This window comes from Ictalurus punctatus, chromosome 15 (genome assembly GCF_001660625.3).
Source record: "Ictalurus punctatus breed USDA103 chromosome 15, Coco_2.0, whole genome shotgun sequence".
In the NCBI taxonomy this organism is placed as follows: domain Eukaryota; kingdom Metazoa; phylum Chordata; class Actinopteri; order Siluriformes; family Ictaluridae; genus Ictalurus; species Ictalurus punctatus.
Genome location: NC_030430.2, coordinates 13,519,403 through 13,591,491, shown reverse-complemented (window position 1 = coordinate 13,591,491; position 72,089 = coordinate 13,519,403). Strand labels below are relative to the sequence as shown.

At 38.0% G+C, this 72,089-nt stretch overlaps 1 protein-coding gene across 1 annotated transcript; it reads right to left on the bottom strand.

Annotated features, from left to right (window-relative positions):
• Window positions 1–35,966: 35,966 nt before the first annotated feature.
• On the bottom strand, window positions 35,967–64,398 carry ntsr1 (neurotensin receptor 1 (high affinity)). The gene is made up of 4 exons (XM_017486554.3): window positions 63,276–64,398; window positions 47,911–48,112; window positions 38,099–38,183; window positions 35,967–36,290 (listed from the first exon to the last, which is right to left on the bottom strand). Exons 1-4 carry the CDS (start codon window positions 63,942–63,944, stop codon window positions 36,041–36,043), a joined length of 1,206 nt encoding a protein of 401 aa, XP_017342043.1. The 5' UTR covers window positions 63,945–64,398; the 3' UTR covers window positions 35,967–36,040.
• Between the last annotated feature and the right edge of the window lie 7,691 nt (window positions 64,399–72,089).

Genomic DNA, 72,089 nt, shown 5'->3' with positions numbered 1-72,089 from the left:
TTAGTCTCCGGATAGCACCGAGGAGCACAGAGCACCACAAATTCCGCATAAAATAAGCAACATAAGTTTGCGGGGAACTTTGGTGCGGTATCACTAGCCACAGAGTATTATAGTGTGTCACGAAATTCAGTGCAAAAATAGTAACGTAAACTACTGTAGCTGGGAACTGCCCCATGTGTCTCACAAGCCATAGGTGTCTCGTAAAGGAGGCACAGATAGAAGCAAGCGCAGGTTATGAAGTTTAATCCAAAAACAACAAGTCCAAAGGGTAAATCCAAATTTCACAATGTTAAACAGGCATTGGTCATACAATCAGGCAAACCAGCTAGGCAGAGAATCAGGGTCAACAGAGTAAACAATGTCCATAACCAGAATACCAACATTTAGAAAGTTTTGGTTATGACAGAGACTGAGCATATACTTCGCAATGACATTGTGTTCAAACAGTCTCTTTTATGTGTGGTGTGATTACGAGTGTAAATGGGAACAGGTGTCTCTGATTAGAACTCCAGAGAAGGTGAACGCATGTGTGCGTGTATGTGAAAAGTGTAGTCCTCTTCGGCCATGTTTGTAGTTGGTGGTACATTCTGGGAAATGGACTCGCTGGTTTGCTGTGATATGACAAAAGTTCACGACCACTGCTTTAGTGAACTGCTAGCTCTTTGAAATTTCTGATTTATTCTGTCACAGCATTCCAGCCAAACTGAGGAATTCGTAATCCTTAGCAAAAAGGTATTAATGCTTTAGTATTTTTGTATACCGTAATTTTCGGATTGAGCGCACCTGAATATAAGCCGCACCGACTAACTTTAAAAAGAAATTTTTTTGTACATATATAGGCCGCACTTGTCTATAAGCCGCAGGTGTCCACGTTGTAACATGAGATATTTACACAGAAAGATGTTACACAAAGATTTATTTTTAACTTTTAATTAAATACGTACCGTAAATGTTTTTTTTCCGAACAGTGCCTGTAACACGGCTGGTTAAAAAAATTAAATAAAAATAAAAATACAGTTGCCTACCAGGAAAAGTCATTGATCGCTATCTTCATCTTCCTTCTGCGCACTAAAACCACTACAGTCGTCTTCTTCAGTGTCGGAATTGAACAGCCTCAGAATCACCGGCACTTCGTCACACACTTCCTCAGTCTCTCTTTCGTTGTCGCTCTCAATGTCACTTACATCTCGAGGCAAATTCAGCCTTGAGCTTGTGCTGTCCTCTTCATCACGCAGCAGTCCAGCCTTTCGAAACCCGTTGGTGATAGTAGATTTTTTGACACTGCTCCACGCTGTTAGGATCCACTGGCAAACCTGAGCAAAAGTTGCTCTTCGCATGCTATTTCCTTCTTCGACAGCCAGATCGATTGCCTTTAACTTGAAAGCTGCATCATATGCATTTCTTCGTGTGTTTTCCATGAAGAGGGTGTGTGCATGAAGCGCAAAATGACTGAGTGCGTTTGATTTAATTCGAACAGTTTCATTGGTCCACTGTGACCTGTTCGGTAATTTTATTGGTCCGATGTGACGAGGCTAAATGTTTTGGCGGCATGAAGCTCGTTAGCCCGTAAAAATCCAGAAATTAGCCGCGTCATTGTTTAAGCCGCAGTGTTCAAAGCGTGTGACAAAAGTAGCGGCTTATAGTCCGGAAATCACGATATATATATATATATATATATATATATATATATATATATATATATATATATATATATATATATATATATATATATATATATATATATATATATATGAGTTTTTGCTGTTTACATAAGACACAAAGAGAAAGTTTGCTTTAGCTTTGGGTGCATCTTTGATTTTCATTTGCTGTTCAGAGTGGTATCTGTCTAATTATAGTCCCATAGTTTTTTTTCCACCTTTATTCCTATCTGACAGTTCAGAGAAAGCCGGATGCCTGTCTTTTCTCTTGTGCCTTTGCCATTTCATGTAGCAACTGTGTATCTAGATCTTGTTATGGAGAATATGTAATAATATTGGAAAATGGACAGAAAAAGATAAGATATGGCCATTGTACAAGCTCACTTATTACATTCCCCACTCAAACCCATACCACTGGAATTGTGAAATGTTGGAGTGGCTGACATACTAAAAATATTGGAATACTAAGGACAGATCTTATGTTTTTGCTATGCACTGATGCCATTTGTGTTTAAAATCAAAAGATGAATTTAAGATGATAGATCATAATTTCAGCTTTCACTTCCTGATATTTACATCAAGGAGTGTTAAACGACTTGGCACCTTTTGTTTGAACCTGCCTATTTATTAAAATATAAAAAATATTGGAACATATGGCTGACAGGTGTTTCTTGTTGCAAATGTGTGCCCTGTTTGATTGTTTTAAAGAATTAATAACTCTGAATGTCTACTAGAAGTTCGAGCCCTGGCTTTCACCTGTGAAGACTCAATTTTTTTTTGTTAAAAAGGTTAAACTAACATAAAGACCAGAGAGCTGTCTGGGAGAAAAGCAAGCGATTTTGAAGCTGAGAATAGAGGGCAAATCAATCAGATCCTTTGCACAATCATTGGGCATAGCCAATACAACAATCTGGAATGTCATGTAAAAGAAAGAAACCACTGGTCTACTAACAACCAGACACTGAACAGGTTGGCCAAGGAACAACAGCGGTTGACAGAAACATTGAGAGCTGTGAAGAAAACCGCCAAAAAACAACAGTCAGTGATATCACAAGCAACCTCCAAATGTATCACAATCCAATATTCAAAGAAGACTTGAGAGCAGAAATATAGAGGCCATACCACAGGACAACACAACACAACAATATGCAGCAAGACAATGACCTAAAACACAATTCCAACTCCACAAAGGTATCTGGGGAAAAAAGTGGAAGGTTTTAGACTGGCCACATCAATCACCAGCCCTTAACCCAACTGAGTATGTATTTCACCTCCTGGAGTGGAAAATGAAGGGAGAAAAACATAGATGAACTTCACAAAAAAGAATTCATGAGTTTGGTGATGTCAGTGGGTCGGCAGTTTGATGTAGTTATTGAAGCAAGGGATATGCAGCCAGATATTAAGTGCTATTTACTTTAGTGCTAGTTTACTTTAAGACAATCTGTTCCTATACTTTTGCTCACCTAAAATTGGGTGGCCTGTCACCAAAGGTGCCATGTTTGAAGTTGTTTAACACATCTAGATGTAAATATCAGGAAATGTAAGCTGAAGATCTGATCTATTGTTTCAATCATCTTTTTAAAAACAAAGCCAAATGTCTTCAGTGTATAGCAAAAACAAAATAATTGGCCTTATTTTTCCAGTACATTTGGATGGGACTGTATGTGAGAGATCACATCCTATCCACCAGGTTCCTGTTGAATGACATCTTGTGCACTCAAGGTTTCATACTTTGTCCATGCCAAATTTAAAATGCCTCCATAATCTAATCTGATGAAAAAAGAATTATTTGCAATAATCAAATATATGTAGTTTTCTCTAACACAGGTTGGTAACTGTACATGCCTCTCATTGTTAAAAATCAAAAGTTTCATCAAACAAACTTAATTTTTGTATTTGCTCCACTCAGGTTCATTAGCTCCTTCAGTCAAGTGAACCAAAATTGAAAGAGTATATTATTATGCTTAATGAAATATAAGTATTATTTTTCATATCCAAATAATAAAATATGAATATGATTTGTTATATTACAAGTAATTAAATATAAATATTATTTGTCAGAAGACTAAAACTTGAATAATGAAATAGAGTAGTAACCTAGGTCTTATTGAAATACACATTTTGTTTGATTTCCATGTTCCAATACATTTATTGTCCTAAAATTAGATAGAAAATTGCTATTTAAAGTAATAGGAGGCTGTAGGGATGAAAATGTTCAGAAAAGAGATGCAGGCAGACACAAAAACATTGGAAAATTTATTGAAGCTTCATGTGTACAGCCATTTAGCACTTCAATTCCAACTACACTCTTCTATTCCTGCCTTTCTTTCCATGTCTCAAGGTCATGTACAGTCTATGTATTTCTTAATACTTCTCAAATAAAGAACCCTCCATAGCAACACATAGCAACAACAGTGAATAGGTTTATTTCAAGGTACAAGCTTAAAACCTGAACATTCAATCATTTACAAATATTTTAATATTTAAGAAATAAAAATAACAATATTCTACAGTAGGTATTGTCACTATCAAAAAGAAGTCCAATGTTACTCTGTTTCTTTGTCACTGAAGATTATACTGCTGAGGCATAAAGGAGGATATGTGAGTGAAAACAAAGGAAAGCATCAGAGACTCTGCATATCAACATAGAGTTTAGTATGTCTCAGATGAAAGAGAATACTGAAATGCTGGAAAAAGAAACATTACACTTTTGTAACCCTAGTCTTGCCAGTTTACTGAGATGAGAGGCACAGTGAAGACTGGGCAAGACCTAGTTACGATTACAACTCTAATTGAGCAAGATTATCTAAAACATGTATCTATTTGGCAAAGGCAATAAGAATACACAGCCGAGAAGAAGAAAAACAACAATTGGTGGGCAAGCTCATTTTAAGTTAATTCATTGTAAAACTGAAAGGCAATGTAATCCTCATGTAATCCTCCTTGTGGCTGCAGGGATGGGTTTTTTTCTGTCCCTTTACCTATTTTGTAGTATGTGTAGCAACATCAATAGTGCTATGTGGGCACTATGTCTATAAACACTGAGAGGCCCCAGACAAAGGAGAAGAAACCGACACATCACTGAAGTTAATATCCACTATATGAGCAGTTACAACTTTAAGTGAGAATACAACTACATTAGTTAAAGTTACTCATATTGATATTCTAATCTATGCTTGGTGTCATTGTCTGGCTTGGGGATTTGTGCAGAAGGGGAATTCACTGTCATTCATGTTGCACCACAATATAGCCTTTCCTACTGTATGATTGTTGGATTAGAATTTCTTACAGACATTGATTTGGTGGTTGATTTTAGTAAGAACCTCATGTTTCAATGACTAATGAAGGGCATTGTTGATTTAGTCATCCTATAGTGTTCTCCACACCTGAGCTTGTTGATTTAGATGATGTTGTGGTATATTCTTGTGATGAAGTACAACACCTAAAAGACTACCAAGATTTGTTCTGATGTTCGTGTCTTCAACAAACAAAAGCCATTTAGAATACAGAGAAATGATAGTGAAAAGGGCATTGGTGCCGTGTTTACAGCAGGGGATGAAGAGAAGGAGCATGTTATAGCATGGGCTTCAAGGTTATTTAGAGTAGAGAAATCATATGGAGTCAGAAATCATATGGAGGCCAGAAAAGAGTGTCTGGTTGTGTAATTGCCTGTGGAATAGTGTAGATTACACATAGAAGAAAGTCAATTTGAGGTAATGGCTGATCATGCTGTATTCATATGGTGATATCTTTAATCTCACTCTGAACCCCTTATTGAGATGGGTCATTCAACTTCAAGGGTATACCAAAAAAGATGACATGATTTCAGATGAGTTGTCACACAGCCAAACATCCTTATCACTGCAAAGCATGGTTGTAACTATGCCAATGGGAGGTATATATATATATATATATATATATATATATATATATATATATATATATACACACACACATATATATTCACACACACATACACACACACATATGTATGTGTGTGTGTGTGTGTATATATATATATATATATATATATACACGTGTATATATACGTGTATATATATATATATATATATATATATATATATATATATATATATATATATATATATATATATACAGTGAGGGGAAAAAAGTATTTGATCCCCTGCTGATTTTGTACGTTTGCCCTCTGACAAAGAAATGATCATTCTAGAATTTTAATGGTAGATTTTTTTGAACAGTGAGAGACAGAATAACAACAAAAAAATCCAGAAAAACGCATGTCAAAAATGTTATAAATTGATTTGGATTTTAATGAGGGAAATATGTATTTGACCCCTCTGCAAAACATGACTTAGTACTTGGTGGCAAAACCCTTGTTGGCAATCACAGAGGTCAGACATTTATTGTAGTTGGCCACCAGGTTTGCACACATCTCAGAAGGGTTTTGTCCCACTCCTCTTTGCAGATCTTCTCCAAGTCATTAAGGTTTCGAGGCTGATGTTTGGCGACTCGAACCTTCAGCTTAATGTGCTTCTTCTTGAGCCACTCCTTTGTTACCTTGGCCACGTGTTTTGGGTCACTGTCATGCTGGAATACCCATCCACGACCCATTTTCAATGCCCTGGCTGAGGGAAGGAGGTTCTTACCCAAGATTTGACGGTACATGGCCCCGTCCATCGTCCCTTTGATGCGGTGAAGTTGTCCTGTCCGCTTAGCAGAAAACCATCCCAAAGCATAATGTTTCCACCTCCATGTTTGACGGTGGGGATGGTGTTCTTGGGGTCATAGGCAGAATTCCTCCTCCTCCAAACACGGCGAGTTGGGTTGATGCCAAAGAGCTCCATTTTGGTCTCATCTGACCACAACACTTTCACCCACTTGTCCTCTGAATCATTCAGATGTTCATTGGCAAACTTCAGACGGGCATGTATATGTGCTTTCTTGAGCAGCGGACCTTGCGGGCGCTGCAGGATTTCAGTCCTTCACGGCGTAGTGTGTTACCAATTATTTTCTTGGTGACTATGGTCCCAGCTGCCTTGAGATCACTGACAAGATCCTCCCATGTAGTTCTGGGCTGACTCCTCACTGTTCTCATGATCATTGCAACTCCACGAGGTGAGATCTTGCATGGAGCCCCAGGCCGAGGGAGATTGACAGTTCTTTTGTGTTTCTTCCATTTGCGAATAATCGCACCAACTTTTGTCACCTTCTCACCAAGCTGCTTGGCAATGGCCTTGTAGCCCATTCCAGACTTGTGTAGGTCTACAATCTTGTCCCTGACATCCTTGGAGAGCTCTTTGGTCTTGGCCATGGTGTAGAGTTTGGAATCTGAATGATTGATTGCTTCTGTGGATAGGTGTCTTTTATACAGGTAACAAACTGAGATTAGGAGCACTCCCTTTAAGAGTGTGCTCCTAATCTCAGCTCGGTACCTGTATAAAAGACACCTGGTAGCCAGAAATCTTTCTGATTGAGAGGGGGTCAAATACTTATTTCCCTCATTAAAATGCAAATCAATTTATAACATTTTTGACATGCGTTTTTCTGGATTTTCTTGTTGGTATTCTGTCTCTCACTGTTCAAATAAATCTACCATTAAAATTATAGACTGATCATTTCTTTGTCAGTGGGCAAACGTACAAAATCAGCAGGGGATCAAATACTTTTTTCCCCTCATTGTGTGTGTGTATGTATATGTATATATATATATATATATATATATATATATATATATATATATATATATATTAGACAACAAGTGAACAGTCAGTTCTTGACCAAGTACACCCCTTCTTGTAAGCGGTATTCCCTAATGACATTGGCCGCTTTCAGCAAGATAATGCACCCTGCAACACTGCAAAAATTGTTCAGGAATGGTTTGAGGAACATGACAAAGAGTTCACAGTGTTGACTTGGCCTCCAAATTCCCTCGATCTCAAGCAATCGAGCATCTGTGGGATATGCTGGACAAACAAGTCTGATCCATGGAGGCCCTGCCTTGCAACTTACAGGACTTAAGGGATCTGCTACTAACAACTTGGTGTCAGATACCACTGCACAACTTCAGACGTGTACATGGGTAGAACATCCAAAACTTCAACTTCAGCTCAGGATCAAACCAGGAACCCTGGAGTTGTGCAGCAGCAATGCTACCCACTATGCCATGGTATTTGCCCCCTCCAGCATTGCTTTATAGATAATTTATATAATCTTCATGAATGACATGAAAATCTAAACATCCCTTACATGCAAAACAATGAGCATTTCCTTTAGGATGTCTATTGTTTTCCCCTCCTTTCCTCCATTCCACATAGACACATAGTCTGACAGTCTCATATTGCTCATTGTTAGCTATCCCCAGGAAAATATTACTTTAAAAATCAGATTCAAACAGTATAGTGTAACTTTGTCCAAACAGTATTAATTTATAAAACCTATATTAGTGTAAATTAAATCTAGCAGCTTTGTTTTAGTACTGTTGCAGATTTTGCATAGCTATGTGGTTTCCCCACAAGAGAGGTGGGATTCCATATTTGATATATGATGGCCTTTCAGCTTCAGCACACAACCTGAATCTGTCTTTAGTTTAGTCAGTCTCTGAATGCCAGTGTTGTCCCTTTTTGGCATATTAGCAAATGAGTGATTTTCCAAGTGAAGGTCAACATATGCAGCAGAGTGGTAGGAGTTAAAGGTCAGACACATGGAATCACTGCTACATGCTGTCTTAGTCATATAAATCACCTCTACTGTTTGTGTTATCTTTTTTCCATGAACGTCACAAACTTCAAGCCATATTCAAGACAGTCTGAGTGTTCATTCTGGTTTAGGGTTTGGACAATGTCAACATTTAAATGTTTTTTTTTTTACATTAATTGATAATTTAGCTGTTAAAATACTTTTGTTGGCTCTTTGATTTGACAAAACACATTTTGAGGCTTCCAAGACATATTTCAAACAATAGCCACTTATAACAATGCTATGGTTCCACAGTACTTAGGTAAACCACTGTGTTTGATTTATTATAATATGCCAAAATCGCCCTCTGTTTATTGTTTTAACATGCATCAAAACAGAATTTTCCTTTTATTAGTTATTCAGACATTAACACTATATAACCCAGCCATGGCTTAATCTTCACTGTTCCTAACTTTCAGATGTGTGAACTTACTGGATTTGAAACTATGAATTTGTAATAACGATTTAATACCATGAAACTATTTGAAACCATGAGACTGTGTTCCTACAGAATTGACATGAATGGGGAGCTTAAACACTTTCATGATATAAGGCTAAAGTTAATATGCCATAGAAATTAACAATGCAGTTATTTTAGAAAAAAAAAACAAACTATTATATCTGGTGTGTCCCCAGGCCATCGTTGATTGACAAAATTGGAAAAATTAAGTCATGTGAGCAAGTTCCTATAAAAAAGTTAGGAACAGTTAAGGTTAGGGCAATGTATGAGGCTAGTGGTTTTAGTTTTTTTTTTTTATACTTCATATGTACACTGTCTATTCCAACAAAATCATTCTTACTCATTATTACAATTTCTGGATATTATCTTGCTGCCTACTTAAGTTAAAGTTGTACCTTTGTCCACCTCAATCCAGAAGTATTTAATTTCTCCTTATGGCTGTCCATTACTCAGTGTCTGAGCTGATACCGAAAATAATAGATTAACTACAGAGACAAAGAGCTGCTATTTAATTATTTTTCAGCTAAAGGACAGGGAACCTGTTCTCCAACAAGAGAGACATGGCATGCATCATCCCCCAATATTTTATTCCCTCATGAAATGGTTTCATCAATTACAGTTTGGGCTTATCTTATTGCTTCTCCCTCATGAGGTACTTTTCTATGGTATGTTATTTGTGACTGGGGGGGGGCAAAGGTGTATTCAAAGACACACCCTCATTACTCACACTACACAAATCATCCACTTTGCCACTCTACTCCTTGCATTTGTCACCAATACAATAGATGGCAGAGGCAAGGAGCATCCAGGCAAGGAGTATCCATGGATCCATCATCTATACTTGATATGTCATGTACTGTGCTAATCACATACACTCAAGAATGATGAATAATTAACATGCCAACAGGTCTGGCTTGCACAGCAAATCAAACGCTGAACCTGTTTACAGAAGAAAGTTATTTCCCAGTACTTTCAACCATTTTAAAGTTTCACACTGTAAAACCGATAAGTTCATTTAACTCAAAATTTATAAGTTGATAAGCTGATTTCTTTAAGCCAAATACACTTAAATAGAGTTAACTGAGTTGAATTTTTGTTATATTTAAGTGTATTTGGCTTAAAGAAAATTAAGTGTTAAATAATGAATGATAATAATAATAATAATAATAATAATAATAATAATAATAATAATAATAATTCCCTTAATTGCTTGAGCTAGCTCCTAATCTTCACTCATTTTCTCTCCACTGACTATTTATCATATATAATCAGACCATATGATTTTTATTTGTTAAAATGCTAAACAGTATATTTTACATTACACAATACATTTTACATTACACAATCTTTGCCTATTTTCTTAGTGTTTGAGGAAGTAAAACACCTCCTATGTGTCCCAGATCTCTTATTGTCTTGTATATCTCTGAAGTATGAATATATACTATAGGAAAAACATATATGCATTTAATTTCAATTCATTTCAGGTAGAATTCTGGTCACTATAATTGGTGTTATGAGGTTTTTCTTTGTCAACAAATCTCAACCCAATTAAACACCTATGAAAGATTTTAGATTTTAGACAGTGCTCTCCACACCATCAACAAAACAATAACTAAGGAAACGTCTGTTAGAAAAATTGTGTTAGAGCATCCAGTACAGTTCCAGAGACTTGTGAAAGCTATGCTAAGACACATTAAAGCTGTTCTAGATTTATCTAGGTTTTTCCTTTGTCACCCTGTATATAAAGAAATAATTCATAGTACTTAATTAACATTCATTCATTCATCTTCATCTAACTGCTTTATCTTGGCCAAGATGGTCTGGACTTGAAGAGATTTTTTGTGCTTTGTGCTATTTGGCATGTAGTCATAGTTTATTTGGCAACTGTGCAGCAAATATCAACACAGCTGGCTATCTTTATACACAGCTCTAAACTCTAAAGCTGTTATGTTATGCTAAATTTATTATCATGCAGCTGTAAAAGGTAAATTCATGCACTGGGGCAGCAGTGTAAGAAATGTCAAAACCAATATTTCCTAAAATGGGTCACTTCAAATTATGGTAGCACTTTATAATAACTTTCATTAATACATAATTAATAGATATTAACAGATCATTACTTATCCAGAATAAGTAAATAAACAAAATTGTATAAATTACATGTCATTGTTAATATGTGTATCCACTAATAACTAATAATTTAGTAGTGATGAAAAAATAATTAGCAATTCATAGTTTAAGTATTAGCAAATGTTTATGAATGATTTCATGTTGCTATTTGTGTCTGTATAATATTTTATTGTATACTATATTACTGGATCATTATTAACAATTGTGACGAGGAGGGAGGGACCAGGCAATAAAGATGCACGCCTGGCACTGAGTTGTCTAATCAGTGGGAGAGAACAATAAAGAAGTGGCTGGAAACACCAAATGGGGGAGAGACAGGCACATGTGTGTCCATTTTCTTGTATCTTTACAATATATTTGCTCCTCAATAAATGAGCTGAAAAATATTAGTACATGTTTGAAAACCAGATAAAGTAAAAATCTGTACCTGTTTTTTAAATTAAACCTGAGATGGACATGGCTTTAACTTTAAAATCTGAATTTAAAAACAACATTTTTTAAAATTATATATAGAAAGACTGCAAATTATGTGGGGAAAAAAAGACGTAGAAATGCCAGCACTGTCAACATAGTGTGTGAATTCTGGCTCTGACAGTTCCTCAGAATCAACTAATTACATAGATGTGCATGGGACTGTTGATAATCCTGCTCATGGGGTTATTTTTTTTTGTACCCACCCACGATATTTTCTAATAAATTTAGTTGGTTCTATTTCTCAAAACCAGTAGCATAAAATAAACTACTGCAGTTACAAAGCCCCGCAGTTACTAATGACCACCACTCATTCTAATTAATAAACATTATCTTTATATGGCCTGGAGGTTTCATAACTGTACGATATGCTCATGTAACTTCTTTGTTGCATCCCAGTCCTAATATACATATTTAGTCTCAAAAAGATTCCTTGTGAACCTTCAATCTGAATAAAGTATTTGTATTTGGTTACATGCCTGATGGTCACACTGGTTACACTGAATTCAATAAGCACAGACATATTTTCAACACCTAAACTAAAGTGGATGCTGTTCATATAGAAGAACATATAAGACAGAAACAGCTTTACTGGAAAACTATGCTCGCACACACAAGGAATTTGTTTCTGGTTTACAGGTGCTTGCGGTACTTACAATGAGTGCAACACACAATTGGGTACACATATTGCAATAAAGAAATATGTAATTAATATATAGATATAATTTTTAAGTTATGCTTATATATCAATAAATATGTGTAAGTTATGAATTCAATAGTTACAGGAGGTTTTGCAGAACTTGTATTTAATAGTTCTAATGTAATAGTTTGTAATATATCTAGATATGCAGATTAATTCCATGTGCATGTTAACACTATATTAATTGCATAAAGATGCTAAGTGTTTTACATATAGTCAGGGGTGTTTAGGCATCTTCACACAGTAAATCATGTTTATAACCTATGAATTCATTCAAAGCTGCTTTTGATATTATAGAAAATATTTGGACATGAATAAATTACTCAGACTAAAGGATCATCTTTTGTCTTGATCAGGAAAAAAACATCAGGTGCTTGCTGTTTACATAACTGTTGCTTCAAAATACCACAGTCCTATCAAGACAATCTATAGGACAGACTAATTAATGACAAGAACAGCGCAGTGGTTATCAGGAAAAGTCAGGAATAGTGTTTTACTTACACAGTGTTAACAGCGACAATGCTAGCGACAATCCTCCCTGAAAACAGCCAAGGCAGTGAGAAGATGTCTGGACATGCTATACAAAACTGGTGTCTTTTGAGAGTACTACTTCTTTTAGTTGGGGATAGAAAAGAAAATCCAGCAAGTTGACTGTGCAGGATTGACATTGATATTACTTCTGTGACACACTTTAGGACACATATGTGCACCTGTAATTAGTAATTGTAATTCAGATAATGTAGCCTATTTGAATGCTCTCAATACATTGATTTCAGAGCTCACACCTTTCCAGGACACCCACTAAAGCCAAATCACCACCATTTTTTGGAAGCCAAATTACCACCAGAGGAAAAATGATTTTTAATATTTTACAGCAAAAGTCAACACATGATGAGGTTAAGCACATCCTTTCAAGGTTTGATGCCATTTACTCCTAGACCAGGATTTTGTCTTCTTGCTAATGGCCCATCTGAGGCACTGATTTTACAAGTTGATGCAAGTGTTAATTTTATTTGATGACATAAAAAATATATAATACATAAACAACTGCTTTCTGTTAGTTTTGTATTTTGATTCAGATCATTGAGAACTTTGTCAGTAATGTTCACCTTTTTTTGGGTTTGAGCCCACAGCCAGGAGAGATTGATTTCTTTACCAGTCTACCCAAGACTGATAATTCAAGGTAGTATACAAGTTTAGATCACAAACTAGTCGAGGCTGTGCATTTTTATTATCACACATTATTATCACTGTGACTACTATCATTGTATTATGATGTGAGATTTTCTTTGTGAAATTTCCATATGGACTCTTTGGCACTGAGCATTTTTGGTGATTACACTTGTATCAACCTTTTTAACAGGCTGAGGATGGTAATGAGGAAAGTGCAGGAGGCCCTTATTTACTACATTCTATGATTTCAACCTAAAGTACCAAGAAAAGGCCTGCTGCACTCTGGAATTTTTTCCAAAGGTAAACTGTTTTAGAGAATTATATTACATTAATAACATGTTGCATATGCTTGTGATAGTTATAGATGATAAATTCATGTGTGTCCATTTGAAAAAAAAAAACCCTTCTCATATATTATACAGTATATACAGTTGCAATCAAAATTACTCAACCCCCATTGCAAATCAGGTTTATTGACAAAATTTACAGACTTTCAGTTGTTTGCAATAAACAAATCAAGCAAATCAATTGAAATAGTTCAACACAGCAATTGCTTCAAGTGGTTTCCCCAAATTCAACTGAAAATGCAACTTATAATGACTTCTCCAGCTTCAGAATTGTTCAACCCCTCCATGGCAAGCATCTTTAGTACTTAGTAGAGCATCCATTTGCTGTTATGACCTGCTGCAAATGAGATGCATAGCGAGACACCAACTTCCTGAGGAATCTTAGCCCTTTCCTCATGAGCCATGACCTACAGTCCAGTAATATTCTTGGGTTTGTGTGCTGCAACCGCCTTCTTAAAATCCCACCAGAGATTTTCTATAGAGCCCATGTCAGGTGGCTGTAATGGCCCTGTAGAATCTTCCAGGACTTTTTCTGCAACCAAGCCTTGGTGGAATTTGAGGTATGTTTGGAATCATTGTCCTGTTGGAAGGTCCAATGATGCCCAAGCTTCAGTTTCCTCACAGATGGCATGAAGTTTTTTCCTAGGATTTCCTGATACTTCAATGACTCCCTCTTGCCTTCCACACACTGCAGGTTTCCAGTGCCAGAGGATGCAAAGCAGGCCCAGAGCATCACCGAGCCACCACCATGCTTGACTGTGGTCAGAGTGTTCTTTCTTCATTCTTCTTTCTCTAGACATACTGCCGATCCATCGTATTGAAAAGTTGCAGCTTTGTTTCATCGCTCTACAGAACAGAATCCCAAAACTTCTGAGGGTTATTTATATGATCTTGAGCCGACTTGTGCTTTTGGGTCAGTAGTGGTGTACACCTGTGTTTAGTATGCGCCTTACTGTGCTCACTAAAAGCTGAGTGCCTGTTCCCACCAAGTCTTGCTGCAGGTTTTTTGCAGTCACTCAAGGGTTTTTCACAACTGGCCTTCTCACAAATCTGTTTGCAGTCATTGATAGCTTCCTTTTTCTGCCCTGTCAATGTATTTAATATATTTTCTACCTCTAGCCAATTCAGGTATTTCATGTGTTTCTGCTCAAGCACACCTGGTGCAACTAATGAAGCCCTTGATTATTTGCATCAGGCTTGAGACAACAGCTGTTTTACATATTCGTGCTGTTGTGAGGGATTCTATTCAGGGGGTTGAATTATTTTGAAACTGGAGAAATCATTATAAGTTTCAGTTGAATTTGGGGAAACCACTTGAAGCATATGTTGTGCTGAACTATTTCAATTGGTTTTGTTTGATTTGTTTATTGCAAGAAGCTCAATGCTTGTAAATTTTTGACAATAAACCTGATTTGCAATGGGGGTTGAATATTTTTTTGGCAACTGAAGGGAACTAATATATACAGTATCTCACAAAAGTGAGTACACCCCTCACATTTTTGTAAATATTTGATTATATCTTTTCATGTGACAACACTGAAGAAATGACACTTTGCTACAATGTAAAGAAGTGAGTGTACAGCATGGATGTCAGTGTAAATTTGTTGTCCCCTCAAAATAACTCAAGACACAGCCATTAATGTCTAAACCACTGGCAACAAAAGTGAGTACAACCCTAAGTGAAAATGTCCAAATTGGGCCCAAAGTGTCAGTATTTTGTGTGGCCACCATTATTTTCCAGCACTGGAGTCCTCTTCCACTCCTCCATGATGACATCACAGAGCGGGTGGATGTTAGAGACCTTGTGCTCCTCCACCTTACGTTTGAGGATGCCCCACAGATGCTCAGTAGGGTTTAGTCCATCACCTTCACCCTCAGCTTCTTTAGCAAAGCAGTGGTCATCTTGGAGGTGTGTTTGGGGTCGTTATCATGCTGGAGACTGGCCAAGCATGTCTCCAGACCTAAACCCTATTGAGCATCTGTGGGGCATCTTCAAATGGAAGGTGGAGGAGCACAAGGTCTCTAACATCCACCAGCTCATTGATGTCGTCATGGAGGAGTGGAAGAGGACTCCAGTGGCAACCTGTGAAGCTCTGGTGAACTCCATGCCCAAGAGGGTTAAGGCAGTGCTGGAAAATAATGGTGGCTACACAAAATATTGACACTTTTTGAAAATGTCCCAATTTGGACATTTTCACTTAGGGGTGTACTCACTTTTGTTGCCAGTGGTTTAGACATTAATGGCTGTGTGTTGAGTTATTTTGAGGGGACAGCAAATTTACACTGTTACACAAGCTGTACACTCACTACTTTACATTGTAGCAAAGTGTCATTTCTTCAGTGTTGTCACATGAAAAGTTATAATCAAATATTTACAAAAATGTGAGGGGTGTACTCACTTTTGTGAGATACTGTGTGTGTATATATATATATATATATATATATATATATATATATATATATATATATATATATATATATTACATTACAATTCATGTCTTTTTCTTCTATGACTTTGTTTTGTGGGCATCAATCCAATCACTGGTTTAAAGACATCCACTGAGAAAGTTGTCAGCAAAAAATTGGAAAAGTAGTGGAAAAGAAGAAGTACTTCATGAATGCCAGGATTTGCACTCTTCTGAGTAAGTTAATGGGCTTTCATTGGTTGTCCGTTTAAGTGTTCTGGGAAAGCTACTTGCAACTGAGTAAGTTAATGGGCTTTCATTGGTTGTCCGTTTAAGTGTTCTGGGAAAGCTGTGTCTACAATATATTAAGTTCAAGAAACAAGTTTCTCATGTGTTTTTGATTGAAGGTTCACTTGTGTAATGAAGATTACAGTGAGTTGTTCCATTAGTTGTGTTGTGTGTTTTGACACTAATGTTTAGTATGAGCCACTTTATAGGCAATGTTTTGTTATAGACAATGTTTATTTTTGTTGAGAAAATGTCAGTCTGTTACGATAGTCTTTTAAGCCATTGATGGTCAAATGTAGTCCTGGAGATGTGAAACAGGGTTTAATTCCAATCTTATTACAATTGATCCAGTTTATTAGGACCTTCAGGAGCATCTTTAGCTATAGGTGTCTTTAAACTAAAAGGCAATAGACTACACACAACTATTAGTATTTGTCTGCTCTTGAGTTTACTAATTTTTGTTAACTGAGAGAGATAAAAAGGCATAAGCTAAACATAAGTATTTGTGTGTTGGTGTAAAACTGGATACATCTTAAAACATGTATGCAACTTTAAATGTCAAAACAACTTTTCACTGTTTATCTTTTATCAAAATTGATGACAATGATTATCTGTAATTTTACAATAAGAAATCTAACAGTTTTACAGCACTTTATTGGCAATTGGAGTTCCCAGGTAAATACATCTATATATAGTGGTACATTGTCTTTTTACCAACAGTAAATTGCAAGAAATGCAAGAAATGTTTGTACTGTAAAATTACTGTGCTTATTATACAGTGATAGTGTATTTTTATCTACATAAAATTACTGTAATTTCCCAATCATTTACTGGCAACTAGCATTAATTTACTGTAAAATTGCAAGAAATGTTTTTACAGTGTAGCTATCATCGGTATGCAACTGATTTTGCCATGGCCAAGAAATGTGCAAGGTGAAAATGTGTGACCACTGCTTTGATGTAGTGATGTAGTAAGCGTTCTTCCAAATTACACATGGGAGAATTCATTTTTGGTGGATTTTTATCTTGTTCCTTCATGTGTGTCTAATCCCCAAATAGCATCCCTCCCCCCCTCATGCGTGCACACACACACACACACACACACACACACACACACACCTGAGTGTTATCAGATCCATTTCAGCTAATATCTTTTGAGAGCAAAAAATAAATGAAAACACAATTGTCTTTCACAGTCAAGACCACTGGAGACCTTTGCTGTTTCAATTTCATCTTTACTCTGTGAAAGCTATGTTCAAACTAAAAAAATACAATATTGACTCATTCATTAAATTCATTATTTACTGCTTTATTTACAGTAAAAGCTTGTAATTGTGCACCTTGTCTCCTCAGTGACACAAATAATAATATTTTATTGCATATAGTTCTTAAAGAAAAGGCAGGTGGTATGGTGAAGCAGTGGGTAGTGTACCTAATTTGATCCTGAGCTTGGGTTACAATATGTGCAGAGTTTTGCATGTTCTCATCATGCCCACATGGATTTCCTCTGTGTTTTCTGGTTTTCGTCCCACCTCTGCAAAATCTTGGTATTAGATGGATTGGAAACTCTAAATTGCCCCTTGATGTGAATGACTGTACATGGTGCCCGGCAATGGACTGACATTTTCAAGGATCCACCTTGACACTGTCTAGGATAGAGGTTACTGAAGATGAATGAATGATTATAGAAAAATAAATATACATCACGGTTATTTATATTTTAATGTAACCTCATTTATTTCTGTGCCCATTGTATAATTACATATAATCATATAAGAAGGGGCAAATTTGAAAAATTATGGTTGGCTCCTTGGTCAAGCATTATAATTACATCTATTTATTTGACAAGGTCAACAGAATGGTTGAAAGAAAGTGCTAGTACTCAGGAGGGCTACAAAAATTCACAAAGCAGTCAACCATACAGTCAATAATGCAGTCTTGTTGAGTTAAAAAAAAAGATTGCAATTTACAATAAGTCATTCAATGATTCATTCATTCACCTTCAGAAGCTGCTTTGTCCTGGTCAGAGTTGCAGTAGATTCTGAGCATATCCCAGAAATGGGGATACACTCTGGATGGATGTCCATTGTAGGGCATCACTCAAACACTCACAGATTAACACTTAACCTCAATTAAGAGTAGCGAATGCACCTACTGGCATGTTTCTTGGAGGTGGGAGGAAATAATAGTACCCAGAAGAAACCCACAGAAAACATGCAATATGCCATATGCTACGTAGATCATAGATGTCAAACTCAAGGTGAAAAATACTTGCAAAAAAATTACTTTATACTACTGTATACCATATTTTCACACAAGACCAGTAATTTGCAAAAGGCCCTTAACATGCTCATTCTCACAGTGTCCATCAGACCAGAAATGATTAAAAAATGTGCTATGTGTTAGTCTTTAGTGTGGTTCACTAGTGGTTAACACATTTGCCTTGTACCTCCAGGGTTGAGGGTTCGAGTCCTGCTGCGGCCCTGTGTCTGCGGAGTTTGCATGTTCACTCAAGTTCTCTTTGGGGGTTTGCTCCCCCAGTCGAAAGATATGAATTGTAAGTGGATTGGTGTGTAGTGTATGAATGTGTGTGTGTGATTGTGTCCTACAGTGGAATGGCACCCTGTCCCCCACCTTGTGCCCTATGCCTCCTGGGAACTCCAGGTTCCCGGCAACCCAGTAAGGATAAGCAGTACAGAAAATGTATGGATGGAAGAAAAGTTGATGGACTGCAAAAACAAGAGAGATGGGAGAGTAATGTATTTGCCCCCATAGTTACTAATTCCCCACATCTATGAAACTGCATTCATAATTGGGTTCAGCTGGAGTAGACATGACCAGGACTGACTGCAGCAAACCCTGTTTAATCAAATCAACACTTAAATATAACTTTTTCAACAGCATGAAGTTGGTTAAAGGTCTTACCCAGTAACATACTTATGCCATTTCAGAAGAAATTCCAGGAAGAAGGAAGAAGGTGATTGAAATACATCAGTCTGAGAGGGATTGCAAAGCTATTTCAAAGGCTCTGGGACTCCAAAGGACCACAGTGAGAGCCATTATCTCCAAATTAAAAAACTCAGCACATGAAAATATTTAATTTCAGTTATGTTCACATAGTGAGAAATAATATTAAACTATTCATGTGGCCACTGTTGCTTATATTAAATGTTATATTAGACAGAGCAGCAGATGTGACACATTAAAGAAATTTAGATTTCAGTCACGCTTATACAATATAACAAGGTAATATTTAACTTATATTATCCAGTTTTGCCTACATTAATTGTTTGCCTTTTTAGTGGGTGATAGGAAACAGACACAACTGTGCAAAGACAAAATCTGGTAAGTCTTTTATTAATTATGAAGGATTTGTCAATCACTCAGTGAATTAGATGTTAGAAGTCCAGAATTAACCTGACCAAAACTGAAAATTCACTCGTTATTTTCTAACACTAATCTCATGTCAGCTCATGATTTTCTGTCTTCTGTGTTCTGTCATGCTCAAAAAAGGACAAAATATAATAAAATAACAGTAAAAGTAATCAATATGACTTATTCTATACTGTGTATTGATAATTTATGGGGGGTTTTGTAGCCTCCTTTTTGAGCCTGACAGTCAGAATCACTATTTCCTTTTATATTATATTTCCTTTCATTATATCTATAGAAAGTCAAATGGGTTTGAAATTGTAAATAATTATTGGATTTTTGAGTGAGCTTCTCTTTTCATGTAGACTTTCATTTTCATTTACATTTTCATCCTTTTCCCCTTTGTGGTTAAAATGAAGAGGAAAAACCCAAAGGACATAATGTCCTTCTTCAGTAAGAAATATAAAGATCATGGTTAGTCAAGACTGGAGAGAGAAGATGGTACAGAATAGCACTTTTAAGGAATACATGATAATGTTACAGATTATCATAAACACATTCTCAGATGAAGTTGATTTGTGTTTGGTTTATGATATATACCGACATGTGTCACATAGTTTACCGATTCAGAAAAGTGCCTACATGTGATTAGATGCTAAAAATGTGTTATCACTATTGATCATTAACACAGTACAATACAAGATTACTTGTCAAATACATGAAACATGAAACATCCTTTTGAGTTGAAATTGTTTTATTAGCTAACTTCTAGAGATTGCAGTGATACATGACATGGTGAAAAATTACTTGAAATAGTCCTAAAAGTTAAGGTTAAGATAAATGTTAAAAATGTGCCCCCTAAAAGCACAAGTGGCCCCTGTCTAACCCCCCCAGGTTACTGTGGTCTAGAACGCTGTTTCCCAGCCAACGTGCCACGGCACCCTGGTGAACCATCCGATGAGAGCAGGAGTGCCGTGTAAACGGCTTAAAACATTCAAACATTTCTAAAACACTAAAATGTGTATAAAACCTTTAAAGTATATGATAAATATCTGACGTCTGAAATAATAACACAAGCACAGAAATAATAAGACAGACACACACAAACACACACAACAATAATGAAAAATTATATATCAAAAAATATAATAATTCCCTCCCCCTCGACCCCCCTCGCTGAACTGTCAGCAGCACATCAAGTTCAGTATACATAACATATGCGTGTGTTTTATCCTAATAATTAGCATGTGACAATGTGCGTAGTGCAAGAGAATATGGACAGATTTCTTAAAAGAAAAGCTCCAGATGCTTCTGGACCATCAACTCCATCCTCGTGTAGCTAACGCTGTCTAAAATTAGTGTTTTTGCAGGGTGCCACAAATTGAAAATTTTTTTCAAAGGGTGCCGTGACTGATAAAAGCTTGGGAAACTATCAGAAAGACACTGAGCAAAAATGGCATACTAGAAGTGTGGCAAGGCAAAAACTACTGCTAACCCAGAAGAACATTAAGGCTCATCTGAGTTTTTCCAAAACACACCTTGATTATCCTCAAACCTTTTGGGAGAATGTTCTGTAGATTGATGAGTCAAAAGTGGAACTGTTTGGAAGACAGGGGTCCTGTTATATCTGGCATAAAAATCACAGAATTCCACAGAACATCATATCTATGGTCAAGCTGGTGGTGGAAGTGTGATGATGTGGGGATGCTATGCTGCTTCAGGGCCTGGGCAACTTGCAGTAATTGAGGAAAACATGAATTCTGCTCTCTACCAGAAAATCCTAAAAGAGCATGCCCGGTCTTCAGTCCATAAGTTAAAACTGAAGCGCATTTGGGTTATGCAGCACAACAATGATCCAAAGCATACGAGCAAATCCTAGTCCTAGGAGTAAGTGAAAGACTGATCTCCAGTTATTGGAAGTTTTGGTTGCAGTTTTTGCTGCTATAGGTAGCACAACCAGATTTTAAGTTTAAGGGGACAATTAGTTTTTCACCTTGGTGATGGGTATTGGATAACTTTTATTTCCATCCATCCATCTTCTACCGCTTACTCCTTCTTCAGGGTCGCCGGGGAACCTGGAGCCTATCCCAGGGAGCATCGGGCACAAGGCGGGGTACATCCTGGACAGGGTGCCAGTCCATCACAGGTCACAATCACATGCACACTCACACACCCATTCATACACTACGGACACTTTAGACACGCCAATCATCCTACCATGCATGTCTTTGGACTGGGGGGAGGAAACCGGAATGCCCGGAGGAAACCCCCGCAGCATGGGGAGAACATGCAAACTCCACACACACGGCACCGGCGGGAATCGAATCCCAGACCCTGGAGGTGTGAGGAGAACATGCTAACCACTAAGCCACCATGCGCCCATAACTTTTATTTGTTTCAATAAAAAATAATTATAGTGTGTTAACTCAGCCTCAGTGTGTTGCCTTTGTTTTATGTTGTATTTAGTTTTAAGAGCTAAAACTATTTAGTATGAGATATATTCAAAAACAGAAGAAATCAGGATGGGGCAGAGATACTGTAAGCCTGTGTGAGTTCTCCTTCAATCTGCTTCTTCATGATATACAGTATATTTAAAAAAAAAAAAAAAAAAAAAAAAAAAATTATATATATATATATATATATATATATATATATATATATATATATATATATATATATATATATATATATATATATAGCCTTTATAGCCTTTAATCCATATATGTATGATAAATGTTATCTACTAATAGCACATACAGTTCAACAGCTATTGTTTGTCATTCTTTTTCTTAGAAACAGAGTCAGGTGCTAATTGATAGAGTAGATAGTAATGCATCAAAAAATTAATAGGCTTAGTTTAGGCTCACAAAAATGCTGATATTGCGTAGGCAGAATTTGAGTTTGATACCCCAGTGAGGCATGAACACTACCTGCTGTACCAATGTAGTGCCCTAATTATAATAGTATAACACCATTTTAATAATAATAGTGAAACACACCTTTATTATTATTATTACTCTGCATTAATGTTCAAATTAATTTAGTATATTTGACTCGTAATGATAATGGTTACTGCTGGTGATCTCTTTTTTGCAGAAGAGTAGGAAACTTTTTCACTTGCATTCTGCATTTGTGTGTAAATGGTCTGTAGTTATATAGTGCTTTTTAACTTTAATGGTTCTACAAGGCACTTTACAGGGTTTCTCATTCACACACACAACAAAGGTAGCAGAGCGTACAACCAGGAGCAACTTGGGGCTTCGGCATGTGGAGCATGTGGGGATGTGTGGGCCGGGAATCGAACTGCCAACTCTACAATTAGTGGACAACCCGTTCTACCACCTGAACCAAAGCTGCTTTTAATTGCTTTTACATGCAGGGTTGCAGCATGTACAAACAAAAGGAGATTGTCTTGCTTGCTGCTGAGAAAAGAGAAAGGTATCATAGTGTGAGTAATTTGCTGCCCACTCTCTGGGTTATCTTGGCACAGATAACTTATGGGGTGGCTGGTGTTATTTTGCAAACAAAATTCAAGAAAGTCCCATTGCTTTTACACAATTTAATTTTCTCTTATGCAAAAAATATACTCAGTATGCAAGATCAGTAGCTATTACACTGCTTTGATTTGTCCACATATAAAAACTGTATACATGCTTTCAAATTTACCTACAGTCATCCCCAGAATTATTGACATCCTTCATGGATAGGAACAAAAGAGACCTTTACCTTTTCTTCTAACAAAAATTTTCCCATAAGAAATTTCAGTAGTTAATAGTATTTTCCCCTCAAAAACATATATGCCAAATACAGACAGGTGACAAATTCAAGAAACAACAACAACGTGATGTGTTTTAATAAGGTGTTGGGCCACCATGATCCACCAGAACAACTTAAATTGATGATTGAGTGTGCTCTGGGCATTGGAGTATTGTCATCCTGGAAGAAACCACTTCAATCAGGATAGAAATGTTTCATCATAATCATTCAGAATAACTTTGTATTGATTTGACCCTTCCCTCGAAGAAGACATATGAAACCAAACCATGCCAGTAAAATTAAATGCCTCCCATGGCATAACAGGGACAATGTTAATTTGACACCTGTCTGTATATTCATAGCCTTCTGAAATATGTATCAAAAGGTAATCTTTCAAAAAATCATATTTTTTAAAATTGCTATCAAAAACAACTCTATTTCTTGCCTTTAACTGCATTCAGTTTCTTTGTAGTATAAACGGAATGTTTAAAATGTGCTAAAAATCTAAAATCCTTTGAGCTATCACCATGGGAAAAACCAAAGTGCGTTCAATGCAAAAGAAACATAGTTGAAAACAAAAGTTTAAATACACCTAGACAATCAAGCTAAATTTTTCACAACTTTCACAATTTGGAAACTGCTCCTAAGGAGGAATTGGAATTGTGGACAGTAATGTATGTATGCATGTATGTACGTATGTACTGTATGTATGTATGTATGTACAGTATCTAACAAAGCCAACCTAAACACACTTCAGTTTTTATTTATTTTATAGAAGCAAAAAAGTTATCCAACTCCTATCACTCATGTGAAATCTGGTTGTGCCACCTTAACTGCAACCAAATGCTTCCAATAACTGGAGATCAGCCTTTCACTTACTTCTAGAACTAGGACTTATTCCTATGCTTTGGATCATTGTATTTCTGCATAATCCAGATGCACTTGAGTTTCAACTTACGGTCTGAAGACCAGACATTCTCCTTTAGGATTTTCTGTTAGAGAGCAGAACGCCTGGGTGAACCCTGTTCCCTGAGAAAGGAACGAGACGTTGCGTGAGCTCCATGCTGTGGGAAGGGCCCTTGCTTGTGATTAGTATCTGAAGCTTGTGTAACATCTTGCCTATTTACAGGCCTGCCATAATTAGGTGATGTGACAAATAAGCACATTGCATGACAAAAAAATGGTACCTGTGAACCGCTCCGCCAGCCTCTATTAACTGAAGACGCAATTCACAGACATGCCCCAGTATGATAAAGCTACACAATGTCTCGTTTCTTTCTCAGGCAACAGGTTTACATGCGTAACTCCGACGTTTCCTTTCAAAGTGAACTCAATGTTGCCTAAGCTCCACGCTGTGGGAGCGAGAATACCCACTCTGTCATACTAAGGGCACGGCCTGTTCAAAAGGTCCGAGCCCGAGGGTCACTGCAAGACTCTCGAGCCTGGTACAGATCGTACATCCAGGTTGTTATATCAGATGAATGTGTACCACAGCACACACATCCTGTAAGGGTACCTCTTTGGACAAAGCCTTCGAGGAGGCAACCCCCATATTGGAATGATTCCTTATGCTCAGAGGCATAGCGAGACAGCCTGCCTCATAAGCAATAAAGAGTGCTTCCACTATCCAATTACCGATGCACTGCTTTGACACAGCATCACCCCTACTGTCGCCGCCAAAGCAGACCAGTAGCTGCTCTGACTTACGCCACTGACTGGAGCGGTGGAAATAAATACAGAGAGCCCTTACTAGACACTTTAGATGCAATTTCTCTTGTTCTGGTGTGAGGAACGGAGGAGGGCAGAAAGCTTGCAACACTACTGGCTGGGCAGCAGACGTAGACACTTTAGGAATGTAATCCGGCCTAGGATATAGGAAGGCCTTGGCTAATCCAGGACCAAAATCATGGCAGGAAGGGGCAACAGAGAGAGCTTATAGATCTCCTACTCTCTTGAGAGATATCAGGGCCAGCAGAAGAGCTACCTTTAGAGTCAGAAGCTTCTCTGAGGCTGATTCTAAGGGCTCAAATGGGGCACCTGACAGACCTTCCAGGACCACAGAAAGGTCCCACGAAGGTATGCGTGATCTGCAGATGGGCCTCAGCCGCCTGACACCATGCAACTTCAAAGTTAGAGGATGTTGCCCCACAGACGCTCCATCAATAGGGATGTGGCTGGCCAAAATGGCGGCCACGTAGACCCTGATGTAGAAAGAGCCAACCCTGCTGAGAAAAGTCCTGGTAAAAACTTCAGGACTGTAGCTGTTGCGCAGTTCACTGGGTTTAGCTGACTTCCTCACACCATGAGACAAAAAAATTACCACTTGAGCACATACAATTTCCTTATGGATGGTGCTCTAGCGTTCAAAATGGTATCTATAACCTCAGTTGTGAGACCAGAATCTATGAGCTGGTTCCCCTCAGGGGTCAGAGCCACAGTTTCCATAGTTCCGGCCAAAGGTGATAAATCAACCCTCCGGCCTGAGACAATCGTTCCCTGCGGACAAGAATCTCCCAAGGAGTGCTGTCTAGCAGGGATATTATCTCTGAGAACCATATTCGAGCTGGCCAATAAGGTACTACTAGCAGCAGACATAGACGTTATTGGCGAACTCTCGCTAGAACTTGTGGGAGCAGAGCGATCAGGGGAAAAGCATACAGATGTGACCTCAGCCACGTGTGCACCATGGTGTCCAGCCCTAATAGTGCGGGAGGAGTGAGGGTGAACCACAGCGGGCCGTGTATTGTCTCCTTGGAGGCGAACACATCAACTTCCTCTTGGTCGAACCTCCGCCATATGGACTCCACTACTTGAAGATGGAGCCTCCAAACCCCAGGCCTCAGCCCCTGCAGCAAAAGGATGTCTGCTGGAAGGTACATTGCAGTCACTGACAAGAACTTTCCCTCTTCCCAGAGAGGAATTGGTTGCGTCTGCCTGAACAGGGGGCGTGAACGTAACCCTCTCTGGTGGTTGATATGAGACCACTGCTATGTCACAACGAACACATGGTGACCTCTTAATTGAGGAATAAAGAATTTCAGTGCTCGAAATATGGCACGCATTCCTAGGAAATATATATGCCATTCCAGATGAGGGTCGCTCCAAAGACAGCGAGCTGGACAGCCATCTAAGACTGTGCCACTAGGCATCTGTCATTACAGTTGTGCAATAAGGAGATGCCCCTAGAGTGTGACCTAAGGTTAGAAATCGGGGACACCTCCAAACTATCAGAGCACGTAGGAATCGCCACGTGTCACTGATTACTCTCAGAGGTTCCCCGACTTTTCAGCCACCAGTGAAACAGTCTCATGTGCAGTAGGTCCAACGATATGATGTTGGCTGCTGCCATAAGCCCCAACAGTCTCTCATAGAGACTAGAGGAGGTACCCAGATCCAGCTTTATCGTGCTCAATGTTGATAGGCTTGACCCTGTGCATGTTAGGGATAGAAATACCCTAATCATAGTAGAATCCGATATAACCCATAGAAGTGTTGTCCTCTGCAATGGAGAACGCATACTTTTCTTGAGGTTCAACCTGAGCCCCAAACTCTTCGTGTGGGCAAGAACAACATCTCAATGTTGAAGCAGCAGTTCAGATCGTGCTAGAATTAAATGGTCATCCAGGTAGTTAAGTACATGAATGCCCCGGAGTTGCAAGGGAGCCAGAACAGCATCCATGCACTTTGTGAAGGTGTGACAGGATAAAGCTAGACTGATGGGAAGAACCCAAAATTGGTATGCGTTGACTCCAAATGTGAAACTCAGGAACTTCCTGTGACAGGGCAATATTTCTATGTGGAAATATGCATCTTTTAGATCTATTGTCACGAACCAGTTCTTGAACTGAATCTGTGGAATGATAAGTTTGAGCGTCGGCATCTTGAACCTGTATGTCCGAAGAGTATGGTTCAGATGACGCAGATCTAAAATTGGTCGCATACACTCATCTTTTTTGCGTCCTGGTCTGGCTGTAGAAACGGCTGTAACGGCTGTATAAACCTCCCTCTCGGGGAACGGGATACATGTTCTATGGCCCCTTTGTCCTAGAGGTATCCTATTTCCTGCACTAACATTGTGCTCTGCTCTGTGCTGACTACTGTGATGAGCACCGGGGGCACATGTTCAAGTTCTGAACTGGACCTGGTAACCCTTTTCTATGGTAGACAGAACCTATGGAGACACATTTTGCAGTAGTTTCCATGCTGCCAGATGGTCTTTTAGTGACATTAAGTTTACCCACATTCTATTGGAAGGAAAGCATCAGATTTTCATTGCCCTGTGACAACTCACTGACCAGAGAACACTGAAAACTTTGCACTGAAAACTTTGTGTCATGGCATTCAAGGAGTCTTGGCTTTTAATGGATTTGGTACTCCATTTCCCCTGGATCGGAAAGCAGAGGCAACAGGTAAAGTTCGCAGAGGGGGCGTGTGCCTCTATGTTAATGAGCGTTATTGTATCTCTGAGTCTGTGACCGTCAGAGAAAGGCTCTGTTTGCCTGACATTGAACTTCTATTGGTGTTGATCCATCCATTCTATTTACCCTGTGAATGTGTGTACTCACGTTAAAGCAAACCCTGCCACTGCCATGAGCACTTTATTTAATTTTTGCAAAAACTCTAGTCCATTTCACTTGAAGCACCAAATTTTATTCTTGGACATTTGAATCATTTATCCCTAAAAATGTCTTTGCCAAACTTTTATCAATATGTAACTTGTACTACCAGGCAGAATTAGACATTAGACCTCTGCTATGGGACAGTTAAAGAAGCATATAAATCAGTACCCGTGCCTCCCTTAGGTTCTGCTTACCATAACTGTGTGCTTCTTCTCCCTACATATAAAACTGTCCTTAAGAAAGATAAAAATCCAGACCAAAGAGGTTACAATCTGGTCTGAAGAATCCATGCTTGTCTCCAGGGCTGCTTTGACTGGGAGATGTTCAAAGAGTCTTGCAAGGACATTGATGAACTCACTGATGTAGTATGTTCTAATGTTAATTTTTGTGAGAGTATGATTATTACTACCAAAAAGATTAAGGCTTACCCTAATAACAAGCCTTGGATGTCAAAAGCAGTCTGTTACAGACAGAAGAAAGAAGCTGCTCTTAAGTCAAGGAGGGGCTTCTGAAGAAGATGCAGCCAAAAGGGAGGTTAAAGAGGAAATTCTAAGCGCTAAACAAAAGTATAAAACTAAAGTACAGAGCAAACTGGCTCAGAGGAACCTTGCCTCCACCTGGTCTGGCATGAAAACAATCATAGGTATACAGCAAAGCAAGAACAAATCTGACATTGGATGGATGGTTTCAGGTCAAATATTGAATTTGCCAATGCTCTTCATAAATTTTACCTCGTACACTATGGGGCGGCCGTGGCTCAGGTGGTTGAGCGGGTTGTCCACTTATCCACTAATCGTAGGGTTGGCGGGTCGATTCCCGGCCCACATGACTCCACATGCCAAAGTGACCTTGGGCAAGACACTGAACTCCTGATGGCAAGTTAGTGCCTTGCATGGCAGCTCTGCAACCACTGGTGTGTGAATGGGTGAATGAGACACAGTGTAAAGCACTTTGGATAAAAGTGCTATATAGGTGTACCATTTACCGTTTGATTTTAAGAATGAATTTGAGGGATTTAGATGTAAACTTAAAGATACCCACCACTCTGCCCTGAAACAGAGAGAAGTTGAAAAATCCTTCCTTTCTCTAAAGATAAATAAGAACCCTAGTCCCGACAATATCTGGTCCCGACAATATAAATCACTGAAATCTTGTGCAAGGCAATTAAGTTCTATCTTCTATGATATTTTTAATATGTCTCTATATCTACAATGCGTACCTAACCTATGGAAGCAGGCTGTCATTACCCCGGTACAAACGTGTGCCAAAGTAAGCATAAGAATAGGACATATTGAAATTTGTAGACAATAAAGTCATTGTGAGTCTGCTACACGATAATGAGTCCAGCCACAGCTTTTTTTTGCCGCGCTGCTCGAGCTGCTCGCGCTGAATTAAAGTGCCAGTACACTGGTGAAAGATTTAAATGTAGATGAGTTGACAAAAAGTATATACTGCACAGAAAAATATATTTGTAGAGTAGTATATTTCATATCCAGTTAATGTTAATATATAAAAAAGTTTATATTATATATTACCAGTTTGATGTTCAGTGATGAAGTAGAAATGCTTTTGTTTGCTGTGAGTGAATATGAGCCTAAGAAGAGGTTTTTAGAATTCAGTCAGTTAATTTTGTTAATATGAATTAATAACATTCAATAAGTTAAGAAATCTTACTTTAATCTTCATAATTTTGTTAATGTGTTAATGTAAATTTAAGTAATGTGTTTTCTGTTTATGAGACCAGTTACTGTGATGAACCTTGATGAAATGGGGGGAATAAAGTTTTTATTTGCATTTCTTTCAGAATTGTGGAATTAATTATTATTAATTTAAAAGAAGGTATAAAAGGTAGAACCACCAAACTATCGGTATCGGCCAATATCACTGAATAATCGGTTATCGGTATCGGCTGAGAAATTTAGTATTGGTAGTATCTCTAGTATACACCAACTTCACTTTTTTCTTACATAATTTTAAAATAATTTTAAATATATCAATTTAACAGCCTAATTCATTTATATTATAATAAAAAAATAGATTTCTCTTAAAATGAATATTTAGCTGTAATTTTGATTAGTTAGTTTCCAACAGGATGCATTTCTGAAGCATAATCTTATTCTCTAAACTAGCTGTGACAGCCACCCTCAGTCATGGCCCAAGTGGTATTGGATAGTGATATGCAACCGGTGGCACTTGTGCTGTTTCACACAGCGCTGGTGTCAACGGAATTCACCATGGCACAGAGCAAAGACTTTATTTGAAGTTTATTTATCATTAAAAGATGACTAAAACAACTGTGGTAAGAATTCCTTTGGGTGTGGGTGGGAGTGGGTTTGAAAAACAGGCTTGTGCACACCTCTACACATCATACAAAGTCATAATGTTCCCATAAAGCAAAAGAAAAAAGTCTTTTTTCCAGTGTAGTCTTTAACAATGTGCAGTTGACTATAAAAGTGGCTTCCTCTAGTCTGAAATATTTTCAGACTAAAATTTAGCCTGCTTTGTTTACCATCTGCCTCACTGATTTTTCCATGGCCCTGTCTAGTTGATAGTGAATGTATTGTATATGCATCCACTACCTAGAACATAAAGGTACAACATGGACAATTATGAACTAATAATATGTGAATTTAGGTTATTAATTCATGTTCAATATTTTGCATAACAAGGCCTTAAAACATGTTAATTGTGCTTTATCACAACTAATAATGCAATTATTAGTCTTTCGCCTACAAGCAATACCGGTCTTTATGAATAAAGACTAATGAACAGTGAACAAACCTTTTACAAGTGCTTTTATTACAGATTTATTAAAGGAAATACACAACCTTAATTAACACCTAATGTGTTATTCCCTAAAATAAACTTTTACAGTTTGGAACAACATTTGAAGAAAAGCTGAGGTTCTCCACTTTTACAACTTAGGTAGGTTCTTGGAAGTGATTTTACAGTTTCCTATATTCCCCTGTAAGTGTGTGGTACTCACTTTAAAGTATTTAGTAAAAATTTTGGGTGATGCAAATACCAAAACAGTTTAATTACATTTCACTGACATTCCAGACAGGTTCTAGCTATAAACCAAGCAAGCATGCGGCATAAACACCACAGAACTAATTAATGATTTTAGTGTGAAAAGATAGTATTTACCAAGACCAAGTTAAGAACAACAACAACAAAAAAAAAAAGGAAAAAAAAAAGAACCAGGTAACCAGGTATTTACAATATAGGAAATACTTCTTTTAATGTCCCCACTGGGTACACTAAATTTAGTCTTCAATAAATTTAGTTGAAATGCATTGTTCTACACAAATGTATAGTTTTCTGAAGGACATGTTAAGGACCCAGTAAAAACACAGAATGAATGATCACTTTCTTTAACAGTTCTGGTTCAGTTGCATTTCCTGGCAATAGAGAGGTGTATTCAGGTGACAAAATAGATGAAAACAACAACAACATGGACAGCTTCAGTGTCCCTCAGAGGGCACGGATTCTACAAGTCTCTGCAACTGTACAGGGGATGTAACACCATTCTTATGTGATCTTTACATTCCTGCTTGGATATTTTATATTACAATTACCTTGCTACTCCAAATAATTCTCTAAATATGAAATATGTTATAAAATGTTTTCTCTATTGCACTGATTTGCTATCACCATCCATGTACAAAGTTGCTGGTTGCATAAACAGAAATGCATTACATTTGCCTTCCAGAACTTAACTATTAGTATACAGTTTAGATAATGTTAAATCATTGCCTGCCTTTGGATGGAAATTTCAATCAATTAATAAGATTAGCTTTATCTGCCTGATCTAATGGATCTGATCTCTAGAATGACATTTAATTAGCACAAGTAAAAGCACTAATGATTTCACTCTGCAATGCCAATCACTGTGTGCAGTATAGCAGAACAACAATTATATAAAAGACCTTAAACATATCTAAATTCAAGAGGATTATTACAGTGGATATAAAAAAGTCTACACACCCCTGTTAAAATTGAAGATATTTATGACTCATATGATATACCAGAAGTACACTGAGCCACAGAGTCAGTTGTCATGATGTCAGTCCAGAAAATGAAAACTGAAAATCTACATTACTCGATTTGTTCAGAAACTAAAGCAATCTTTATGACACCAATTGCCTATGGGAATAATCGCTTTTTAACATATATGTAGGTTTGCTCTGTTGCCATTAGGGTGTTATGCAAGTGTCACATAGCACTATAAACATTATCCTTAAATAAAGTTTAAGCAAATACACTGATGGATCTATTGGTTTGTTATGCTAATGAATTTCACATAAGAAACTGTACAACATGCACGTCAAAACAGTGCCTAGTAGTTTACTACAAGTTGTTAAGCAACAGGTGATTGCACTGTGATTATCTTAGTGTGAAGGAAAAAAGAACATGCAAGTCAGTGCATACTTGTAAAGGAAATGCAGTTCTCACAGCACAAATGTGACTAGCCAGGGAGGTCATTTAAAAGTTTTTTTTTAAACCACTGCATCTTGCTCATATCTCAATGAAGTAACAAATTTTAATAAACATTATTATGCTTCGTTCACATTCAGTGCAAAACAAATCACAAATATGAAAACAGAATAACAAATCTGAAAACAAATTAACAAACCGCAAAACAAAACAATAAATTATAAACACAATGGCAAACCTAAAAACAAAATAACAAGGCAGAAAACACAAGGACAAATCCGAAAACAAATTAACAAGTCGGAAAAAACAATGACACATCGGACAAAATGGAAAAGGTAGGTATAGTATCTCACAAATGTGAATACACCCCTCACATTTTTGTAAATATTTGATTATGTCTTTTCATGTGACAACAATGAAGGAATGACACTTTGCTACAATGTAAAGTAGTGAGTGTACAGCTTGTGTAACAGTGTAAATTTGCTGTCCCCTCAAAATAACTCAACACACAGCCATTAATGTCTAAACTGCTGGCGACAAAAGTGGGTACACCCCTAAGTGAAAATGTTCAAATTGGGCCCAAAGTGTCAATATTTTGTGTAGCCACCATTATTTTCTAGCACTGCCTTAACCCTCTTGGGCATGGAGTTCACCAGAGCTTCACAGGTTGCCAATGGAGTCCTCTTCCACTCCTCCATGTTGACATCATGGAGCTGGTGGATATTAGAGACCTTGTGCTCCTCCACCTTCCGTTTGAGGATGCCCCACAGATGCTCAATAGGGTTACCTTCACCCTCAGCTTCTTTAGCAAGGCAGTGGTCGTCTTGGAGGTGTGTTAGGGGTCGGTATCACGCTGGAAAACTGCCCTGCGGCTCAGTCTCCGAAGGGAGGGGATCATGCTCTGCTTCAGTATGTCACAGTACATGCTGGCTTTCATGGTTCCCTCAATGAACTGTAGCTCCCCAGTGCCGGCAGCACTCATACAGCCCCAGACCATGACACTCCCACCACCATGCTTGACTGTAGGCAAGACACACTTGTCTTTGTACTCCTCACCTGGTTGCCGCCACACACACCTGACACCATCTGAACCAAATAAGTGTATATTGGTCTCATCAGACCACAGGACATGGTTCCAGTAATCCATGTCCTTAGTCTGCTTGTCTTCAGCAAACTGTTTGCGAGCTTTCTTGTGCATCATCTTTAAAAGAGGCTTCCTTCTGGGACGATAGCCATGCAGACCAATTTGATGCAGTGTGTGGCATATGGTCTGAGCACTGACAGGCTGACCCCCCACCCCTTCAACCTCTGCAGCAAAGCTGGCGGCACTCAAACATCTATTTCCCAAACACAACCTCTGGATATGACACTGAAATCGTGCACTCAACGTCTTTGGTCGACCATGGCGAAGCCTGTTCTGAATGGAACCTGTCCTGTTAAACCACTGTATGGTCTTGGCCACCGTGCTGCAGCTCAGTGCCAGGGTCTTGGTAATCTTCTTATAGCTTAGGTCATCTTTATGTAGAGCAACAATTCTTTTTTTCAGATCCTCAGAGAGTTCTTGGCCATGAGGTGCCATGTTGAACTTCCAGTGACCAGTATGAGGGAGTGTGAGAGCGATGATGCCAAATTTAACACACCTGCTCCCCATTCACACCTGAGACCTTGTAACACTAACAAGTCACACGACACCGGGGAGGGAAAATTGCTAATTGGGCCCAATTTTGACATTTTCACTTAGGGGTGTACTCACTTTTGTTGCCAGCGGTTTATACATTAATGGCTGTGTGTTGAGTTATTTTGAGGGAACAGCAAATTTACACTGTTACACAAGCTGTACACTCACTACTTTACATTGTAGCAAAGTGTCATTTCTTCAGTGTTGTCATATGAAAAAAGATAATCAAATATTTACAAAAATGTGAGGGGTGTACTCACTTTTGTGAGATACTGTATATTTTGCGAATGGATTACTTACCGCTGATTGGACGACACATCTGTTTATCAAGATATACAGGAAGTAAGAAGTTGTAAACAACTTTGTTTCTTGTACATTAGTGAACTCCTGTGTTTACTTTAAGCCATTTTTTGTCCATAAAGTTTTATTTAAAGTTTCGCTATGGATTTGTCCTTATGTTTTCTGACTTTGACTTTCCGCATTTGTCGTTGTGTTTTTTGACTTGTTAATTTGTTTTTAGATTTGCCCTTGTGTTTATAATTTGTTGTTTTGTTTTTGGATTTGTTATTTTGTTCTTGTATTTGTGATTTGTTTTGCACTTCTTGGCCACCATAAGAGACAAACAGACACAGTGATACTTTCAGTACAAAGCCAAACACACAAACACACACACACGAAGCATGCTCTCATATCCTACTGATACTTTTCCTTCTTTTTTCTAATCTATCAGTACTTAAACAAGGAACAATATTTGACTTATCACAGTGTCAATCTCTGTCTCTTGCCTTGTACTTTGTCCACATCAAGGCCTCTCACCTTGCCTCATTCATTGTACACTCTAATTCTAACATAAAACATGCCCTAGACAGACCATGTTTCCATTTTAATGATAGCTCCCTTCTTTGCCACACATGTCACTTTTGTCCATTACTGGAATAATTCCATATTATTTTAGGTTAATATTTAATAAACATGTTGCAACAGAGACTTGTTACACTGCTCTCTGCAGCATTCCCTGTGCATAGCACAGATTCAATAAAGGAGGACATTAAGTTAAAATATGATGTCCACAATAATCTACCTGTCACACCATGGATTTTAAGTGACCAACAGCTGAACTGCTGAGGAATATCTTTATTGTCCTTAATTCTCTTTTTTTCCCTGTCACAAAGCAACAGAGCATTGAGCCACACAGAATTGCCTAGAATTGAGTCAGCTGAAATGTGGCTGCAGTAAAGTCACTGGAACTGTAGGATTTTCCTTTGTTAGATGTTCTCAGTTTAAAGTCTCAGTGCCGCATTATTAACCATGTTGTTTTAAAAACATATTTAGTCTGCTTTAAATGTGCTTTGGGATGTGATTTCTAATGGGCCATTTTAAATGTTTTTAGAGTGAGACAATAACTCCACACAGTGGCCAGAGCAAATTTCAAGGATCTTTTTCAACTTCTATATAATGCTTCCACAAATCTTCTAGAAGAAATAGGGACAAAAAATTAAGAATAAACAGTATAAATATACAGTACTAAATGCCCCCTCCCCTTTTTTTGTTGCACAGCAAGCTTTTGTGTCTTGGAATTAAAACATATATAGAACTGGATGTTATTTTACATCGTACAAATATTTTACAGTTATGCAGTATAGTGTACAGTACACACAGTATTTGCACAATGTTTTTAAAACTGAACTATCAATACATGTCAAGTTATCTTATCATGTGTATGTTTAGTTCTGCAACAATGCTGCTAGCCAACATTCTTGGCTCTTTCTTCTAGCCACTAAGGCTCTCCCATTGAGAACACTCACTTTTAGATGGGCTTTTGCCATTGATCAGTAGACAGTCTCTTTAATGACATTGGTAGAGAAAGTATGGTTACTGCAGATGCTGACTGAGTGCCTGGTGAGCATGCGTTTTTGCTTCTTACGTCGACATGGCAGACAGAAATTGTGCATAGTGGAGAAAAAGATCTGGCGGTAGTTTGTTGAGACGAGGTTGTACAGGACAGGGTTGATTGCTGAGCTCACATAGAACAGCACGTTGGTGACCATGTAGAAATAGTGGTAGAAGTCAAAGAGAGTGCTATGACACAGCGAATGAGAGAAACAGACAGACAATTACTCTGATTAATCTACACATAAATGTGTTTGTGCCATTACTGTTCATGTACTATTAAAGTTTTTCATTGGTAAACCTAAAACATTTGTCAAGAATATCCAAGAACAACATTTATAACAATTTGGAACATCACTGGTTTAAATTTTTGTAAGCTTTATTTTTCCATCTCCAGTGAAAATCACACTCAAACACACTCAGTCAGTATAATAAAACCATGGATATTAAGAAAAGACTGCATATAGGATTTTTTTTCTGTCATTTTCCAGCTTTCACAAATTTTGATAAAAAAACTTCAGTTATAAACTGTACTTGCTCAGATTCAAAAAATCAAATTCAGTTTACAAAAAAATGCAAGTTCAGCATCTGCGCTATTTGGGAATAGGATTAGGCAACTGAGCCTTGGATTCATGAAGATGCATTTTTTCAAACCGAATTTTCCTGGCTGTGTCCTATATATTTTTTTCAATGTCCTACACCTTAACTTGCCTCAGCAGTTGTGGTGCTGAGGCAACATGCACTTGTGCACAAGTGCACATGCACTTTTGGTGCATGCTACCACAAATATAGACAAACATAGATCTCTAGCCTTATTTTCAAACTGGCTGAGTTTGCATTCAGACAAAAATCTGTCTCTTCTCTCTAGTGTCTTGTACATCACAGCATAGTTGTGCCAAATGAGCTTCTAATAGATGTATCTGCTGTTTTGAGTTGGATGAATGAAACAGCCAGACTCCAATTCATTTTATTCTAAAGAGAGACTGGTTTTAAAAAATCCAAATGAGATTAAAGTACAATGGCACTCTAACATCTTGTACTTTAAAGAACTTCTGACCCATACTAAATATACTTTAGGCATTAGAAATTTATGGCCCGTCTTAAATCAAACTCATTGTGCTTTCTCTGAAAACATCTCTACATCAGAACTAGTTCACTCAGTCTAATAACACAGAGGAAAATAAAAACTGCTCACTGAAAATGTCAAAATAAATCCAAGTATGTGCTGACATTGATTAAAACCAGTAATTTTGCTTGGATCCACCAAATGATCCACATTAGTGTGCAGCGGGAGGAGGTGATGTGATGTATAGCTTGCTCTCATGCCCAAGCTGTCTTCAGTGGAACACTCCAGTAATGGATGAGCGGAAACCCTAAACAGCATTCAGGAATTATATTCCAGCTCCTAAAATACTGTAAAACTAAAACTAACATACACCTGTTAGCTACCCTTCAATTCATTCAGAGCTCACAGTGCCTGTCACAGAAATGCCAGAAAGCAGATGATTCACAGCCCTGAGGCTGTCATCTTCTGGAGAAATAGATGAGCGTCCTAAACCCATGTATGTGGAGGCCTGTAATGAACTCATGAGGCATTATACAATAGATGAATATAGCTTAGTGCATGTTTGGTGTTCAGAGAAAAACACTGTATCTATGTGTGACTATGAAAGTAAATAACCCCCTGCTGTATAAGAGATTTTCTGGTTGGGCCCTGCTGATTCTATTTGTTTTGAAGATGCCTCAGGGCACTTTTTGGTTTAACCCTAAGTCATAAAGAATCCATTCCTTGCGACATAGACTGTTACAAACAACCCCTGACCTTAAGAAGGGCTTTAAAAGTAAACATGCTCATATCTGCTCCATATATCTGATCATGTAGTTATGGTTTTCATTGCTGATACAATCAGCAGTCCTGATAACTCGGCAGTCCTTCAAGATGTTTATGATGTAAATTTTCAAACAAAATGTTCAGTGCGGAGCCATAAAATACTCACTCAGTCCAGTCATTCACATAACAGTACATCAGTCGACGGGCATGATAGGGCAGCCAGCAGACCACAAAAGCAATAACTACAGCTCCTAGAAAGAAAAATGTACGTTTAAACAAAGTTAGTTATTATTTATTATAGAACTTTGCTGGCACATGTGAAACACTCATTATGTATATTCTTATTGCTGAAAAAATTATCATCATCAGGAATGGTAAATTAATTTAATGGCACTGCATCTATTTGCCTATCCTAGCTACCTGAATGGCATGCTCATCTCATGCATTTCTTTATGGCCAATGTTTTATGCAAAGCAAATACTTTTGCTTCATAGGGCTAATGGAGATCATAATAATGATGTCCAGACTGTTATTTTAAATCAACTCCAAAAACAGAGACATCATGCTGTTTTTCCTGTTTCTGTGAATCATCTGCTAAATAATGAAAATATAAATATCATGGCCTTTCTGCAATGTTTATATTCATGATTTGGACTGATAAATTTTTATTTGTTCTTTTGGTTGTGTATGTGGCACAGGATGTGTATGTGGTTCATAATGGAATATTTAGTCAGGATATTCCTCACCTACAGTATGAATACAATTCTGGGTTAAAAAGATTATGAGAATCCTGGGATTAGCAACATAATACTGCAAATTACATCCACTGCGAATGTGAAGTAAATACAGCAGAAGGCTCATATTAAGCCTCATGTGCTATTTGACCTTGAGAGACAAAGCAAGTCTACACATGTCATGATACTTTCACCTGTCTTGACTGCCTCCTTTAGATATATAACATGTCATATATCCAGATCAATAGCTATGGCTAATGTGACAAGTAATGTTACATTGTCCAATGACACATTATTTACACTGATACTATATGTACAATTTACATATTAGTATACATAAACAGTATAGTATACTGTACATATTTATTAATTATATAATACATACCCCCCCCCCCCCCCCCCCATTTTTTTCACATATTATTTTTTCAGTACACAGTACTCACTGCATACACACATCTTTTCACTGTTCATCTTTGGGTATTTTTCAGAACATAATCTTTTGTACATATACTGTTGCACATATGACTTTTTTCCATCTCATACAGCACCTTTTAAAATACTGTCCATATTTTCAATGTACATATTCAGAATATGATTCAGAATACTGATTTTGAAAATGTCATATGAAATTCAATTAAGAACACTCCAACATATCTGACCTTCTATATTGGGCACTAAATCCTTTCTTTAAAGAACATCAGAGCCATATTAAATATACATTTTATGTATTAGCTCATACTACTACTACTACCACTACTACTACTACTACTAATAAACTCTTCTAAGTGCATCTTACATCAAGTTCATTGTGCTTTCTACAGCTCTTAAAACATATCTACATTCCTCATCAGAACTAGTTCACGCAGCCTAATAACACAGAATAATAAAAACGGCTCACTGCAAATGCAAAAATAAACCCAAGTATGTGCTGGCACTGATAAAAATGGTGTCTTTCTATACAAATCTGTCTCACTGTCTCTTACCATTTTTATGAGGCAAATAGCTCAGAGCATAATGCATGCAAATAAACATCCAGATCAGGTCAAACACTCACTGTAATCTTTTATTCTTTTTTTTCTGCTTATTTTTCCAACGGATATTACATTTCCAGACACAAAGAGGGCTAGCTTGTTTTGAGAGGTTTTCATGCATACCCCATGCCTATCCAGTGCCGTTGTTGAAATTTAGTAGTGTTTGGGGGACAATAGACAGTTTCTTTATGAATAGCTGGGTTTCATGATATATTATTCCAAATAAGTCCACTACAGTTCCAGGTTGTAATACCAAAAAATGAAGAAAATCTCAACATGGTGATTATTTTATTTGAACTAATGGACAGAAGGAAATTCAGCATGAATGTCTAGATGTTTTCTCTTGGACTTCCAGCCATGTACAGCTGTGGCATTGTAGGCATTCAAATTCACTCAGTTGTAGGAAAACCTCATACCAAAATAAGTATTTTTTAGACCCCATAATCATCATCTATCTGTTGCAGTCATTTGTAATTATTAACTGATAAGCAAAATATACTCTTATGCACCTTCCTTTTGTCATTTAATATGACAAGCTAGAGCAAAGAAACAAATGTTTTTGTTCAATTCTACCCTTGCCACTTTGCTGAATTTGCTCAGTTTCAGCATGTAGTCATCATTTAACATGACAGAAATCTAAAGGGATTGACTGAACTGTAACTCCACGTGTGATGCTTCCATCTCTCTGTTGATGCTCTCATTTATCTCATTTATCCACTGAAAAAAGTAACTTAAGTAATTAAATTGAAATGCATAATTCATAGAGGTCATAGAGGTGAAACTTAATTAACTCCTCAACGCTCATTTCTGGAACAACCTCTAAAGCAAAGCAATTCAACTATTGAGCATTAAATATTAATACATTCTCATTGGATTATGCAAAATAATTATGTTCTCCTTTGGCTCAATAGTCACCGTGTCTACATTGACACTGATGTCAAAATAGTGAGATCAGTGTCTTCATGTTGTATGATTAGTGTCAATATTTGAGGAATGATTACAGTGTGGTTGAGCGTTTAAAGACCATTTAAATTGGTCTTGTCCATTTGTGTACTTCAGAATCACATTCATTCAGTAGGTTACTTGGCATTAAATAGATAAACATAACATGAATAATTCATAAATCACTTATACATTAGCTTTCTGTTAAAATAGAACAAGGATATTCAAACTAAATGGATTGGATTGTGGTGCTTTGTAGCAATCTTATTAGCATGTGAAAGGGACTTAAGACAGTGCTCTCTCTCTCTCTCTCTCTCTCTCTCTCTCTCTCTCTGTGTTTGCCACTTTGCTTTACTTGTATGCCTGTGTAGTTGTTCATTTCTTTGTCCATGTCCATCTCTGTGCTGGAAATAGCTTGGAGCTATGTAACCATTTCAGCCCAAAACCCTCTCTGTCTCTTCAGGTTGCTCAACTTGCTTTCGATACATCTTTGGTCATAGCATATAGCGGTTAGGAAAAATATATTTAAAATGGCTAATCAGTTCAAAGGTTCAAAGGACAGCTGAAACATATGTATAGTTAATGTACTGAATTAAATACCCTAGTGGGATTTGAGAAGGAAGCACATTGGTGCATACTATGAAAGACTTTTAAAACGTAAAACTATTTCTTTACTCTGTACATGTGTATATCAAGCTTCACTATGTCCTCTTCCTGAGATTTAGGGATCTCTTTTCAGTACCCTAAGTAAGTGCCTACGTTGGAACCAGTTCAATTCTGGGAGCAAATACTTCTCCAGAGAGCCTTTGGCTTACCTTGTCCGATCAAAGAACTCAGGCTTTTACTCGGCTTTTATATAAGCTGAATTCAATTTAGGGAAATGTTCAATTAATGGAGAAGGATAAAAACGTCTCTAGAACTTTTTGACCCAGAAAAAAGGCAAGTCTTCTCCATGGATTGCCTGTAATTACAAGCTGTCACTGGCTTTCAGATTTACATTGCTGTGGATCAGTGCATCTGCTAGATGGCAAAGCTGGGAAATCTGTGTGGCAGTATAATCTATGACCTCTGATTGTCAGGGTAATGTTTTTGCAGGAAATTAAACAGCACTTAGCCAATGGCATTCAGTGACCCCACAGAAACCGATAATTTCTGCAGATTTATAGGAATAATTAATCAAACTTATTATGTAGGTCAACATATGATTTATATATGTAAATTGTGTATATGTGTGTGTGTTTGTGTGGTATTCTGGGAAAACCCTTCACATGGTCAAATCTCGGCATTTTATATTATATGTAATTTTGAAAACTGCAGGTGCTTCTGAAATTAAATGTTTATTTTTTGGATGTATAACAAACACAAGTAAAGTTACAACATTTCACAGCTTTAAAACAATACTGTTTTCTTTCAAAGGGAATTCAACGCTGCGTGAGCTTCAAGTTGTGAGAAGCACCCTCAAAGTCTGTGTAAAATCACGCCTATTAATAGGCCTGCCGTGGTCAGTTAATGTGGCATATCGTGTGTTGCATGATTATAAAACGGGGCCTGTAAACCATATCATCGACTCTTTTGTCTTCAGCTCAAGCTGCATGTTGGTTGTCTGTGTGACATGCCTAAAACTCATCACTGCTCTCTATTTTCAAAGGAATATATATACATTTATTTTCTGTTGCTATCCTGTGATGAGCTTTAGAGAGTTCAGAAAGTGTGTTACTCATTGCTTGCATTTTATTACAGAGGGGGAGGGACACATTTTTTGTGCGAAGGGCATGGGAGTGGAGCGTGCTATGGTGTGGCTCCCGGCTGATGTGTTTCGGAACCTCATTCCTGAGGAAGCAGAGATGAGCACTGCTCTCTCTCTCTCGCTATTTCCTCAGGATCCGACTCTCTGGTCAGCGACTTCTCCCTCCGGTACGGAGAGTCAATCCACCCTTTCTGACTTTGAGGAGCTATTGAGAAGTTGAGTGCTCCCTCACACCACAGAAAACTCTCCTTTTTCCCATGAAGTGTCTGGGGAAAACCCATGTTTCTGGGGAAAGCCATGTTTATAACCTCATGACATCGGATTATTCAGCCATCACGGGGGATAGACAGTATGGCTGTTTTGCTATACAGAAGGTGAAGGAGGCACTTGCAAGCCACCTCTCTCCATTGATAGCAACAAAATCGGGGGGCCAGCTTTGCCATCTAGGATGCAAAAGATCACCTTGGTGCTGGTTGGCAAAGCCTATGCGGCAGTGGGTCCAATTTTTGATCTGCATCATCTGAACTGTACTCATCAGACAAACATATCATTCCACAGATTCAGTTTGAAGATTTTTTTGTGATGATAGATCTAAAAAAGACATATATTCCATTGTCCAGTCACAGGAAGTTCCTGTGGTTCGCATTTGGAGGCAATGTGTATCAATATTGGTTCTTCCTTTTGCTAGCTTTATCCCCTTGCAACTTCACGAAGTGCATGGATGTCATGCTGGCTCCTTTGCAACTCCAGGGCATCTGTATGCTAAACTACCTAACCGACTGCGCTCCGGGGCTCAGGTTGAACCTCAGGGAAAGTTGCTTCTCCAGTCGAGAGCGATTTTTCTAAGGGTTATATTGGATTCAAATATGATGAGGGCATGTCTATCTCCAACACATGTAGGCAATCCTATCAACATTGAGCAAGATAATTTTAGGGCTGGGCATCCCCTTTAGTCTCTAAGGACACTGTTGGGGCTTATGGCAGCAGCAGCCAATGTCATACCATTGAGCCCATTGCACATGAGACCATTCAGTGGTGTCTAAAACCCCTGACTTTCAGCCTCCACTGAATGGTAATCCACTGAACGGTAATCAGTGTCAAGCGGTGATGCCTACGTGCTCTGAGAACATGGAGCTGTCCCCAGTTTCTAGCCTTGGGTCACTCTCTAGGGGCATCTCTTATTGCAAGATGGTAATGCCAGATGCCTCCCTCATAGTCTCTGGAGTGGCCCTCATCCAGAGGGCCTAGAAGTGTGGGCCGTACTCCTGGCAGTAAAATTCTTCTCCTCAGTTGAGAGGCCACCTCTGTGTTAGATAATACAGGGCTGGTCTCATATATCAACCACGAGGGAGGATTACGTTCATGCCCCCATTCAGGCAGGCTCAAGTAATTCTTCTCTGGCAGAGAGAAAGTTTTGTCAGCGAGTGCAATGTACATTCTGGGCAACCAGAATGTGGGGGCAGACATCCTGTAGAGGCATGGGCTGAGGGCCAGGGATTGGAGGCTCCATCCACAAGTGGGTGAGTCCATATGTCGGAGATTTGGCCAAAGGGAAATGGACATGTTTACCTTAGAGGAGACAACACGCTGCCTGCTGTGATTCACCCCTACTCCTCCCACATCAAAACAAAGGGTCAGGACTAAATGCCATGGTACACATGTAGCCAAGGTCACATCTGTATGCTTTTCCCCTGATTGCTCTGCTCCCACAGGCTCTAGCAAGAGTTTGCAAAGATCGTGCTAGTAGCACTGAATTGGTCTGCTCGATTTTGGTTATCGGAGATAATATCCCCGTTAGACATTCCCTAGGAGATTCCCATTCGCAGGGATCTACCGCCTCAAGCCAGAGGGTTGATTTATCACCCTCGGCCGGAACTATGAAAACTGTGATTCTGGCCCCTGAGGAGCACCAGTTCATAGATTCTGGCCTCTCAACTGAGTTTGAAGAGACCATGTTAAATGCTAGAGCTCCATTCACATGAAAACTATGCATTCATGGCAATTTTTTTTATCATGGTGTGAGGAACACCAGTGAGACCCAGTAAACTGTGCAATAGCTACAGTCCTGGAGTTCTTACGTGGCCACCATTTCAGCCAGCCATGCCCCTATTGATGCCCCCTGTCTGTGGGGCAACATCCTCTAACTTCGAGGTTTATGTGTGGTGTCATCAGCAAACCACGCATACCTTTCTGGGACCTTCTGTGGTCCGGGAAGGTCTGTCAGGCACCGCATTTGACACCTTAGAGTCAGCTTCAGAGAAGCTTCTGACCCTAAAGGTAGCTCTTTTGTCTGGCCTTGACATCTCTGTTGCCCTTTCCTGCCTTGACTTTGCCCCTGGATTATCAAGGGCTACCTATATCATAGGCCAGATTATTCCTAAGTGCCTACATCTGCTGCCCAGCCAGTAGTATTGCAGGATTTCTACAAGACTTTATACATATTTAAGCAGACTAAGTGCATTTACTGCTGCATTTGATAAAATGGCTTTTTACCCAATGGTATCTTTATAGGCAGCCAGCCAAGGCAAAGTTAGAAAGTAGCCCAAATAAGTAATTTCAGTAATAGGTTGTGAGTAATAAAGATATTTGGATATTCCTTGTGGAGACTAGAAATAACTGTAATATCTCTGACAATCCTTTTATTTTATGTGATTCCTCTTCTTCTTCTCTCTCCCTCTCTCTTTCTCACTACAAAAAAAAAAATAGTTTGTTGCATGCTTGAATGCTATTCAGTGTACATTACGCTGAACCAAAATGTTTTTTTTTCTTTTTTTTTTCTTATCTATTGTAGATGAACTTTGAATGCTAGATGCCTGTCTGGGTTTTTTTTGTATGGAAAGTATAGAAGCAGTGTTACATTTACATTTATTCATTTAGCAGATGTTTTTATCCAAAGCCATTTACAAATGAGGAAATACAAGCAAAGCAATATATCAAGTGGAGAACAATACAAGTAGTGCTACCTTACAGGATCTTTTTAATGTGTTCTAGAAAGCAAAGTGCGCAGAGCAGCGATGTAAGTGTCAGAGTAGGGTTTTTAAAACGTATTTATTAATTTTTTTATGATAATGTGGGGTCGGCATTTTAGGGGTTAGTTAGGTGTTCACGGAAGAGGTGGGTCTTTATATGTTTTTTGAAGATAGTGAGAGATTCTGCTGTCCGGATTGAGGTTGGACATTCATTCCACCACTAAGGGACAGTTAGTGTGAAGGCTCTGGAAAGAGATCTTGAGCCACGCCGAGAAGGCACTACTAAGCGTCAGTCATTAATCGATCGCAGATTGCGTGAGGGAATGTAAGCCTTCAGCAGAGTGTTGAGGTGGGGGGGGTGATGTTCCAGACAAGGTCTTGCACGTGAGCATCAAGGCCTTGAATTTGAAATGGGCAGCTTCAGGAAGCCAGTGGAGGGAGATGAAGAGGGGTGCAACATGGGTCCTTTTGGGCTGTTTGAAGACGAGACGTACTGCTGCATTTTGTGTCATCTGAAGGAATTTGAGAGAGCTTGGAGGCCTGAGAGTAGTGTCAAAGCACAGTCCTAACAATCTTTTCTCTCCCTCTCTCCTTGTGCCGAGCCACACACGATTTTATGGAGATACTAGAGATCCTGATCCTTTCTGCCCTCCGGACCTGCCTGATCCGTTCGGATGCCCTACCTCTGGATGGAACTCTCTTCTACTCCAATTCCACATGGACACACTCACTGTGGTTGCTGGGACTATGGTTGCTTCTAAGGCCAAACAGACTTCATATTAAACCATAGCTAACTTTCCTTTACTTTTACACTATCTGTTGTTACCCAGATGAGGATGGTTCCTCTCAAGGTGTCTTCCTCTTAACATCTTAGGGAGTTTTTCCTTGCCACTGTCACCACTGGCTTGCTCAATTTGGATAAATTTGCCCATTTAAAATCTGTAGACCGTGTTTATATGGTTCTGTAAAGCTGCTTTGAGACAATGTTCATTATAAAAAGTGCTATACAAATAACACTGAATTGAACTGAATTGAATAGTGCATTGCAGTAGTCCAATTTTGATATGACAAGAGCCTGGACTAGTAGTTGTGTAGCCTGTTCGGTGAGATAGGGTCTGAGTTTCTTGATGTTGTACAGAATGAACCTATAGGACAGTGTTCCATATAGATAGTAAAAAGCAGGGTGCTAAGGTAAAAAAAACAAAAAACGACAGTGAATCATTGAATGTCATGATGTAGGAGAATGAAGGAGCAGAGTGCAGCACAGGTGCTACAGGAGGAGATCTCACACAAATGGAGGATGGAGAGATTGAATCAGATGAATCGGCATTATTTAACAGTTCAGAAACCCCACACCAACAGCCTGAGGATCTGTACACCACAGCACAAATAAACCGCTTTTTACAACTGACCAAAGGAAAAAGGAATGTTTCACTCTCCAGCTACTTCCCCGTTAAGGAAAAATTTGTTAAGTCAGCACAAAATGGCACAAAAAATGACACTCACTTCACAGAACATACAGACTCAGAAAATGGACATCAGCAGCAAGGAAGACTCTCTGACTCTCTTTGAAACCGGGACTATGGACTTTTCTTATGGATTTATTTTAAGTGGAATTAGTATTCAGTAAGACTGAAGGGGCTTTTGGATCTATTTTTGGGTGGGAGGATGTAGGCTGGGGGGTCTGAGGGATTTTAAAACATGTAAATATATAAAGAAGTGAAATTTATACATTAAAGGAACCATAAAAAGTCAAAAACGTCTCTCTCTCTCTTCCTGTACCTGCACTCCTGTTGCCTAATGTAATGCCAGTGCCTGATCATAATACATTCTACTGCATGGCTTACCTCTCTTACCCTGGACCTGTCTGATTCATCCTGATATCTTTGCTTAGAGCACTATATGTATTTATTTGTAAATTTCAATCTGGTTTTTTGATTCTTACTGCTGATGAGTGGTTTGGCCTCTATATTTCTGCTCTCAAAGTCTTCTTCGAACGGTAGATTGTGATAACTTCACCTTTGCCCTGTGGAGGTTGTTGGTGATGTCACTGACTTGTTTTTGGGTTTTTCTTTACAACTCTCACAAGGTTTCTGTCATGGTATTTGTAATTTGCCTGTACCTTGACCCCTGCTAAGTTTCATGAGTTTTTGCCCTCAAAAATAAAGGCAAATAAAGACAAAAAAAAAACAAATTTTATGCATCTGTATCCTGCCTCTTCTAACCGCAACTTATACTGGTACAACAAAAGATTTTAACTAGTTTCTAGTTGAATGGTAATCTGATAAATAATAATAATAATAATAATAATAATAATAATAATAATAATAATAATAATAATAATATCACTTTATATTGACATAATCCAACTTATTTCAGTTATTAGATATAAAAGAATGAACCATTTGTTAAACTGACTCTGTTTCACTGACTTGCATTGTTTGATGATTTAATTATTGTTGCCTCAGCTTTTCAAAGGAGATACCACATATAGCTTTTTACAGTGTATCGCATAAGCATAATGTATGTTCCATAGACATTTGACTGTTACTTACGCAACACCATAACACCATGGCGCAATGACTGGGCACGGTTTGGCTCCACAGCAACGCTAAGCATAGTGGCATTACCACCGACAACGCAGACATGGTTGTCCTGAGCTGCCTCATGAAACATACGCAGAAGTTGACTGGCAATGATTCCATTCAGCACTGAGATCAGACCCATGGGAACAACAAATGAGAGGAATGCATTTACCTGATGGGATAGAAAACAGAAATATGATAATGAAATGGGTTCCTTGATTTGGAAAAGACATAGTTCAGTTAATCAGTCACATTAGATAGAAAGCTTACCAGAAATATTTAAATGGAGTCTGGATAAGACAAATGTGACCAAATTATGAACTCAAGTGAAGTAGCTGAGGTTGAGGAACTGTAAAAGTTCAACAAATTGCTATTTGTGGTTATAGCCTTTAAATGAAAAATCTTTTTTTTTTTTCCTGCAACCTTATTTTTGTGTGTGGTTTCCCGTGTTTCTTGGGCTAAAATATTAAGGGTTAATTATTTAGCCCACTGCTCTCCTATGACCAAAGATGGAAATAGGTGCAGCTGAGGTTGAATGCATTTTTTAATTTATTATTTATATATCTGACTCCATTTAATTATCTGACTCTAAAAGATAATCTTCTACTAAGTGCTGGAAGTATAATATCTCAGTGTTCTGATTATATTTAGCCTAAAACAGTTTCATGCTAAACATTAAAATGACATTCCATTCCGTCAGAGGCTTTTATATAGTCTATGATAAACAATTATTCTTGTTAGCTCAGAGGTTTATATTGATGTGCAAGCCTAGGCCTTTCCTATTTACTTGTCAGAGGTTTCATTTAAACGTGCAAGTATTAACCTTTTACAGTAAATTGTCAGAGATCAATTTTAACGTGTCTAACATACAACAACTTTAACTTAGGAAAATATTTCTAATAACCATATAAATACAGTCATACACTTTTAATGTAACATACTTTCTTATGGAAGAACCACTGAATATTTAAAGATAGCAATAACAAATGACTTTATTAAACAAAATCACAAAGGAATATATACATAGAATAGAGACAAAGGTAACTTATAGAAATGTTGACCAGTGTCTGACATAGGATGTGTGATGGTAATAGCATTAATGGCAAAGGTGCCTGATGTCAAAAAGACAATTCTGATGTTATAAGCCCCTTTCTTGATGTTACAAGCCAAGTCTTTTGGTTATATCAAGCATATACTTTTATACCCCTGAGCCTCCTTGAAACGTAAGTGACCAAGATACCAAATGGGAATCAAACAGTGTGTTTTATGGTGGTTTAGACCCCCAGCTGATTAGAAACTATATGTTAATTAAATTCCTGAGAATGGGTTGGCGTGATCAAAAGCAAAAACGTCCCCCATGCAAACCAGGGGTGCCAGCATGTTTGTGTGTGTGTGTGTGTGTGTGTGTGGATATTACATATATTGTAAATGTTGTTTCCTAAACCTATATGATATTTATGATATCACCACATAGGTCACCATGAAATATGGGTAAAAATTATACCAAACATGCCCTAAGGAATACTGTAATTAAACACAGTTCAGATAAACAGTTTTGGTTTACCTGGTATCTCTGAAACACATTCCTGATCATTTTAACCTTAATCAAATTACTGCCACAATTTATAAATCTCCTACATTCTGGGGACATCGTCATAGAGTTACCAAAACAAACAAAGAAACAAACACCCAATTCTAATTTAAATCATAATGTATGTGTATGTGTGTGTGTGTGTATGTCTTTGTTAATTGCTCAGTCTTGTAAGCTTGTTTTGTCCTTTTGTCTTCTTTAACTCAGATTCTGGCCAGTATTTCCTATGTATGGTTTTGGGTTACATTTTATGATTTTTGCTCTTGTCTTATGCATGGCCAGTGTGTGCAGTTGGTAGTGTTGCCTCAATACTCCAGCGACCTGGGTTCAAACCTGAGGGAGTTTTTGTGTATGTTCTCCCCATGTACGTGTGGGTTTCCTCCAGGTTCCCCGGTTCCTTCCCTCTTCCCCAAAATACACCAGTAGTTGGACTGGATGAGATAAATTCCCCCTAGGGGTGAATGATTGTGTATGTATGTGATGCACTCCAATTTACTGGTGAACCATCCAGGTTGTATTCTTGCCTCATTCCCAGTGGTGCTGGGATAAGCTCCAGATCCACCACAACTCTAACAAGGATAAAGTGGTTACTGAAAGTGATTGAGTTTGTGCCTTGTTAATTTTTCTTTGATTTATTATGGTTCTAGACTCTATTGACTGTTTTTTCTATTGATTCCATTAACTGATGTATACCATGTACAATTCCTGTACATTACAATAAGTGCTAATACCTTTTTCTACAGGGAATAATGAATATTGGGAATCATTCAAGTGTGATCCTTATTGAGGGTGAGATCCAATAAGTACTTATACTAATCCTATTTGATGTCCTGAATCATTTTTGTTTTAACTATGGAAGAGACTAGTCAACTACTTTGAATTACTGGTTGACTGACTAGTTAAAATGAATAGTCATGTAGCCCCTGACTTAATAATGGAAAGACATAACAATACATTAAAATTAAGCACAAAAGGAGTAGTGCCACAAATTGCCTTATAATAGTTTCAGTGGGGTCTTAGATAATTATTCAAGAGGACGTAGACAGAAACAAATCAAAAAGGTTAATGATACTTAAGTTGGAAAGCTACAAAAGGCATTTGGCTTTCCTTAAGCTTGATGCTTATTCCTTTACTTTTATTTTGGTTGCATATGATTTATAGATTGAGACAGAACCTCAGAGACTCCGATTCTACTCAAACGACTTCATATCACGTGTAGATGTCATTTCAGCCCTACATGCAAAGACAAATTCTGCAAAGGAGTAGCATATATGCAGGTGCACTGTATATCACATTCAAATATTAATACTCTATTTCTCGTTCATGCAGTCAATAATTTAATTATTCACTCATTCCCTCTTTCACATCTATGCCATTCCTGTGACATTTACTCCATTGATATTTCAATGATACTCAACATGGTAGCTAAGAATATGAAGGGAGGTAATTACCACACTGACTGATCCCCTGTCTCCCTCTTTTCTTTTTAGATAACATATTGGCTACAAGAGCTTAGGCGGATGACTTCAAAAGAATCATTCGGACAGCCTCCCTAATGGCTCCATCTATTGTTAACTGTCCTCTAAGTGTCTCAATAAAGTAATGTGGAGTTTAATATTAGATTTAAGCAAAACAATTCAAAGTTAACATTCAATTGCATGTTTGTATTTCCAATATAATCTAATTTCAGACAGAAAGACACTTGACTGAAAAATCTTATTTTTGCTAATGATGAATATAAACCTCTTGCCCCCCTAAGCATAATAAAGCTTACAGCTGAGTTGCATCTTCAGTTGAATGTTCAGATATATGTTCCCCAAACATCAAATGCAGACAGACTGTTGATGATCTGGTGATGTCTTATGACATTGGGCTCATACTGAATTATGAGACATGAAAGAGCAACAAACTCTGAGGACTGCACTTCATTAGCATCATCATTACCATCAGCTTCTTGGTAGGCAGCAAGCGGCACCCCAAAACATACATAATACCCATCCCGTGAGCACTTTTTACACTACTGAACACTTTGACATTTGACATCAAATGTTTGTCCACTTTTATAACTGTTCATGAAATATAGCAGAATAAGGGGTGGAAATAATCTTGTAACTAAATATATATGAAAGTTAGCGCACTATTTTTGAGCAAATGTGTAAGTGTAATTTCCCTTTACAGGTCTAATAGACAGTCCTGCTGACAGACATTTCTCCACCCATGTCTTTCTTTTGCTTTATTGTTGAATTAGAGCAATTCCAGCATTATGGATATGAAATTAATAGTCAAAACTTAAAATATAAATTCTCAAAGAATGTGTTTATTATGAGTATACTGAACCATCATTTTATATTTTCCTTAACCCCTGACAATAGAGTCCAGACATCAGAAAAATATCAGTCTATACAAATGTTTTCAATTTTAGAGAAGGGAAATATACCTGCGTTATGAACGTGACAAAAAAAAGGACACAAGTTTTTGGGAGACAACATATTTTATAGGAATTCTGTGAAATAAAATGCACAAACCAGAAGTATTAATACAGACCAATGGAGAAGGGTTGGCTTCTCAATACAACATAAAATATTACTTAACTATGGAAAAGCATAAAAAATGCTTTAAAAACTTTAATAGAGACCTCTAGTGGGTATTTAAACAACCAAAATTTGACCTCTGAGACATCAATATGGTAAGGCTTCATAAATAGTCGACTTTAAACTGTTTCCCCCCACAATCCAAAGACATGCAGGTCAGGGGAATTTGAAATACTAAATTGTCCATAGGTGTGAGTGTGAGGACAAGCAGTGTGGAGAATGGATGGATGGATGGATGGAGTTCAAATCGAAATCATGTGTCAAAATGATCGCAATATTATGTTTTGTGTCAAAATGATTGCAAGTAGTAGTAACGATTTGTTTTAACCACATCTAATACTGGCTGTCATTTGGATTCTACTTATTAAGAGGAGCAAAAAAGAAGCAGTGACACGAACTGTGTTAAACAGATGTCCAAAAAAAGGTAAGGGCATGCAGGAGAAAAAAAGCAAGGGGAAAAACACGCCAGGTGTATCCTTTACGGTAGGATGTAAGCGTTCAGCTGAGTGAACATATGTGCACGCTTGTTCATCTCTCTCTCTCTCTCTCTCTCTCTGTCTCTCTCTCTCTCTCTCCCTCAGACACACATATTTATTCAAATACTATAATAACGATAACAATGCAGTGATCTGTAAATCCTCATGGTGCTCTCGTCGTTGTTAGAATTTAATTTCTTATATGTTACTAAATAAATAAATTAATTACATTTCTAAAATGTTCCGATATACAGTAAGCCAGAAACAGATCACAGTAATAAGTCAGTCATCTAACATAAGCATCTGGGTAAACAAATGTGCACCGATGTATACGATTTAATATGAAGTGTCTGTAACGTTCACGTCCGTAACACATTATTATGGTTGTTCTGAGCAAAGAAGGGAGATGAGTTGTTGATAATAATTAGCATGGACATAATTTAGCTTTGTACAGAAAGTTTTAAGTTATCTGTATTAGTAATTATTATATGATATAAACTTAATCTTGAAAACTTTATAAACGTAACACAGCACTGAAGCACCGTGATGTCCTAAATATAGCCCTTATAAATTCAAAAGGCATCGCTGTTATGACAAAGTGAGTGTATTTATTACTCAGACATATGTCCATTTTTCTGCAAAATGCTTATTGTTAATATAAAGTTTTAAAAAATAGGTTTTTGAACCCTCTTTTGAAAACATGAAATATGGAGAGTTGAAAATGTTATTTTAGTACTGGTGTACACATCATATGTGGGGGATAAACGGCAATTTCTTTAAAATTTCTATTACAGCACATTAATCTAATAAAATTCAGACCTAAATGGACAACTTAAAAAGGGTTTTGTTCTTTTGTTAAGAACTTTATTTTTTAAATGTAAGGTTGACATTTGCCTGGAATTGCTCATGTAGACTTGTTTTAACCTGTCTAATTTTACTACATTACTACATTTACTACTCGTATTGCTATTGCAATTCTTTGATACCATACGTCACAGTGACATGGCGTTGGTGCCTTCTCAAGTCAGACAAAAATTGCTATGCACTGGCATGCACTGCTTCAAGTCAGCTGCCGAACGGTTTGCGCAGCGCCGCATGAAGTCCAACACAGCTTAAGTGTGGAAGCAGGGGCATGCTCAAGCATCGGTTTGTGAATGGAGGGTGGAGACGGAGAAGGTGTGCGGTAAGGATTGCACACCTGCTGGGAATTATACTGAATGTTCTGTGTTGCAGTGAGCCGAGGTGAGAATAAAAACGGGAGAGACGGGCACTTCAAAAGACAGAGAGAGCCAACAAGCACAGAGCCGTGTGTGCACGTGTGTGCCTGTAAAATAAAACTGAAAACTGAAAATCGAAAGTGAAAGATAAAGAAGGTTAGTGTTTCACTATTCATATCTAAAGTATGTATATACAGTATATATTAACTGTATATACATACAATTATGTCTTTATATAAATAAGAAACTATACACAGGTAACAAATTAAAGGAAAATAAAATTGAGTTATGCTGCAGAATTCTGCTGGCATGGGTAACCTGTCCCCTATGACTACAAATCAATACAAAATTATTATTATTGACTACCTTTATACTATGAGGAAACATTTCTATGCTGATGGGAGTGGTCTCTCACCAGATGACAATGTACCCATCCACACAACATCCCCAGGGTCACTGAATTATTTGCAAATGATGTAAATCATACGATATGACCATAACAGTCACCAGATCTCAACTATACACCTGAGACAAATGATGTTGTTAAAAATCATTGCAATTATGACTGATCACTTTTATCCTGTGACAAAACAATTCTATGCTGACAGGAGTGATCTCTTCCAGGATGACAATTCACCCATATACCTCTACATAGCATGAAGTGGCCACTGAATGGTTGAATGGTAAATACATAAATCAATCATATTATGGCCTTCACAGTCACAAAATCTTAATCCAATTGAACACCTATGGGAGATTTTGGAGTAATATTAGGCAGTACTCTCCACCACAGTCATCGGAGAACCAGAAAAAGGAATGTGTTTAGGTTTTGAAAAGGATGTTCCAAAACCTCTAGTGAAGCTCCAGAGACTTGTAGAATTTATGCCAAGGTGAACTGAAGTGTTTTTGAATTTGATGGCTGCAACATGTCTCAAAAAAGATGGGACAGGGCAACAAATGGCTGGAAAAGCAAATGTTACAAAAAGGAAACAGCTTGTCAACTGCTTGTGAAGAGAACTCCAAGTTGCATGAGCTTTAGCTGTGGGAACGAGAATACGCACTCCATCATACTGAGGGAATGGCCTGTTCAAAAAGCACACACATCCTGTATGGGTACCCCTTTGGATAAAGCCTTCAAGGAGGCCTCCCCTAGTGGAATGAGCCCTTATGCCCAGAGGCATAGCAACATTGCATGCTTCATAAGCAATAGAGACTGCTTCCATTATCCAATTTTGACACAACAACTGCTCCAACTTACAGTTAAGTGAGTACACCCCTCACATGTTTGTAAATATTTGATTATATCTTTTCATGTGACAACACTGAAGAAATGACACTTTGCTACAATGTAAAGTAGTGAGTGGACGGCTTGTGTAACAGTGTAAATTTGCTGTCCCCTCAAAATAACTCAACACACAGCCATTAATGTCTAAACTGCTGGCAACAAAAGTGAGTACACCCCTAAGTGAAAATGTCCAAATTGGGCCCAGTTAGCCATTTTCACTCCCCACTGTCATGTGACTTGTTAGTGTTATAAGGTCTCAGGTGTGAATGGGAGCAGGTGTGTTAAATTTGGTGTCATCGCTCTCACACTCCCTCATACTGATCACTCAAAGTTCAACAAGGCACCTCATGGCAAAGAACTCTCTGAGGATCTGAAAAAAAGAATTGTTGCTCTACATAAAGATGGCCTAGGCTATAAGAAGATTGCCAAGACCCTGACACTGAGCTGCAGCACGGTGGTCAAGACCATACAGCGGTTTAACAGGACAGGTTCCACTCAGAACAGGCCTCGCCATGGTCGACCAAAGAGGTTGAGTGCACGTGCTCAGCATCATATCCAGAGGTTGTCTTTTGGAAATATGAGTGCAGCCAGCATTGCTGCTGAGGTTGAAGGGGTGGGGGGTCAGCCTGTTAGTGCTCAGACCACACGCAGCACACTGCATCAAATTGGTCTGCATGGCTGTCATCCCAGAAGGAAACCTCTTCTAAAGATGATGCACAAGAAAGCCTGCAAACAGTTTGCTGAAGACAAGCAGACTAAGGACATAGATTACTGGAACCATGTCCTGTGGTCTGATGAGACCAAGATAAACTTATTTGGTTCAGATGATGTCAAGCGTGTGTGGCGGCAACCAGGTGAGGAGTACAAAGACAAGTGTGTCTTGCCTACAGTCAAGCATGGTGGTGGGAGTGTCATGGTCTGGGGCTGCATGAGTGCTGCTGGCAATGGGGAGCTACAGTTCATTGAGGGAACCATGAAAGCCAACATGTACTGTGACATACTGAAGCAGAGCATGATCCCCTCCCTTCGCAGACTGGGCCACAGGGCAGTATTCCAGCATGATAACGACCCCAACACACCTCCAAGATGACCACTGCCTTGCTAAAGAAGCTGAGGGTGAAGGTGATGGACTGGCCAAGCATGGCTTCAGACCTAAACCCTATTGAGCATCTGTGGGGCATCCTCAAATGGAAGGTGGGGGAGCACAAGGTCTCTAACATCTATCAGCTCCGTGATGTTGTCACGGAAGAATACTCCAGTGGCAACTTGTGAAGCTCTGGTGAACTCCATGACCAAGAGGGTTAAGGCAGTGCTGGAAAATAATGGTGGTCACACAAAATATTGACACTTTGGGCCCAATTTGGACATTTTCACTTAGGGGTGTACTCACTTTTGTTTCCAGCGGTTTAGACTTTAAGGGCCCTGCCAGCGATGTATGAAGAGTGCCATCGTAGGTTACAAATAATGCTGTCTACGGTGGAGTTTTATACCTCAACTACAGACATGTGGAGTAGACGAGCAAGTGAGTCATACATTAGCCTCATGGTCCACTACATAACGAGTGACTGGAGTTTGAACAACTGTTGCGTCCAGTTTTTTTTTACAGATGACTACATGGGTGAAACTTTGCAAGTGGCTTGAAGCAGTTTCTTCACGAATGGGATTTAGACGAGGAGAAACAGGTGTGCCTGACAACGGACAGTGGAGCTAATATAGTAAAAGTAGTCACTCTGAACATGTGGACAAGACTGTTTTGCTTTGACCTTTGTCTACACATTGCTATTGGTAAGCTTACTCTTTCACTCTTAGTGTCATGTATTTTATGCGTGCACATTGAGCAAACATGAGCTTCATGTGCTTAATCTTTACTACATTTAGTATTTTAGTATTAGTATTTTGGTTTTGTTTCCAGTCCAAATATCTAAAAAATTCTTAAATCAAGAAGCATTTACTAGCTAAGTAAAATGGCGTAAGATATTATATCTTGTTTTCTGAAAAAAAAAAAAAAATTTTGTTTTTGCTTAAAACAAGCAAAATTATCTGCCAATGAGGTAAGAAAAATAATCTTGTTTTCCATTTGAATAAGATTCTTTTTCTTATGCCCACTCTCCTTGATTTACGAATTTTTAGATATTTGGACTGGAAACAAGACCAAAATACAAAGTAAGAATTTTTATTTTTTTTATTTTTATTATTATTTTTTTTGCAGTTGTAACCCAGCCTAGGTTATAGAATTATTCTGGAAATTATTTAATTTGACATGTAGGGCAATTATTATGTTTATTATTATTATTTAATATTGTATTTTGGTTTATTTGTATTTTTCGTTATTATGGTCTTGACGCTGTTGATTGAGATTTGAGCCAATAGGAAGGCAAAGGGGAGCGGAAGTCCCGCCTCCGTGTAATATTTCTTTTGGCAGATGCCTGCTTTTTTTTTTTTTCTTTTTCAATTGAGCCACGTAGCTGTCGCAACATTGGAGAACTATATATTTCTTATATATCAAACTGAAACTTTGCATTGAGGCTTCCCAGTGTATGCTGCTGCATAATCTTTTTATTTTATGTAGCAAAAACGGATTTTGGCCAGGTTTTTTTGTGTGGATGAGCAGTCTACTGCAGAGGATTGACACCAGACAGAAGAGACACTCGCAGAGTTCCTGGAACCCCTCTTCCTTGAAACACTTGATCCTGATTTCCCTAATCAGGGAATGGCGAGCCACCCAAACAATTACATGCAGAAGATTTGAACACCTCCCTCAGGATAACCGCCTATGTTTCAGGACTGATACAACTTGATACAACAGAAAGAACCATTTAATAAGAAAACCAGAGAACTGTAAATCCATTTATTTCATTTCAATTTTATTGTGACTCTGTATTTCATTTTAATCAATAGTTCATAAGTAAAGCTGGCAACTCAACTGTACCTACCTTGTCCACTGGTCTCAATCCATTTGTTTATTTATCAATACACTTCCCTCAGAATCTAGTACTGGTCCTATATTTTATATATATATATATATATATATATATATATATACACACACACACATATATATACATATACATATATATATATATATACATATATATGTGTGTGTGTGTGTGTGTGTGTGTGTGTGTGTGTGGTTAACTGGTATCATGCCTGTTACACAGTGTATATATTTTGAACAGTCATGCATTACATTAGAGGTAATATGTATGTACTGTGTGCATTTAAGATACATTTTTAACTGAACTCTCATATGTTTTGTTTGTAAGTTTGTAAGAAGGTTGTAAGTGCATTCTCGCACAGCTGCTCAAGTAGATCTTGGTCTTCCTCCGCACAAACTTGTGACTGAATCATCAACATGGTGGAGATGAAGGCAGAAGATGATTCAGCAGCTGCTTGAGCAAGAGAAGGCCATCACACAAGACCTGGCTGCTGACAGGTCAAACAGGCATCTGGTGATAACATGGCAGGACATTGATAACCTGGACTCTGTCAGTAAGGAACTTGGACCTCTTCTTGATTTCACATACACCCTATCTTCTGAAAATATGTCACAGTGTCATGCTTGAAACCTATTCTTCTCCTATAAGAGAACTCATGTCACACCCTCTTCATCTCCTGCCACTGGCTTCCTGTAGCCACTCGCCGCTTGTATCAAATCTAAGGCCTTGATGCTCACGTACAAGACCTTGTCTGGAACAGCACCCTCCTACCTCAACCCTTTCCTGAAGGCTTACGTTCCCTCATGCAATCTGCGATCAGTCAACAACCATGCTTAATAGTGCCTACTCAGCGTGGCTCAAGGTCCCTTTCCAGAACCTTCACACTAACTGTCCCTCAGTGGTGGAATGAACTTCCAACCTCAATCCGGACCACAGAATCTGTCACCATCTTCAAGAAACAGCTAAAGACCCACCTCTTCCATGAACACCTAACCAACCCCTAAAAAAAATAAAATAAAATAAAATATAATAACTTACTCTGGCACTTACACCTCTACTCTGCACACTTTGTTCTTCTAGAACTCAATTAATGGATCTTGTATGGTAGCACTAGTTGTATTGTTCTCTGGTTGATACATCACTTTGCTTGTATTTTCTCATTTGTAAGTCGCTTTGGATAAAAGCGTCTGCTAAATGAATAAATGTAAATGTATTCAACATTGAGCTGCTGCAGGGGAAAGATGAAGACACAGATCTCAAAAAGACAATTAAAATGTTCAATACTGGACTACATGAACACCAAATACAGTGACCCAGAGATTCATGAACTGATTAATATGGCAGTAATTCTTGATTCACGCTTCTGCACTCAGTATATGAGTCAAGAAGAGATCCTGGTCATCAAAGCCAGAATAGTGAGAGAGGCGAAATCCCTTTCTGCCACGCCAAGTGAAGATGGCTCTGCTACCCCTGAAACATCAGCTGCATCTACAAAAGAAGCCCAGAATGCATCAAAGAAGCAGAAGAGTCTTGGAAGCTTTTTCAAGAAACCAGCTGCTGAGCTGACCTGTCTTTCTGACAAAGAGAAAATCGAGGCTGAATTAAACTACTTGCCTGGTCCAGTAGCAGATGGTGAGAGCAATTCCCTTACATGATGGGAGGTACACGAGGTGAATTTCCCTAACATTTGTCGATTACTATTGGAGAAATAGTACTTCTGCATCCCCGCCAACGGGTATACCCTCAGAGAGGGTATTCTGTGCCGGTGGAAATGTAGTAACATGCCAAAGGTCTCTTCTGAAACCAGCTACAGTGAATATGTTAGTCTTCTTGACCAAAAATCTTATGGTGTGAGCCCTGTTCTCTTTTTGAAAGCTTCTTCTTCCTGAATCACATGCTTTATTAGTATATGCTATAACCTGCATTTTCATGTCAGTCTAATTTCCACATTTTGTTTACAATTTAAGAGTATATCAGTGTTTGTATTTTAACTGAACTTTTATTTAAATTTCATGTGTTCATTTGTTTAACACATTTAAACATTTAAATGCATATTGGGTACAATCACACCTGGGAGGAGAGACCGGCCAACGTGATGTGAATTTGAAGAAATGTTTGGAGTTTCTGGCAGTCTCAGACAGAATGGGGACATTACTGAAGAGTAATGGGGTGAAGGAGAAACTGCTGATGTAGATTATTGAACTGGTGGCTCGCAATATGTGTCGAATGACGAAATTTCATCAAGTGAATCCATTAATCGCCCGTTAAATTTGCAGGTGTATCCATAGTGACTCATATACTATTCAAGCTACAGTAAGTGAGCATGTACATTTTACTCCCTGGATTTCCCAGTGAAACAAACTGCATTCCTTTTGTTAAAAAAAAAGTTTTAGTTACTTTCAGTAACTAAAAAAAAACCTTTTATTTCTTGGTCACAATTGTAACTGGTGGGACAGTGAAAATAGGTCGGTAAGAAATTATCCAGTTGCAGTTATAGTAACATATTTTTTCCCCTTGCATATGAGTAAAAAAAAAGGACATACAAATGAGGAACATCACAAACAATTTATCATAAGAGCTAACAATGTTCGTTCAGTGTTCTTACAATGACGAGTTCTGTCATTGTAAAATAATGACACAAAGCATTTTTTTATTATATTTATGCATAGTTTTTAATATCACTATGTCATTCACAATGCTTCATGGGATTGTGGTTCATTCCATTAAAGATTAAGTACACAAACTTAATCCATTGTGTTATTTCATACAGAAGCTTTGCTGGCGTTAATATTATTTTAAAATGTGCAACAATTTTTTTAGAATTAGCAAGTGTTTCGCAACTTTTGACCGCTAGTGTACTTAAAAAACTTTATTTAACTTTACCTTTATTAATGTTTACACAAAAATGTGTGTAAAAAACAAAAACAAATTTTAATTAAATAAATGAATGAAATCCTTCACTACTTCAGAATGCAACAGATGGATTCCGGAAGTAGAAATCACGGAGCTATATTGTTTCTACATTTAGTTTAATTTATTGATTTATAAAGCACATGTAAAAAAAAACAGATGTTGAAACCAAAGTGCTGTACAAGAAATATAAAACAGAATTAAAACAAATTAAAAGAGTAAACAAAAACCAAAAAAAAGACCAATGAAAAATGAAAACCCTCAATTAAAACAAAGAATAAAGCAAAACAAAGTCTTCAAAGAGTGTTTAAACACAGAAATGGAAGGGGAAGATTTAATATGTAGAGGAAGACTATCCCAAAGCCTAGGAGCAGCCACTGAGCCTTAAAATGTGACCGAGGAACTGAGAGTAGTAATTGACTGGATGATCGAAGGTGTCTTGAAGCAGTGTATGGACTGGGAAGATCACAAATATACTACGGAGCAAGTCCATGCAGAGCTTTAAAAACAAAAAGCTAAATTTTAAAATCAACACGGAACTTGACCAGTAACCAGTGAAGAGAGTGAGCAAATGTGTAATGTGGGCACGTTTTTTAGTGCCAGTCAATAGTCTGGCTGCCACATTTTGTGCCAATTGCAAACGATCAACAGTTGTTCTAGGGAAACCAATATAGAGTGAATTACAATAGTCCAACCGAGATGCTATAAATGCAAGAATAACAGTTTGGAGAGATTTGGTTTTATTGTGATAAAAATATAGACATAAGGGAAGAATTTGAACCCACAACCTCTGGCATAGTAATCATATCCTGTAGTATTAGACCGCACTCACCAGTAATTAAATTGGCATATTTGGTTTATTTCATGGCTTTGTTTAGCTATTATTTGATTATAAAGAATGAACAAGTATTTTAAAATGTTAACTGTTTTTTTTTTTACTTTAAAAAATGGTTTAACTTGATCTTCATTAAATAATAGGAACACCTGTACCCTGGCTCATTCATGTAATTATCTAATTCACCAATCATGTGGCAGCAGAGCAATGCATAAAATCATGCAGGTGCAGGTCGAGAGCTTTAACAATAGTACAGGTTCACCAAAACTGGATAGCTGAAGATCTCTTAGCTGAAGATATCTGCAGTTTAGGTGAGTCTGTGCCCACTGTAGCCTCAGATTCCTATTCTTGGCTGACAGGAGTGGAACGTGATATAGTTTTCTGCTGTTGTTACTCATCCACTGCAAGGTTGAATGTTTTGTGCATCCTGGGATGCCTTGCTGCTCAGCATGGTTGTAAAGAGTGTTTTTTTGTGTAGCTTTTCTGTCAGCTTCAACCAGTCTGGCCATTCTCCTCTGACCTCTCTCACCAACAACGCATTTCCCTCCACAGAACTGATCCTCACTGGGTGTTCTTTTGTTCTGTTTTTTTGCACTATTCTGTGTAAATTCTAACGACTGTTGTGCATGAAAATTCAAGGAGCGCAACAGATTCTTAAATACTCAAAATACCCCATCTGGCAACAACAATCATGCCATGGTCATTGTACATTGTACACGGTAAAAAATACAAGCATTTTATTGTGTTTGGTAACTTATGACAGCATTTTTGGTTATTTGGTACACACATTTTCATTGAAGAAATCTCCAATGTAAAAATTATATTAAGATGTTTGCCTAAGCAACATTCTATCATTCATTTCTTACAGCAATAACATCATTAATAATTTAGAAAACACCACTAAAAGGTAAGTAACATTATAATTCATTTCTTACAATAGAAGCATAACACAGGATAAAACAAAACATCACCATCAACTCATCATGATCATCAAATCATATGGATACAGTAAATTAAGAAAATATCTATGCACACATCCTCCTTGCATCTCTGCCTGTTTCCTTCATTTATTTTGTAATAAATGTATCATATTTAGATTAATGTACTTCAACGGAAAACATTTTAACACCAAATTATTGCCTGACAATGATTAAATTATAAACAGCTAATCAGCTTAATGCACCCCCTTATATGAGGTCACATGAGTTATTTAATTTCTATCAGGCAAACATATTCCTCTGCAAGGAACAAACATAAGCTTTGGCTGTCACCGGATGAAGTACTGTAGTATATCTGAATTCACCCTTATTATACACAAGAATATTCAAAGAGATACAATATCTGAACTATATGAACTAAAATGAGGTAAACAAACAGAATATGACAAATACTAAATGCATTTATGTATTAATCAATCTATGGATATATGAATGAATGAATGAATGAATAAATGAACGAAGCATTAACCGGCTTCCAAAGTTTTTAGCTACTCACCTGAAGAACAGTTTTGGCCGTGACCGAGGACACGATGGTGGTGCATATGGGTTCACTGTCCACGCTCCTCTGGCCCATGGTAAAGAGCATCGGTGTGGCGAGCAGAAAGGAAGTGGCCCACATAGCACTGATCAGCTTCTTGGTGCGGCTGCGCGACATCACGCTTTTCGCCTTAAATGGGTGGCAGATGGCCATGTAGCGCTCGACGCTCAGGCTCGCCACATTGAAAGCCGTGGCATACGAGCAACCGTCGCGCAGGAAGTAGTATCCCTTGCACGCGGCCGCGCCAAAAGCCCACGGGTGGTGCACCCAGATGAAGTTATAGAGCTCCACGGGCATGCTGAACAGGAGGATGAGCAGATCAGACACGGCCAGGCTCGCGAGGTGGTAGTGCACGGTGCTCTGCAGGTTCTGAAGAGACTTCTTTGTCAATAGGGTATACAGAGTTATAGAGTTCCCGAGGCAGCCGATAGCGAACAGGACCACGTAAATGACGGTGACGAGCAATTTAGAGTAAATGTTTGTGTTCACGTCCAAGTCCTCCTGAGGAGCGGAATCCGTCTCGTTATGACGAAGCGGCGCCGAATTATTCGCGTGCGCCACAAGTTGTTCCGTCAAGACGCGCAATTTTAGGGAGTCTAGCTCTATTAGTGTGCCGTTTAGATCCATACTTTTCACACGCGTTTTGTCACTTTTACAGGAATTTGGAATTACTCCATTACAGACGAGGCTTTCACAGAAAATGCAGTTATTATGCTTTATCTGACTGGGTAGGATTCTAAAAGGGTAACTGGAGCACTCGTTCTGTGCGCCGCCTTTATATGTGTGAGCGCACTGACGTTGGTGCGCATTTATATCCCGCGCGGATGGAGGCGGGTGACTTACTAGACGGTGAGTGGTGACGCATATTGATTGACGTAGATCTTTGTTTTCTTTTCTTTCTTTTTTTTTTTTTTTAAATACCTCAACGCTTTATCCCATACCTCCAAGGGCGCCGCTAGGGTTTCTGGGTCCACTGGCTAATTTGTACTCCGGGCCCCACCAAATATCTTTTCTTATTATGTCTAAAAACAATAATTATCAATAAGCATAACAACTATTGCATATTCAGTAAGAGACTATAAAGAACTACATTTTAACATTAAATTAACTGAAACTGTGCATGTGTACATAGGTTCTATACAAATAACTATATATACAGTAAAAGTAATTAACACCATTGTACTCTCGCTTTCTCTCATACACACACCATGGAAACTCTGTCTGGTTGTTTTTATAAGTTGTCGCCTTAATATTTTATTTGACTTAATAATACTTAATTTCTTATTCTCCAAGCACCAATAACAATGAACTTTACTATTATTATTATTATTATTATTATTATTATTATTATTATTATTATTATTATTCATTGAGTGAATAATAAGTTTCACACACCAGCAGCTCCGGAAAGAAATGTGGACATTAGCTAAACAGTGACTGGATCATTGAATCAGTGAGTTGAACTTGAGAATCGAATCGGTTCTATTCATGAATGAATCATTCAGACTGGTTTTATCAACGGGATTTTCCAATTCATTGAATTAACTGACTCAAACAAACGATTCAATCACGAATCGGACATTACAACACTAATCTAATAAACTCACTCGGGACAATTAAAGCAGATTTATATGATTACATTAAATTCCGATTGATTCCTCACATAAAGTTATTCAAAAGGCTTCGAAAAGCTTGAATATATACAACACTGGTCTAGTTTTATTGTCGCTTGGTAATTTCAAGCTCAATGCTCTATTACTATTGCTCGATTGCGTGCAAAAAATTCTTGGAAATATTGTGTTCCAACTTCCAAGGATAAACATCGGGGTGAGTAACTGATAGAATTTCTATTTTATGCCATCTACCTGATGTAACGACTCACACATGTGAAGTGCCCCGTTTCCGTATAATCCTTTTAAGGGGACACGCACTACCTGTGTGAAGTTGGCCCCCCACCCAACGCAAAACGGCAAAATTGTCTCAGTCGTGTGTGCCTCGTTTGTGCTGTTTTGTGCCGTAAAAATGGTCGTTTGTGCTGCTTCGGTTCTGGAGATATTAAAAGAATATTTATAGGTCATCCTGGGGTCACTCAGCCGCCACCCCACACACACGCGCTAAAAATTCACTCCAAATAGTTTCAATCGTTTGTGCTGGTTTGTGCCGATGAAAGTTTCGTTTGTGCTGATTCCGTTTTTAAAATATTAGATATTGAATTATGATACGGTCACGTCTCCAGCCCTCCACATGCCCCAAGTTCACTCCAAATAGGCTCGTTTGTTTGTGCTTCGTTTGTGCTGATTTGTGCCGATAAACGCTTCGTTTGTTCTGCTTCGGATTTGGAGATATTAAAAGAATATTTATTGGTCATTCTGGGGTCACTCAGCCCCCCACATGCTCCAAATTCACCCAAATAGTCTCAATCGTTCGTGCTTCGTTTGTGCTGGTTTGTGCCGATAAAAGTTTCGTTTGTGCTGCTTCCGTTTTTAAAATATTGGACATTTAATTTTTGGTGCGGTGACGTTGGCCCAGTCTGAGGGCATTCATTATAGCGTGCTTCTTAATAGATTTTTGTGCAAAGCGGCCATTTAAATAACAAAATCATACAGGACAGTATGGGGTTCTGTTGGACCCCCTGACCAGGGCCCTTAGAATCGTCCTAAGCACCCCCCTTTGGCACCCCTACATATCTCTGGCGGGCTATACATAGGTACGTACTGTGCACGTACTGTTTTTGTTTGTTTGTTTGTTTTTAAACTAATCTTTAACAACGCTTATTAAATACGTTAAACTTCGGATAAAATCTGAAATAATAATCGGAAATAATGTAATATACAAAAACAAAGCAATTTTTTAACAAATAAAATGTAGGGTAGTTTTCATTCAAGTGAAAAAGAAACCGGGAAACCGAGAGGCTTCTTTTAAAGGCTTCTTTAACACACACACACACACACACACACACACACACACACACACACACACACACACACACACACACACAATGCTACATATAGTCTTGAGTTAAATCACAGCTATAGTTATTGTTATTACATGGCCTCAATTCAATATATCCAATTCAGATGAAAGACTTGTCTCTTGTGTAATGCACATGTATATCTGCAGTTTCTCTTAACTTGTTTCTTGTGTCTCTTGAATATAGTTTAAGTCTTCTGGCGGACAGTTAATTTATAGGCATTATAAATTAATGGTAAAATGAAATTAAAGCTGTATTTTTAAGTTTACATTTATTGAACACTGCAGTACTGAGGACACATAACACATGATTAGTTATTGAATCTTTTCTGGCAGGAGGACACAGATTGCAGCCTTGAACAGAAAAATACCTGAACTGTTTACTGATTACATAAAATATGTGTTATTATGTGCAGTAGTGATGAATAGACTAACCTGAAGTTAAAATGGGTATCTGTCAGGGGAGCGAGAGAAAGAAAGAATCAAGATGTGTAAGCACATTTGTAGGAGACAAGCATCCTCTAACATTCTTTACATAAAAGTAAATGTGTGTTTACAGGTTATTTCTTAAAGGTAAAATCCACCAAGAACAAGGTGAATATTAATCTTTGTAATTAACATGTGATTTTGTTGACGTGTTTAGTCTAAACTTGTTTCAAGGACATGTTGGTCTATTTTCTTTGGTTAATGGTCTTCTACATTACCCCAGTGTCATTTGACTACCTGCTGATAGTTGTGCTAATGGGATGCAGACCTTGCTTCACTTCTATCTAAAGATGCAGCAGTGCTGTAGTCTTTTAGTCTGTCTGGCTGTCTCATCTCCTCATCTGTACACCTTTCCTCAAACAGATAAGGCTCCAAAGCTTCAACTTTCATGCTAATATTGCCATCGACTTAACTGTATCTGCCATCGCATAGATTGCTATCTAGCCAAGCTGAGTCTATGCTGCAAACTATAGCTATTATAGTTTGACAGTGTTGCAGTCTGTAACTTTGAGGTCAGCGTTTGCTGTTTCCACAATTTCTACACTGGATTTCTCATAAATATGACATTGAAGGGTTGGTTCACACCCCAACCCTTTCTCACATTATAAAATACAAAGGCTAATGACCCTCATTAAAAAAGACAATCCAGTGCAGAAAAAAGCAATGGGCTCTTAATGGCAATGGCACATCACAGCCAAAGCTGCTTGTACAAATCCAACACCCTAAGGCTTGGATATAGCCAGTTGCCAGATCAGTGGAGAGGACTTTAATGTGTCTTGTTCTGCAATAATATTTAATTTTCCCTCTTGTGCCAGCCTTTATTGTATGCAGACTTTTCCAGTATGTGGAAAGGCATATAGATATGATATTGATTGCTATGATCCAACTTTCTCTCCCTGCCTGTTTTTTGTGCATATAAGACATCACTACTTACATAAAAAAGAAAGGCACAGAAGATGGTTGAGTTGATTAATAGAAAAAGACATAAATTGCATACATTCTCAAACATCCCTCTTAATGAAAGACTGCTCTGCTTCCCCCTTGGCTGAAATGCCTGATGAATAGGAATTATTTTACATAAATGGAGGCGAGCCTCAAGAGGCTCCCCACAACCCTGTGTAGGATACGTGGTATAGAAAATTAATGCAATGAATCTGGGTACACTTAACTTTCTAGTTTTTGTTGAATTAATGATTGCAACACACACACACACAGACACCATAGTAGGACATTGTGTTTTATTTACTTTCACTTAATAGGTCTAATGTCAGACAAACACTATTACTGAATTCTCTACAGAAAGGCCCAGCTTTTTTCTGTGGCTCATTTAATAGTGACCATTCAATAGACTGTCACAGATAAGAAACTGAGAACAGATTATATAATAAACCTTTATTCTATTGTATTATTTTCTTTGAACAGAGGAATCTATTATCTTCAGTAATAATGATGCAATTTATCTATGTTTTACATGTTAGATTGGATTAAATGCTGCACATATGCAGTCCTAGTACAGTGTTAAACCAGTGTGATTATAGGCTTGGATATAAATGACTTGAAAGTTAATTTATTCACTGTACACCCAGCAGTGAATCTCGAGTGATATTTCATATATTATAAGGCCAAGAACCTTGCTCTTGTACTTGATGTAAATCTTCATCACCAAAAAGGTGAAGATTGGCAACACTGCTACAGATACAGTCATAAGTGGGAAGTCTCATTATGTATTATTTACCAGAGCACAGTATTTTTCATCAAATACCATGTCATAAAAGGTTATAAATGAACTAATTCACCTGTGCTCTCGCTCTATTTTTCTCTTATTGTGAAAGCTAACTCTCCCTCCCAGACACATGAGCAGCAAACTCTCTCTGCTCTTTGGCTCTCTTTGTCTGGTTACCTTCAAAATGGCACAATATTTCCTTTCCCCTCAAAAGCTGCATGAATAATTAAGCAAAGATATGTTTGGCTGTTGAGAGCCACTTCTCTTTACAAGTTAAATTTGTCAATTCTCAGTGTCATGTCATTATTATGCCCACATTGTCGGCTTTGGAATATAAAGAATATTTTATACAGACAATAAAAAAATACTTTGAGTTCAGAGTTCAATTGTAGTACCTGCTCTGAGCTATACTGGCTTTCTGACTAGCATGCTCAATCACTAGTTAAGTATCTAGTCTTGCTTGTATACAAGTCTTGCTTGTATTTTCTCATTTGTAAGTTGCTTTGGATAAAAGCGTCTGCTAAATGAATAAATGTAATCTAGCTAGTTTACCTAGTGTATTGACATTATAACCAATGATATGTAGAGATTAGCTGACAAGCACAATTTGTATTTTATTTCTTATGTCTATATTTATATACAGCTTTATTCTCAATTATTGTCAGACTACAGTGACTTCTGGGTGAGCTTATACTACAACACCAAAGTTACATAACCGAGGGAATGAGAGGAACAAAAAAAATTCAAGAGTAAAAAAATGCCTTCAAGGATTCTAGCTTTGATAATGTGTATTAAAAACTGTTATTACTATCAAGGTGCGATTCATGAAACATGAAATTAAGATGACTTTTAAGGGACTTTTTTTCCCACTGCATCTTACATCAGTACACAAGCACAGTAATGCTGTTTTCCCTTTTGTTGCTGCATGATGTAGCCCACTTGCTCAGAGACAGTGCACCTGAATAAATGTCAATAATTGAGAAAAGACACTGGGGCCAGGCTCCCTTAAACGTTTATAGGAACCTGATTTTATAGACAAAAAAAAATTCAAGCACAGCATACTAGACAGACTTTCCTGATAGTCCAGCATACCATTCCTTCCATCTCCAGTGTTTTAGGCAATCAAATTAATAATAAGTAAATTACATCATTATTAAAAGAAAAAAAAAAAAAACATGCCTTGAGCCTTATGTCAATAAGACATTTGGTGAGACGGCACGCCATTCTTGGCAGTAATTGAATGCACGAATGGATTCTCTGATCCTTAGATACTGTAGGCATGGTCAAACCAAAGTCTACTTAGCCTGCAATTTTCCAGATTCGGCCACCTCTACTAAAGCTTTGCAGAATACTTGTACTCTACAGACCACACCAGCCCTGACAGATTGACTTCAGATCGACTTCATATGCACGAATGCAGGCTAGTTAGTTCATGAATTGCACATCACATAACTGTATTGCCTACAGTTGCAATGCCTTCTGCCTTCTCATTTGTTTTGTTACTATGGTTATATCCCATGTCTCATACATTGTGTTCCTGTTCATCCATCCATTTTCCTTTTTTCTTTTTCATCCATATTCAATTATTAGGCCATAATGGTTACTACCACACCACTATTAATCAGTGGCAAACAGTATTGCTTTGTATTCATTTACTGCTGTGCCTCTTGAGCATTTCTCTTCCCCCCTTCTCTCTCTCTCTCTCTCTCTCTCTCTCTCTCTCTCTCTCTCTCTCTCTCTCTCATAATTTGTGCCTCCACAAATTTGTATTTCATAATTTGTGTCTCCCCCACATCCTGATCCTCTTTAACCCTCCATTGAATGGGAGACAGCGCAGAGGAGTGTGCAACAGTAGAAACTGAAATTGAATGAAAAACAGATGAAAGAAAACAAAAGATGAGCAATGTTGCTCAGTCAGGCACATATTTGCATAGATGTGACAAAATAATTTAGCGGTTGTTACAAAACAATGTGAAAGTAGAACTGGAGAATTCTACTTTATAAGAGCTTTCTCTTATAGAGCCCCACAGTTATGGAGCAGTCTTCTGATTACTGTTCGGGTCTCAGTGTTTAAATCTAGGCTTAAAACGTATTTGTTTACTCAAGCCTACCCTGACTAGACTTTCTGTTATGCTAAGCACAGTCCTAATAATCTTTTCTCTCCCTCTCTCCTTCTGTCGAACCACACACGATTTTATGGAGATACTACAGCTCCTGATCCTCTCTGCTCTCCAGACCTGCCTGATCCGTTTCGGATGTCCTACCTCTGGATGGAGCTCTCATCTACTCCAATTCCAGATTGCTGGGACTACGGCTGCTTCTAAGGCCAAACAGACTTCATATAAATCCATAATGAACTTTTTCACACTATCTGTTGTTACCCAGATGAGGATGGGTTCCCTTCTGAGTCTGGTTCCTCTCAAGGTTTCTTCCTCTTAACATCTTAGGGAGTTTTTCCTTGCCACCATCGCCACTCAGTGGCTTGCTCAGTTGGGATAAATTTGCACCTTTAATATCTATATACCGTGTTGACATTTCTGTAAAGCTGCTTTGAGAAAGCTGCTTAGTAAGGCATTACAATAATCTAGTCTAGAGGTGAAGAAAGCATGAACTAAAATTTCTGCATCATGTAGTGACAATATATTTCTTATCTTAGCAATATTTCTGAGATGAAAGAAGGCTATCCTAGTAATATTATCTACATGAACGTCAAATGATAGACTGGAGTCAATAATCACACCAAGGTCTTTTACTGCTGCACATGATGAAACGGAAAGTCCATCCAGAGTAACTATGTAATCAGAAAGCTTACTTTTAGCTACACGTGGTCCTAGAATTAAGTAAGAGGAAGTTAATAAGCATCCACCGTCCAATGTCCTTTACACAATCCTCAACTTTACTAAGCTGCTGTCTGTCATCTGGCTTTGCTGAAACATACAGCTGTGTATCATCAGCATAACATTGGAAGCTAATTCCATGTTTATGAATAATTTGACCTAGAGGTAGCATATATAAAGAAAAAAGCAGTGGGCCTAAAACAGAACCTTGTGGAACACCAAATTTAACCTCGGTATACGTGGAGAAATCGCCATTTACATCTACGAACTGATAACGATCAGTCAAATAAGACCTGAGCCAGGAGAGGACCGTTCCCTTAATGACAACAACATTTTCTAATCTATCAAGGAGAATATTATGATCTATAGTATCAAAAGCTGCACTAATACAAGCAACGAGACACAACCCTGATCAGAGGCCAGTAGTAGGCCAGTAGTAACAATACTACTGTACTAGTGCTGTGATGAGGTCTAAACCCCAAGTGATTTCATGAATGTTGTTCCTATGTAAGTACAAGCCTAGCTGCTGTGCTATAAATTTTCTAATATCTTGGAGAAAAGGGGGAGATTTGATATAGGTCTATAGCTGGATAGTTGAGAGGGTTCAAGGTCAGGTTTTATAATCAGGGGTTTAATAACTGCTAATTTAAATGATTTTGCTACATAGCCAGTGCTAAGGGAAGAATTGATTATATTTAGAAGGGGTTCAATTACTCCAGGTCAAATCTGTTTAAAGAAACATGTGGGTAAAGGATC

What these genes read in the sequence shown, in the direction of transcription:
- ntsr1 (XM_017486554.3), bottom strand. Translation starts at nt 63,944, where the DNA reads ATGGATCTAAACGGCACACTAATAGAGCTAGACTCCCTAAAATTGCGC. An exon ending in CGGCCAAAACTGTTCTTCAG is followed by an intron (nt 48,113 to 63,275) that starts GTGAGTAGCTAA and finishes CTATCCCATCAG; the next exon opens with GTAAATGCATTCCTCTCATT. An exon ending in CCATGGTGTTATGGTGTTGC is followed by an intron (nt 38,184 to 47,910) that starts GTAAGTAACAGT and finishes TTTTCTTTCTAG; the next exon opens with GAGCTGTAGTTATTGCTTTT.